At 35.8% G+C, this 72089-nt stretch overlaps 1 pseudogene; it reads right to left on the minus strand.

Moving 5' to 3' along the window:
• Positions 1 to 36785: 36785 nt before the first annotated feature.
• LOC149822361 (ethylene-response factor C3 pseudogene) lies at positions 36786 to 37718 on the minus strand (annotated as a pseudogene).
• Between the last annotated feature and the right edge of the window lie 34371 nt (positions 37719 to 72089).

Here is a 72089-nt window from a genome sequence, read left to right on the forward strand (position 1 = left end):
GAAATCATGGTGAACTTAGGAAATTGAGATGCCATTTATCATCAAAGTCAATAGGCACCCAAAGCAAAACAAGAGGTTAGCAATCAGGAGAAAGAAAGGTAAACAGATAACTGAATCAAAAGGGAATCCAAAAATAAAATAAAATAAAATATGAACCGATGATTAAAATGGCATTGAGCATTAGGGGAAAAACAAGAAATCAAATGAGAAGAAGAAATCAAAGTAAAGCAAGATCTGAATTGGACTTACGAGGCCATGACAGTAGGCAATGAATAGATTAATGCAGAGATGCAGAGATCAGTACTGATTATATGCAATGCAATGTAAAAAAAGAAAAAGAAAAAAGGGGAGCAGGGAATCTAACGTAATTCAGAAATTAAAATAAACATGGGGAAATAAAATGCAGAAAAGAAAATGCATATAAACGGATAATCAAAGATGAAAAAAAAATGAATCGATGGTGGAGAAGAAGCATAAATCGTAAAAAAAAGGGAAGAAACAACACTCAAGAATCAAATTGATAGTTGTATGTTAATTTGAAATAAAAGAAATATAGGAATATGATTATTCCCTTGATATTGTAAGCATATAAGTCGATACTGCTACATGCAGATCGACATTGCAAATTATGTGTTCAAAAGATAAAAAACAAAGAGAAGATGCTATGTTAAGACAAAATTAAGAAATGTGTATCTTCTTACCTTAGATCAACAAAGATAGAGAGGAGAGAAGAATCCTTTCAGTTCGGATGGCTGGAGGATTGATCGATCATAGCCTCGTTACCAGGATGGTCAGCTTCCTTCAGCCGAATGGGGGAAGACCAGGGAAATAAGGAGAAGAAGAAGAAGTAATGAAGAGGAAAGGGGGAGAAGGAGAAACAAGAGAAAGGGAAGAAGGAACGGATCGTGAAATGGTGAGATGAAGAAGCGGTGAAGATCGGGGAAATTTTGTTAGAAATCTGACTATACATTAATCCGAAATATCAACAACGATTGTAAATAATGAAAACACGGCGACAAATCTATAGCAAAAGAAAGAGGATGAACATTGTTAAAACAGGAAATCAAGTATAAACAGACCATCAGAGTAAACAGAAACCAAAATCGAAATGAGAAAAGGAAATGAGAAATCGATAATATCAACAGTAAAAAAAAATGCTAAATCAATTAATATTTAAATTGCTTAAACATAAAGAAATTTTAAAAGAAAGGAAAAAACAAGTGTCGGAGTTGGATTCCTCCGTTGATATAGAAACAGATAGGTCGATCCTGCTAGATGCAGGTCGATCCCACCATGGATGCCTTATGATGAAGAAAGAAAATAAAAAAAAGAAAAGGTACAAAGTAACGAGAAGGATACAATCAAAATAGAGGAATATGGTAAAGCCAGAAAGGAAAAACTTTCACAGAAGATTAAAAAGAAGAAAGAGATACTTACTTACCTGCGATCCTGCGGATTGCTGGGGGGGGGTGATTGATCGGGTTTGCAGGGATTTCAAAGGAGGGAGCCTTCCCTTTTGTTGTACTGTGGAGGTCCTCTACTGCTGAAGGAGAAGAGGGGAAGCACCAGGGGAAGAATAGAAAAGAAATTGAAGAAGCAAGAGGGGAAGAGATCAGAGCTATGGAGAACATGCGGGGGTGAATGGCGGATGCCTTGGTCTCGACCCCTATTGCTTCTTTTATAATGAGAAGCCGTTAGGGGTCTTACCAAGTGGGTCCAAATATTTTTGAGAGTTTTTCAAAATGGTGGCTCCTTTGTGAAATTTTTCTAAAAGGGGTTCTAATTTACGAAAAAAATGTTTAAAAGAGGGTCCTAAGCTGTATTTTTCTGAATTTTCTTTTCTTTTTCTATTTTTTTATTCTCTTTTTTTGTATTTTTTTATATTTTTTTGTGTTTTTGAAATAAGAACTCTAAAACTAAGGGATTTTTAAACTATTTTTGCAAAATTTTAAAAATATTTACAAAAGAAGGGTTTATGAGAATTCGGGGTTATTCTTTCAAAATTTATTCAGAAAACGGGTTTGGATTTGGAGTTTTGAGGAAATATTCGAGTTTTTGATCTCGAATTAAGAAATATAGAATAGTGGATCCAAATGGATACCGGATAGACTGTCTGAGCCATTTAGAAACTATTTTTGGTATTTTTATAATTTTAATTTGAAAATTGGATAACGAGGCTCAGATTTGTATTTTTGATACTGGATCCGGATCCGAAATTGAGTCAGATATAGAAAATGGATTTGATTCCAATAAAATATGAGGATTAAACTAGAATTTTGATTAAAATTGACTCAATTATTCAGAAATGGGGGCCAGGGGCAAAAAAGGGAATTTTTTTACAGATTTTAAAAAATTTGGGGTGTTCACAGATGCCCCTTTTTTGCTACTAAGCTGGTTGAAAACCGAGCTTAGTGGCAAAGAAAACACTCCAAATTTTGAAAAAAATGCCCCTGTCAGAGAATCCGAACTAGGTGTGGAAGAATTTGATTTTAAGAACATTATTCTCAGGTTTAGCACCTTATCCTGAATGGCTTTGAGGAGATGAAATCCTCAAAAATGATATAACTGGATAACAAAAAATGAGAAAATCGTGATGGGACTTCAGATGAATATCCCGGAATGGTGAAAATGGGAATTTCATCAGGCCTCATGACTGAGACAAAATGAACTTTTTGGATTGATTCAGGTTTAGCCCTTAACCTGGATGGGACGAAGATATACCAGGATGAATTTCAGGTTCTACCCTTACCTAAATGGGAAAGGAATACACGAAGACCTTGATGGGATATTTTTGAGAAAAATGCCTCGTGAGATGAAGCTCGGGTATGATCCTTTCCGGATGGATGTGAAGGGCATGGACTCCATGATGAGGAAAACCATGATGGGACTGGGAGAACTACCTCATTGAAACGAGATTCAGGTTTAACCCTAACCTGAACGGAAGATACCTCATGGAAAAATGAGGTCCGGACTTAACCCTTAACCTGAAAGGGACAATACCTCATGAAAAAATGAGGTTCAGGTTTAACCCCAACCTGAGCGGCCGATACCTCGAGGAGCGAGGTTCAGGATTAACCCTTAACCTGAAGGGGACGATACCTCAAGGTGCAAGGTTCAGGCTTAACCCTTAACCCAAAGGGGACGACCATACAGAATCCTTGAACGAATAAACCATGATGGGACCTTCAGAGTTTGGATGAACAAATCCGAGAGGGGTTTGCGAAAGGAAGAAAGGGGGGGTCCCTAAAGCTTGGAAAAGGGATGATCTTGGGTGTCTCATTGCTGAAACTAAATTAGCTTTTAAAACAGATGACCTTTTGCAGAAAAATTCAAATTTAACCCTTATCCTGAGCAGGAACGACCATATGAAATCCTTGAATGAAGAAATCGTGATGGGACAGGAAGAGATACCTCTCCTGAATGAGGCAACTCTTTTGAGAATATAAATAACGCTAGGTTGCATCAAAATAGATATTGAATATTTATTTTATTCTTGGATAACCAGAAAATTTTGCCAATAAGATCAAATTGTAGTTGATTCAAACGTTTGAAGATGTGCACGTATGTGCGAAAGATATTCCCTCTTTTACCTAGAGTATTTTCTCTAACGAGGTTAACTCCATGGATTCTAGAGTCAGATTCAAATTTTTACGCTGTTGAGTTTCTTTAAGAAAGTTATCCATTTCTTTGATATGAACAGAGAAGAAATATTCTTAATTTCATAAAAGCAAGCAGTGAAAATATATTGATAAAAGGATTTTGCATAAGAAAAGGTGATTTTTGGCAATTTTGGTAGTTTGATATCTAAGGGTTTTCCCATGATGATCTTTTTGCACTCTTTTTGAGACATTGAGCTTTCTTGGGGTTTTGACGAGAAGTTTATTACATCATCCTTCATTTTGGAGATGTCCTGACTTTTCTTTTTTTCTAGGAAGGGTACATCACAAACTCTTCCAACTTGGAGATGCTCTGATCCTTCTTTGTCTCGGGAATTATACTGATGTTATTGGCTCATTGGTTAAAAATCTTTAGATGATAGCAGAAATCAAATATCTTTTAGGGTTTGTTAGGAGGTTCATCACATTCGCCTTCATCTTGACGGTGATCTGAACTTTCCCCAAAAGGATCCGTCACAAACTCCTTCATCTTGGAGATGATCCAAATCTTCTTTGGCCCCGGGGGTCTAAACTCATCCACCAGCCTTCAACTCGACGATGATTGAGAGATCCATTTTGCAGATATTTGATTGCATCTTAAATGACTGAGGAGATATGGATTGAGTAGATTCTTTTATTGCTCAGGATATTTCCACTGCCTGATTGCCAGAAAGTCATCTTTAAACATGAGCCATATCTATGATCAATATTGATTAGCTTCTGGCTTTTCAACATAATTAAATATTTCTTTCGCTAATCATACCAAGGATATTTCTTTCATCCTTTTGGTTGATCAACAGGGAAAAAAATTATGAATTTTGCTCTTTTACACAAAAAGCTTCACTCTTTTGAAAAGAATACTAAAGGTTATCTGAGGTGATTCTTTTGTGTAGTAAAATATTGGAATCAACAAATACTTTTAGCAAATTAGTAAAGTTTTTTAGAATTCTTTGTGAAATAATCACTCAATATAGATTTTAATGGGACCTTTAGCTGAAATTTGGAATAAATAATATAAAAATGAGGTTTAAGAAATCCTTACCAGTAAAAACTAGATTTTGTTTTGTAGGACCAGCTCGAAAGCAGGATTTATTTTGATCGACCAGCTCGAAAGCATGATTTTTATTTGATCGACCAGCTCAAAAGCAAGATTTTGATGGAAAGACCAACTCGAAAGCAGGATTTGATTAATGGACCAGCTCGAAAGCAGGATTTTGTTGTTCGACCAGCTCAAAAGTAGGATTTGATTGTTCGACCAACTCGAAAGTAGGATTTTTTGTTTGACCAACTCGAAAGCAGGATTTTGTTGTTCGACCAGCTCAAAAGTAGGATTTGATTGTTTGACCAGCTCAAAAGCAGGATTTGGTTGTTCGACCAACTCAAAAGCAGAATTTTGTTGTTCAACCAGCTCGAAAGCAAGATTTTTTGTTCAACCAGCTCGAAAGCAAAATTTTGATGAAAGAACCAGCTCAAAAGCAAGATTTGTTTGTTCGACCAGCTCGAAAGCAGGATTTGATTGTTCGACCAGCTCAAAAGCAGGATTTGTTGTTCGACCAGCTCAAAAGCAGAATTTGATTGTTCGACCAACTCGAAAGCAGGATTTGGTTTTTCGACCAGCTCGAAAGCAGGATTTTGTTGTTCGACCAGCTCAAAAGCAGGATTTTTTGTTCGACCATCTCGAAAGCAGGATTTTGTTGTTCGACCAGCTTGAAAGTAGGATTTTTTTTGTTCAACCGGATCAAAAGCAGGATTTGATTGTTTAACCAGCTTGAAAGCGGGATTTTGTTGTTCAACCAGCTCGAAAGCAGGATTTTTTTGTTCGACCAGCTCAAAAGCAATATTTGATTGTTCGATCAGGTCAAAAAGTAGGATTTGATTGTTGAAATGGTTAAAATGATTGACATTGATAGAGTTGTGACCCGAAGGCTTAAAAATGATATATTTTGATAAAATTGTAACCCGAAGGCTTGAAAATGATAGACATTGATTGAATTATAACCCGAAGGCTTAAAAATGATATACTTCGATGAAATTGTAACCCGAAGACTTGAAAATGATAGACATTGATGGAATTGTAACTCGAAGGCTTGAAAATGATATACTTTGATGAAATTGTAACCCGAAGGCTTGAAAATAATAGACATTGATGGAATTGTAACCCGAAGGCTTGAAAATGATATACTTTGATGAGATTGTAAGCCGAAGGCTTGAAAATGATAGACATTGATGGAATTGTAACCCGAAGGCTTGAAAAATGATAGGCATTGATAGAATTGTAACCTGAAGGCTTGAAATTGAGAATTGGATGACCCAAAGGTCAAAATTGGAATTAAAACTTTGAATTTTGATGAATGGTTAGTGCAAAGACTGAACCTGGGGGAGCAGCTAATCAATCAGCCAGACACTAGCACGAGCGCTAGGCATACCAGTACGAGCACTGGATTTTTGCAAACGTACTATTACGAGCGCTGGATTTTTGAAAGATGTACGAGCACGAGCATTGGATTTTGAAAACGTACCAGTACGAGGACTGGATTTTTAAAAATATTCCAGTACGAGCACTGGATTTTGAAGATGCACCAGTACGAGCACTGGGTTTTGAAATGCACCAGCACGAGCACTGGATTTTTGAAAATGTTCCAATACGAGCATTGGGTTTTAGAAATGTACCACTACGAGCATTGAATTTTGAAAAGGCATCAGTACGAGCATTGGATTTTCCAACTGGAAGTTAAAAAGGAGACCGACATTCTCAAGATGTTTGGAAATCGAAGCGAGAATGATTGTCGGGGTTTCAGGATCATCCCTTATTCTGAAGGGGAAGAAGAAAATACCTCGAAGGCTGAGGTTCAGGTTTATCCCTTAACCTGAGAGGGAAAAAGAATACCTCAAAGGATGAGGTTTAGGTTTATCTCTTAACCTGAAAGGGGAAAAGAATACTCTGAAGGACGAGGTTCAGGTTTATCCCTTAACCTGAAAGGGAAAAAGGGATATTTTGAAGAAAATAAACCTGAGATTTGAATTTAGAAGAGAAATTCTTGATGAAAGATTCTTGATTTATGATTTAGATGGACCAGCATGATTAGTTGTATGTGGTCCGATTTTCAGGATTAATCCCTTATCCTGAACGGGGAGGAAATAAATTTGAGAAGATAGAAAGAGATAGAATTTGATAGAAGATTGATAAAATGGAGAAAAATTAAGAAAATTTGTCTTGAAAAAGAATTCTCATAGGTAGCATTATTGCTCCTATGAGGGATCTCAAGATTATCCCTTATCCTGAATGGGAAATAGGATACCTCAAAGGCCGACGTTCAGGTTTATCCCTTAACCTGAAAGGGAAAAAGGATTCGAAAGAATTGATGAAAAATTGATAAAAATTGATAAAAATTGATAAAATTAATAAAGGATAAAAATTGATAAAGATTGACAAAAAAATTAATGAAAATTGATAAAATTGAAAAAAAAAGAGTGTTTGATCCTATCTGCAAATAGGTTTTCTGAAAATGAATTTTTTATGAAATAATAATAACAAAAATGCCCCAGTATAACGAGGAAGAAAGAGACATTGAATCATCAAAGGTATAAAGAAGATTGACATTTCATTGATAAGCAAAATTGATAACACAGACTGAAATATTTACAAGTTTTTGACCAAAGCTCACAAAAGACTGGGACTGACTTGTCCCTATAAGACGACTGAAAAGAAAGAAAGCAAAAAAACTTTGGCATGGTTCGGGAAAGCTAGGTTAGGACTACTGGTTGAACTTCTTCTTCGTCTTCCACTAGAAGCTTCTTATTAATGCAGTATTGGATGATGTTTTTGAAGACAAAGCAGTGCTTGATGTCATGACCCATCGCCCGATGGAATTTATAGAACTGATCTTTAAACCTTCCCATAGTCACAGGAGAATCTGCTACCTTGGGGAGTTTAACCATCTCCTTGGTTATCATGTACTCAAAAACCTGCTCAAGTGGTTGCTCTAAGGAGGTTAATTTATGGTCGTATCTCCAACCGTCATGCTTTGGTCTCCTTTGGGGCTTTGATTCTAATTAAATGCTCGAGGGAGGGCTGTCATTCTGCCTGTTGATCATGTTCTTTTGTCTGGAGCAATTATCTCTGCCTGATCTGCCAGTGTGGTTCTTTCTGCCACCCCTTTTGTTTTTGCTATTGTTGTTGTTGGGGGAACTGGCAGAAAAGGTGAAGTTCGTTTTATTTTTCACCTCTTGACTGCCTCTTGCCAAGGTGATGCCGTCATAGGTTCCATTTTCTAATCCCATTTCAAGTCATTCAACCCGCTCTATTAATTTGATGAAGGATTTAGATGGAGAAGTGGAGATCAGACCCTTCAGAGGTTGAGAGAAATTGTTCAAGATTATTGATAATGTGTGCCCCTCTGATATCGGGTCTTTCATCGTATTGCAGGTGGATCTCCACCTATGAATGAAATGTTTTACCTTCTCATTGTCATTCTGCCTCAGATTGAAAAGATGGTTGAGGGTAGGCGGAGCCTCGGTATTGAAGAGAAACCTTTCGATGAACAGATTGACAACTTTGTCGAAGTCTCGCAGTTCAATTGGGTTGATATGGTCTGCATACCATTTTGCTGCTATTCCTTCCAAATTGCGGGGAAAGTAGATGAACAAGGCCCTGTTGTCCTTCCTGAAACGGTTGCATTCTGCATAGAATGTGGCTAGATGAGCCTTGGGGTTGCCGATCCCATCAAACTTAATGAACTTACGAGGAAGGTCTTCTAAGTTGTTATCCCCTTCTAAGTCGTCATAAAAGTCCTCACTGGTATAGGTTCTCTTGCCTTTGCTTTGAACTTATATATCTTTGACTGTGCGGGTTACTTCTCTTAGTTGTTCGTGCATCAGATCTTCTGCTGGGATCTGAGACTTGGTTTTGCCTGCTGACTCATGCCCCTCCTTGATTTCCTTGGTTTGATACAAGGGGTTTTGAAAATATGCAGGATGCTCTTTCTTTGAGTCTTCCTCTGTTGACTCTAAAGCATTGTCATACTGAACTTGCTTCTTTCTGATTTTGATGGACTTTCCCTTGACCTTGTTTTTGGAAGATTTTTTTTTTGGGGTTTTCCTCAGCATGTTCATACATCATTTTGGCCATCACCCTCTAAAACAGCTTGTATGTGGCCGAATCAACATCACTTTCTGCTGCTTGGTCCCGGTTCCTGGACACCCTGAAAGAATTCATTAAATCTGCTTCACTGTCACTTTGATGTGGAACTGTTTCCTTTTCAGTTCTTGTCTGAACCATGATGGAATGCTAATGCTTTCTGTAGAATAAAAGGAGGGTTTAGACTGAAGAATTTTTTTGGGAGAATTTTTTGATAAGAGAAGGAATCATGTTAATAGATTTGAAAATGATATCCCATTACTAGGGATTGAGGAGTCATAGAATTTGTGACAATTGCGTTGTTACTCCATGGGGAGGAATAAACAACTAGAATATGAAGGAAAATGCTATTTTGAAAAGGATATCTCTTGACGAATAGAGATTTTATTGTAAAAAGGCAAAGAATAGAATCAGAAAATACATTTGTAAGATAGGAATAAAAGTTTAAAAAAAAAGTGGCGAAAACTTAAAATTTAGAAAAATTACAGACAGGATAAAAAAAGAATTGAAAAAATTAGAAGAAGAAAGGAAAAAAAAATACACCTGGGTTTTGAAAATAGAGGAAATTTTGAATAATATACCCAGGGTCCTTGAAAAACATAAGAAAATATAATAAATAAATATCACAGAATTACAGTTGTACAAACAAGGATGCACAAACCGCACTCCCTAAAGCTGACTCTAAATACAATATTTGAAATAGCTGGTAAGACCTTAATCCTAACTCTAAGATTTAGATCATCTGATTCCAATCAAGGTACGTCAATATACTCAAGCCGAATCTCAAAGTACGTGGCATAGAAATATTCCTTTGGTTCTAAGGTAATGGCTTTCCAACATCCTTGAGCACCTACCGATATACTTCGGACTATGGCCCTTAAGTATGTGGTAGGGAGGCATTAACCCAAATAAGTGGTCCAGTTGTGAGGCTCTCTCCCAAACTATGGTTCAGTGAGACAACTCAGCAATGTGAAGACCGGAACAATATAGGTAGGGATGTTTTTGAAAACATGTTCAACATGCAATAAAACCAGATGTTTCTAATGCAAGTCCTAAAGAGATAGAATTTAAATGAAGAGAAGCATACACTTGCATGCATTGTTTGTATTCAATCCCTAGAATTGAGGAGAGTTGTATTTCAGACCTAAGTCTAAGTGAGCATGGAATAATCTCCTCAGTATGGTCCTACCAAACCATACCTAAATCCTATATGCATTATGTCAGCTAGGATAGAGTCTAGGCTCCTAAGGTTTGCATGAAAATAAAGCTGACATTTTGAAGAATAAAGACTTAGATAATATCAAAGCAAAGTAAAGGCATAAATCCAACAAGACGAAGATGAGTCCCATCACGGTCGCCACTTCTGTGATCATTGCAAAATTTTTCCTCTCTGTTTCCTCTCTTCCTTCTCTTTTCCTTTCTAGCCTCTATTCTCTTTTTGAAGGGGAATAAAAGATAGAAAAGAAGAGAGAGGAGAAAAGAAAAGAAAGAAGAACTCTTTTGCAAAGGTCTCACTTGACCTTAATTTTGAAAATATTTTGAAATTACTCACCTCCATTTTTTAAAATTTATGGAAAAATAGAGAGACGAGATTCGCTCGGTGGTATGAGGTTCGACCGTTCTTGGCACCTTTACCAGGGGTAATCAAACAAATAATCAAATTTATGCCTTTTGATTTGCCTAAATATTACCTAAGAATTTATTCTAAGTCTAAAAATGCACAGAGAATCATGCTTGTGCAATGCAAATGCAGAGATGTGTGCTTTTAAGAAGAATAATTTAGAAATTTTGGGATGCTCCAAGTGATTCTGAAATAAATTTGAGAATATGGTGAAGAAATGGATTTTGAAAGTTGAAGATTGACTTAGAAAAGTTAGATTTTGAATCTAACTTAGAACTTGAAATAGATCCGGAAGAAAATACTTGAATTTCTAAGTCTTGGAATAATCAGAGTTTGGAAAATAAATCTTGGATGAAGAGAAAAGGAGAATTGGAATTTGAATTTAGAATTTTGAAGTAAGAATGAAATTTCAAAGTCAGGATGAACTTTGAATTTGGATCGATTTTCAAGAATCGATTTTGAAAAGGGATCTTTGGTTTTGAGTTTTGAATTCAGAACCTGAAATAGGAATTTTTGATTTGGAAATTGAATTTAGATTTAAGAAAAAAGTGAATTTAAAAAATAGAGCTGGAATTGGAATCCAGATTTTGAAAATCAATGTGAGATTTGGAAATGGAATTGAGTTTGGAATTGAAAATCAAATTTAGAAAATGGGATTGGATTTGAAAATATGAATCCAAGATGAAATTGGATTTGAAATCTGGAATCCTAGATGAAATTGGATCTGAAATCTGGAATCCAAGATGGAATTTGGATTTTAAATCTAGAATCCAATATGCATTTGGATTTTAAATCTGGAATCCAATATGGAATTGGATTTGAAGTATGAAATTCAATATGGAATTAGAACATGGATATGAATTCTGGGAATCCAAATAGAATTTGGATTTTGTTTCAAGAAGTCCAGATAGAACTTGAAGATGGACTTGGATTTGAGAAATCTTGATTGAATTTGAAAATGGACTTGAATTTAGGGAAAATCAAATTTTGAGATTCAGAATCAATCTAAAAACCTTGATTTTGGATAAATGAATTAAATTGAGAATCAAGACTCAATCTTTAGATAGAACTTTGGAGATTTTGAATAAGAACTTGATTTTAAACTAGAATTTTGAAATCAGGGGATGAATATGGAAAATCCAAAGTTTAAATTGAACTTTGAAATATGATCTGGGATATTGAATTGAATTTAAAATCGAATTATGGAAATGAAAATGAATTTGAATTTTTAAATTTTGAATTGAATTTTGAATTTAGAGTATTTTAAATTTTGAAAAATAGAATTGAGAATAGTAAGATGAATTTGAATAAGAATTGAAGATTGATTTGAGAAATGAAGAAGATATTTGGAGAATTATCTCAAAATCACTTGGGTTTTTGAAGAAAATTTGAAATGATTTGAAAATAATGATGTAATTCTATCCTAAATGATGAATGAATTAAAGAATTTTGAAAATTGGATATTGAAAAACATATTTCATTCTTTAAATGAATTGAAATAAGATTGAAGATATAATACATTTTTTACTATGGTCATAAAATGTATTATAAGATAATCTATATTTAATTTCAGATGAAGAATAAAACACATTTTGGTGCCTTTATAGAGTTTGAAATGAAATTAACTCTCAATATATCCTGACTATAGCCATTGATATATATATTTTAAGTTAATTTCAAGTCAAACCCTGATAAATGAAGAAGAATTCAAAAAATATGATGATTTTTTAAAGAGATCCAATGTGGATCCAATGTTATTCCATAAAAGATAAAAATCATAAGCATTGTCCACATTTTGACTATGTCCATCAATGTGGGTCATTTGAATAGAATTAATTACCTCTTATTAGAACGGTGCACGTGCCATTCGTGTTTCACCATTGTGGATTTTCAGAAATAAAAGAAGAATGATATGACAACAGATAATTTATGACATTTATATGCTCATACATTCTATTCTAGTACTGAAATGTAAAGTTTTTCATTAATATCTAACTATTACAAACTTGAATTGAATTCAAATTCCTAGACTAAGAAGGAAAAATAACCTTTTCTGCCTAATTCCTGCAAAATCCAAGTTAGCTCAAGATGAACGATACACATATAAAGAGACATCATATTGTATGCAAACGAGGGAATGGATGTTAAGATGCACACTAAGCTAATGAGAAAATGAGTTTTATGATGCATATGATGATATTTGTACTAAACAAGAAAGGTTTATGGGTTTGATTAAAATGCCTATAGGAAATGAATATAGATGCCTAATGGGGGATGTTTCATGTATCCTTAAAGAACTGCAGCAGCCTTGAAGATTGTTATGAAGGAAAATTACAAGCTATTATGAATGTATGTGATGCTATGTTATACTATGTGAATATTGGAGGGTAAATAGGTATGAGGGTGTAATAGAGTAATGGTGACTGGATATATGCCTAGATGTAGTGGGTAGGATGATAATGCAGATGAGAGATATCATGAATGCTATGTATCGATGATGTTGGAAGGGTGTGTGACAGATGCAACTGTGAAGAAATTGAAAAGCATGGTAAATAAGTAGGATACAGTAGGTTTGGGATTGCAAGAGTATTGGTACATGGCTGGAAATGTAATGGAAGAAGGTGGAGATGGAGGTATTGTGATTGAGGTTGCAGCTGCAGCTGCATCAGTTCCTGCGGCTGGGCTTGCACCTATGGCCAAGCTTGGGGCTACCTATATGAGAGGTGAATTGTTGGAAAGTGGCAAAGTAGGTGTGGATTGTGCTGTGAAGGCACAGGGTATGCTCAAGTTGTTGCAAACAGTGTTGTAGCAGCCAAATGGTAAGTAACAGGAGAAGATAAGGTACAGTGAGTGATTTGCTGTTGTAAGTGTAGGGTATTGAGAGAATGGAAGGTGCATGATGACAGCAGAGTGGTAGAATTTTGACAGTAGGTAAATGGATGTTGAAGGGTATGACAACGTGGTGGATGGCTTGTTGTTCTAGGTTTTATTTCTTTAAAATAGGTGGCAAATAACAGTAAAAATGAACAAACACAACCCTTCATCAATTATCACGTTGCATCCAGAAGAACATATTCACAATAGAGGTCCTCAGTTACTATTGCAGTAGCTATTGTATTTTCTGGTATCTTCAAATATAACTTATTCAAGATATACTATCTCCATGGATATATAAAGAGATATTGGTACCATAGTCTGGAAGACAATGACAAAACTTAGAAAAGAAAAGAACATCCCCAATGCTAGGTCACAACAGTTGTAACTCTTTGCATTAATAATCCCATTTGTGAAGTATCTTGTCTTGCAATGAGGCATTGTATCCAGTTGATTCTCTTATCTTTTTTTTAAACAAAGACCCATTCCAATAGCCACTAAAGCACTCATGATAAAGAGAAACAGCCACAGCCACAGCCACAATGTTTACCTGTTCACATAACTTTCCAATCTGCTTCCTCTCTTCTCACTAATGATGCCAAGAATCTATGTAATAATCATAAAGCAACTCTTTGGAAATATTAATAACAAAGAATATGTAGAAAGACACCAGCAACACTATGCGACCTAATGGAATGCAACAGAGAGGCATATACTAGATCAAGAGGTAAGAGGAAAAAAAAAGATACAAAAACAAATCAAACTTGTAACAATAAGATCAATTCATGAAAATTGCATATTCCCAAATAGTACCAAGCTGATGTACATGGAAAGCTGGATGGTAAGGTGCAGATGGCAAGAGATGAGATATGTTGTGTAGATGCAAGGTGTGGTGCAACAGATAGAATAGTGAGAATGTAAGTGACAATGGGTGTAGTGAGATGCCTATGTAGTGGATAATGCATATGAGGGGGATGTAAATGATGTTGTGCAAAGAAAATACAATGTGGTGCAGTAGAGATCGTTGTGTATAAATATAAGTGGTGGGGATTGATATGGTGTGACAAGTAAAATGTGCACAAGAAAGTGAGTAATGCCAGTGGAGGTGCATACTGTGCAATGCTTGGTGCAGGTGAAAACGTGATATGAAGACCCAGTATATGATGCACAAGGGTGGAGCTAGAGATGTGAACTGGTAAGTGATAGCATCAAACTGCTAATTGCATTAATGGCACCTTGTATTATATACACAAGTCTAAGAGTGTGGCAGAGCTCAGGTATCTGTTTGCGACAGGGGCTGTAAGTACAAGCTTGTTGAATTCATTTTCATCAGCATCTGAAAGAATATTAATAGTATCGGGTGGTTGCAGGAATGTATGTATTTTCAATGAATTGCTATTGGCAGCATAAGCATCCACAGTAGCCGATATGGGGTTCCACCCATCAGCAAACTCATTTACCTGTTATTCAATTTCAGGAGTGATCACAGGGTGATCTACATCTGGTACAGTTCCTGTTGAAAGGGGGGGGGGTCCAGTGACTCCAACAAGAGAAAACAAGATCTTCTCAAACCCAAGTGGGCACCATCCCTCTCATCCTTAGGAAGGGTTGTCGTGAATGTTTGTGAAGCTAAAATGCTCCAACGATTCAAATGTTGTATTCCTAAGTCTATTATTTAGACTGTCACAGAGGTCTCTGCAGCTATCCAGGTTCAAACATTTTAAAGGCTTCAATGTTTCCAGGCCAGGTACATTGGCAAGACACCAACGAGAAGTGAGATCCAGTTTCTCCCACTTCTTTGGGTTTAGAATATCAAAATCACAGAGAGCATCCTCAAGCCACATGCCTTTGTTGATCATCGAATCTTCCAAGGAGTTCATAAAAAAATGAAGAAATCATGGTGAACTTAGGAAATCGGGATGCCATTTATCATCAAAGTCAATAGGCACCCAAAGCAAAACAGGAGGTCAGCAATCAGGAGGAAGAAAGGTAAATAGTTAACTGAATCAAAAGGGTAAAATAAAATAAAATATGAACCGATGATTAAAATGGCATCGGGCATTAGGGGAAAAACAAGAAATCAAATGAGAAAAAGAAATCAAAGTAAAGCAAGATCTGAATTGGACTTACGAGGACATGATAGTAGGCAACAAATAGATTAATGCAGAGATGCAGAGATCGATACTAATTATATGCAATGCAATGTAAAAAAAGAAAAAGAAGAAAGGGGAGCAGGGAATCTAACGTAATTCAGAAATTAAAATAAACATGGGGAAATAAAATGCAGAAAAGAAAATGCATATAAACGGATAATCAGAGATGAAAAAAAAATGAATCAATGGTGGAGAAGAAGCATAAATCGTAAAAAAAAGGGAAGCAACAACACTCAAGAATCAAATTGATAGCCGTATGTTAATTTGAAATAAAAGAAATGTAGGAATATGATTATTCCCTTGATATTGTAAGCATACAGGTCGATACTGCTACATGCAGATCAACACTGCAAATTGTGTGTTCAAAAGGTTGAAAACAAAGAGAATGATTGATGCTATGTTAAGTCAAAATTAAGAAATGCCTATCATGAGAATTTACAGAAAATCAAAGAAAATAAGAGAAATGGTTCTTACCTTAGATCAACAGAGATCCAGAGGAGAGAAGAATCCTTTCAGTTCGGATGGCTGGAGGATTGATCGATTGTAGCCTCGCTACCAGGGTGGTTAGCTTCCTTCAGCCGAATGGGGGAAGACCAGGGAAACAAGAAGAAGAAGATAAAGTAATGAAGAGGAAAGGTGGAGAAGGGGAAATGAGAGAAAGGGAAGAAGGAACAGATTGTGAAATGGTGGGGTGAAGAAGTGATGACGATCGGGAAAAAATTGTTAGAAATCTGACTATACATTAATCTGAAATAACAACAATGATTGTAAATAATGAAAACATGACACCAAATCTATAGCAAAAGAAAGAGGATGAACATTGTTAAAACAGGAAATCAAGTATAAACAGACCATCAGAGTAAACAGAAACCAAAATCGAAATGAGGGAAAAAAATGATAAATTGATAATATCAACAGTAAAAAAAAATGTTGAATCAATTAATATTCAAATTGCTTAAACATAAAGAAATTTTAAAAGAAAGGAACAAACAAGTGTTGGAGTTGGATTGCTCCATTGATGTAGCAACAGGCAGGTCGATCCCACCATGGATGCCTTATGATGAAGAAAGAAAACAAAAAGAAAAGAAAAAGTACAAAGTAACGAGAAGGATATAATCAAAATAGAGGAATATGGTAAAGCCAGAAAAGAAAAACTTCCATAGAAGATTAAAAAACAGAAAGAGATACTTACTTAGCTTCGATCCTACGGATTGTTGGGGGGGAGGGTTGATTGATCGGGTTTGCAGGGATTCCGAAGGAGGGAGCCTTCCCTTTTGTTGTACCGTGGAGGTCCTCTGTTGCTGAAGGAGAAGAGGGGAAGCACCAAGGGAAGAAGAGAAGGGAAATTGAAGAAGCAAGAGGGGAAGAGATCAGAGCGATAGAGAACATGCGGGGGTGAATGACGGATGCCTTGGTCTCGACCCCTGCGGCTTCTTTTATAACGAGAAGCCGTTAGGGGTCTTACCAAGTGGGTCCAAATATTTTTGAAAGTTTTTCAAAATGGTGGCTCCTTTGTAAAATTTTTCTAAAAGGGGGTTCTAATTTACGAAAAAAAAGTTTTAAAGAGGGTCATAAGCTATATATTTCTGAATTTTCTTTTCTTTTTCTATTTTTTTGTACTTTTTCTTTGTATTTTCTATTTTTTTTTGTGTTTTTGAAATAAGAACTCTAAAACTAAGGGATTTTTAAACTATTTTTGCAAAATTTTAAAAATATTTACAAAAGAAGGGTTTTTTGAGAATTCAGGGTTATTCTTTGGAAATTTCTTCAGAAAATGGGTTTGGATCTGGAGTTTTGAGGAAATATTCGAGTTTTTGATCTCGAATTAAGAAATATAGAATAGTAAATCCAAATGGATGCTGGATGGACTGTCTGAGTCATTCAGAAACTATTTTTGGTATTTTTATAATTTCAATTTGAAAAATGGATAACGAGGCTTAGATTTGGATTTTTGATACTGGATCTGGATCCAAAATTGAGTCAGATATAGAAAATGGATTTGATTCTAATGAAATCCGAGGAATAAACTGGAATTTTGATTAAAACTGACTCAATTATTCAGAAAATAGGGGCCAGGGGCAAAAATGAAATTTTTTATAAATTTTTAAAAAATTGGGGTGTTCACACTTTACCAACAACAACAACAACTACGACTTCATCCCAAAACAATTGGGGTCGGCGATATGAACCAAAAAAGAAAATCATTCTAGGTCTTCCACATGAATCCTTCTCCTCCAATCATTTCTATCCAATGCCATGTCCTCGGTGAGGTTCAAAGCATTCATATCTTTTTCTATCACCTCCATCCATGTCTTCGTAGGCCTACCCCGACCTCTTTTAACTAATATATTTTCCCATTTCTCCATCCTTCTAACTAGAGCATCATTAGGCCTTCGTCGAATATGTCCAAACCACCGTAAACGATTCTCTCTCATCTTATTTTCAACGGGTGCAACGCCTACCTTCTTAGGTATCTCCTCGTTCTGAATCTTATCTTTTATTGTATTTCCACACATCCATCTCAGCATACGCATCTCAGCTACACTCATTTTTTTAATATGATATCTCTTGGCAGCCCAACATTCCGTACCATATAGTAAAGCAGGCCTAATAGTCGTCCCTTCAACCGCATTGGCATTCTACAATCGCACAACACTCCAGTTGCACTTTTCCATTTCATCCACCCAACCTTTATCCTATGATTTACATCTCCATCAATTTCTCTATAATTTTGAATGATAGATCCCAAATATTTGAAACAATCATCCACCAGTATTTCTTGCTCACCAAGCTTCACTACACTCCCATCACTACTTCGTTGCCTACTAAACCGACATTCCATATATTCTGTCTTACTCTTACTCAACTTAAAACCTCTTCTTCCAATGTTTGTCTCCATAATTCTAACTTAGCATTAACCCCAACTCTAGACTCATCAATCAAAACAATATCATCAGCAAACAACATACACCACGACACATTTTCTTGAATTGATCTCGTAAGCTCATCCATCACTATAGCAAAAAGGAAAGGGCTTAAAGAAGATCCTTGATGTAACCCAACCGTTGTAGGAAAATTAGTTGTCACCCCTCCACAAGTGCGGACATTGGTTACTACTCCTTCATACATATCTTTAATTATACTAATGTACTTGATAGAAACACCTTTCTTCATCATTGTCCACCAGAGAACGTCCCTAGATACTCTATCGTATGCCTTCTCCAAATCAATAAAAATCATATGCAAATCTTTGTTCCTATCTCTAGTTCTCTCAATAAGTTGTCTATGAAAATGTATAGCTTCCATAGTTGATCTTCCAGGCATAAAACCAAATTGATTCTCCGATATCACGACAACCTTCTTCAACCTAGACTCAATCACCCTCTCCCAAAGTTTCATAGTATGACTCATGAGCTTCATACCGCGATAGTTTGTGTAATATTGTATATCACCCTTATTCTTATATAGAGGCACCAAAGTACTCTTCCTCCACTCATTAGGCATCTTATTTGTTTGCCAAATCTTGTTAAAAAGATTTGTCAACCATTTTAAACCTTTTTCTCTTAAGCATTTCCAAGCCTCGATAGGTATACCATCTGGGCCAACTGCCCTTCTTGATTTCATTTCCTTCAAAGCCTCTACAATTTTTTTATTTTGAATCTTGTGCATAAAGTCACAATTCATCTCATGAAAAGGAATGGAGAAGTCTCCAAGATCCAGAGCATGACTTTCATTAAATAGCTTATCAAAATAATCTTTTCATCTCTCCTTAATCTCCTCGTCCTTGACTAAAACCCTTCGCGTTTCATCTTTGATACATCTAACCATACCCAGATCCCTCAATTTCCTATCTTTCATCTTTGCAACCCTATAAATATCCTTCTCGTCTTCTTTGGTATCCAACTTGTCATAAACCTCCTTATATACCTTATCCCTCGCGTTTCAAACTACTTTTTTAGCTTCTTTTTGTGCTATCATATACTTCTCCAAATTCTCATTATCACGACTGTTACTTAGATTTCTATAACACTCTCTTTTAACCTTAATAGCTAATTTGACATCCTCGTTCCACCACGATGTATCCTTACCTAGCGGTGCACCGCCTTTAGACTCACCCAATACCTCCTTAGCCACCTTTCTCATGCCACCCGCTATCTTATTCCACATTGATTCTGAATCCTCCTCGAGACACCAATCAGCTTCCTTAACTACCTGCTCTACAAACATTCCTTGTTTAGCTCCTTTCAGTAAGCACCACTTAATTCTAGAATCTATCCTATGTCTATCCATTTTGCGGCATTGTCTAATTCTAAGATCTAAAATTAAGACTCTATGTTGTGTAACTACACTTTCTCCCGGTATAACCTTACAATCGATGCAACAACCCCTATCTCACTTTCTAAGTAGGAAAAAAACTATTTGACTCGTATTAACCCCACTTTTAAATGTTACTAGGTGAGACTCACTCTTCCTAAACCAAGTGTTTGCTAAGATCATATCATAGGACAAACCAAAATCTAAATTCCTTTCTCCACTTTCGTTTCTTTCTCCTATACCATAGCCTCCATGGATACTCTCAAATCCATCCCTACTAATGCCTACATGTCCATTAAGGTCACCGCCGATGAAAAGCCTTTCTTTATAAGATATCCCTTGTACTACTCCATATAAATCTTCCCAAAATTGATGCTTAATTGAATCATCTAAACCTACTTGAGGTGCATAAACACTAATAATATTAATAATATCCGTACCTAATACTAATTTAATAAGTAAAATCCTATAACCCTTCCTACGGACCTCAACTACATTATCTATAAACTCACGACTCATAACAGTCCTTACTCCATTCCTATTCCTATTTATTTCTGTATACCAAATCTTATATCCCCAAGGTTCTATCACTTTTGCTTTCTCACCTACCCATTTGGTCTCTTGTAGACATAAAATATCAATTTTTCTTCTAAACATAACATCTACTAGCTCTACCAACTTACCAGTTAAAGACCCTATGTTCCAAGTGGCTAACCTAATTTTATGGTCTTGGACTAACTTCTTTACCCCCACCTGTCCAACAAAGTGAGGGAACCCTTGCCTATTTGACACCACACCCAGGCTCTGGTGTGACGCGTCGCTTTCGGGCGACAACCTAGCAACCCTTGCCCATTTATCACTGCCTCCGAGCCTATAGAGTACAACACGTCGCTCAGTAGGGAACACCCCAACGAAATTCTCATATTGGTTCATATTCATAGGGTATGACTAAGTTTTTATGTTGGCTGTCACAGGCCTACCGCAACCCTCCTCCTTTATCCGGGCTTGGGACCGACAGTGTATAACTAAACAGTTATACAAAGGCGGAGTTTACACTTTACCAAACTGCATGATTTTAGCAAGCAAGGGGTGCGCATGCACGAGATGCTTGACATGTTCAAACAGGTTCACATAAACATTCTCCTGCTTGATGCCATCCAACAGGTGCCTGACTATGTAAAGTTCTTCAAAGAACTTTGCATGTAGAAGCAAAAATCAAGGTTGTTGACCAAGATGATCTTTTTGACTAAGCAGGTGAGCTTTGTCTTTCGTCATCAAGCCTCACCTAAGCTCAAATATCCTAGGACACCGATCATCTCGTGTGTCATAGAGAACATGACTATCGATCGTGCATTGCTTGATCTTGAGGCAAGTGTGAATATCTTATCGGGTTCCCTGTATGACACTTTGGGGATTGGGGATTTAAAGCCCGTGATGATTGTTTTGCAGTTGGTTGTCAGGTCTACTAAGCATCTATGAGAAATCTTAAAACATGTGTTAGTTAAGGTCGAGGACTTCTACTTTCCTGTCGATTTTCTTATTTTGGACATGGAGGGTACTGATGTCACTCACCTTATCCCTATTATTCTGGGCAGACTATTCTTGGCCACTGTCCAAGCTCGTATCGATTGTCATACTGGGGAGATAGATTGATGATAAATTTAAAGACAAAGAGAAGGTGGGCAGATAGTTTGCCACCATTCTTGATATTCAGCAGATACACTGGGTCCAGGAAATACAAACAGAGAAACGAAAGAATCTCAAGTGTATTTGGTTACATGGTATGCCCCAGACCACTGATCCGACTGCAGATCGAATTCTGGCATGTGACCAGCCGAGAAGCGAGTGTTGACACGAATCTGCCGCTGCGAGAACTGTCTGAGACACCTCTCTGGTTGATAGTCGACAGAGAAGAAGGGACCAAGCAATCTGTAGCGCTTGCTACGAGCAAAAGTGCAGTGAGGAACTGACTCGCGCCTATCAAAGTAATCCCAAAGGATCTCTTTCTGATGCAGACTCTCGATCAAAACTCGACACTGGATGGCTGTCTTCGGCTTCTTGCTGTTGAACCTGAAATAACTGGCCTTTGACGGCACGTGTCGCAGGAACCACGAGTGTAGGGCATAAGTTCATCCTTCCACCAGAATGGTCTCTCCAAGAGAAAAATGAGCTAACCCTCGGTAGAGAAATGCTAGGGCTGCCATGGAGAATGAAAGTCGACGGGTCCGCTTGCTTCCCCATCTTCAAAAGTGTTGGGCAACTCTGACGTCAATATAATTCTGACCACCTTGAAAGAATGCTAATCCCACTGTGCATAGGACCATGGCATGTTGGATTCTATCTTTCGCTGTTCGGAACAAGGTGTCAACTTCCTTGTAGGCCCCATATTTGTGATAGAGTCCGAATAGATCGATGAACTGACTTCCGTTGATCTCCATGAGAGGCCAAGATCTGCTCCCTGTTGTTCTGGCCAAAGCTTCTCGAACATCTACCCCCTTGATATTGATCAGGAACTGCTGCTCGACAGGATCATCTGGCTGACCTGCTGGTTCTGGCAATCCCATGATGTCATTGAATTCATCCATTAGTAGGGTCATTTCTCCCCATGGAAACCAAAATATGCAGGTATGTGGATTCCACCGCTCTGCCATAGCCTGAATCAGACTTCCGTTGATGGTTCGCTTGCCTACTGTTGATGTCATCTTCAATCCACAATCATCTAAGTGGTCTGGGAACATACGTGAGAAGGTGGCGAACCAAGAATAATACCACCGAGGGAAGAAGGAATGTGACTGGATAACTCGATGATCCGAAGATCCATCCTTTATCTGACATAAGACATGATCTCTGAGAAAGATAGCATCGAGGGAATTGGACGTCATTGGAATGATATTGGGGCAAAGAAGAATGAGGAGAATTAGATAAAATGCAGGACTTACAGATAGACTCTTAAAGAAGAGAAGAATATAAATCCTGGAAATTTTTGAAAGATTTGAGGCAATTTTAAAAGAATTTTTCAGGGTTTTTAAAGAAAATTTTGAACTAAAAGAGAAAAGAACATAGGTAAAGGAAAAATATATACTTGGGGTTTTTTGAAAATAAGGGAAAGTTTTGAATAATATACCTAGAGTTTGAAAAACAGTTTGATATATATATATATATATAGGAGAAAAAAATATTGCATAATCACAGCTGCACAAACAAGGATGCGCAAACAGCACTCCCTAAAGGCTGACTAAATGCAATATTTGAAATGGCTTGTAGGACCTTAATCCTAACTCTAGGGTTCAAATCATCTGATTCTAATCAAGGTACGCTGATATACTCAAGCTGAAGCTCGAAGTATGTGGCATATAAAATATTTCTCTGGTTCTAAGGTAATGGCTTCCCAACATCCTTGAGCACCTACCGATATACCTCGGACTATGGCCCTTAAGTACGTGGTAAGGGGGCACTAACCCAAATAAGTGGTCCAGTTGTGAGGCTCTCTCCCGAACTATAGTTCAGTGAGACAGCCCAACAACGTGAAGACCGGAACAATATAGGTAGGGACTTTTTTTAAAATATGTTCAATATGCAAGAAATTAGATGGCTCTAATGCAAGTCCTAAAGAGATAGAATTTTAAATGAAGAGAAGCATACACTTGCATACATTGTTTGCATTCAATCCCTAGAATTGAAGAGAGTTGTATTGCAGACCTAAGTCTAAGTGTGCATGGAATAATCTCCTCAATATGGTCCTACCAAACCATACTTAAATCATATATGCTTTATGTCAACTAGGACAGAGTCTAGGCTCCTAAGGTTTGCATGAAAATGAAGCTGACATTTGTAGAACAAAGACTTTAGAATATATCAAAGCAAAGCAAAAGGCACAAATTCGACCGGACGGAGACGGGTCCTATCTCAGTCGCTAAAACTGTGATCATCATAAAATTTTTCATCTCTTGGTATTTCTCTCTCTTCCTTTCTCTTTTCCTTTCCAACCTTTATTTTCCCTTTTTGAAGGGAGAAATGAAAGAAAGAAAAGAAGAGAGAAGAGAAAAGAAAAAAGAGAGAGAGAGAGAACTTTTTTGCGAAGGTCTTACTTGACCTTGATTTTTGAAAAGATTTAAAAGATTACTCACCTCCGTTTTTGAAATATTTGTAAGAAAATTGGGAGACGAGGCTCACTCGTCAGTACGAGATTCGACCGTTCCTGGTGCATTTACCAAGGGTAATCGAACCAAGGATCAAATTTATGCCTTTTGCTTTGCCTTAATATTGTCTAAGAATTTATTCTAAGTCTAAGAATGCACAAAGAATCATGCTTGTGTAAATGCAAAAAGATATATGCTCTTTTGAGAAGAATTTGGAAATTTTATGCAAGCGATTTTAAAATTATGAAGAATATGATGGAGAAATGGTTTTTGAAAGTTAAAAACGGACTTCGAGAAGTTAGATTTTCTAACTTAAGAGTTTAGAATAGATCTTGAGTTTTGAAATAATCAGATATTGAGATGAACCTGAATTTGGAGAAGGGAGTTTTAGGAAATAAAAAATGAAAGTTTAATATGGACTTCAAAATGGGTCTAGAATTGAGAGTCAAGATGGAATTTGAAGATAGAGTGGAACTCTAGATTTAAAATTTGAAATCAGAATGAAAAGTGAAAGAAATCTAGATGGGATTTGGAATTTAGAATTGGGTGTAAAATGTGGAATCCGCGATGAAATTGGATCCGAAATCCAGAATCTGAGATGGAATTGGATCTAGAATTCAAGATGGGATTTGAAAAGTAAAATTGGATCTAAAATCTGGAATCCTAGATGGAGTTTGGATCCGAAGTCTGGAATCCAAGATGGAGTTGAATCTGGAATCCTAAATGGACTTGGATCCGAATTATGGGTTTTGAACATGTATTTGGATTTCAAGATCTAAATTGGATTTGGATTGGGATCTTTAAAATATCCAATGTTGAAAAAGTGGAAAATCAGATTTTGAGAAATCCGGAATTGAATTTGAGAATCTATATTGAATCTGAAGTAGATTTGAGAAATTCCCATGGAATAGGATTGAATTTCAGAAATTCAGATGAAACCTGGAATTGGTTTTGAGAGATCTAAATTGACTTTTAAAATTTGAAAGGAAGGATAGAGAATGAAAATTGAATCAGGACATGAATATGAAAATTGCAAAGTTAAATTGAACTTTGAATGTTGAATTGAATTTGAATTTGAATTCTGAAGATGAATTTGGAATTTCAAAGTTGAATTGAACTTTAAAATTTGATTTGAATGGGAAATTGGATTTTTGAATGTAAAAAAAATGAATTTTGAAATTTCAAAGTCAAATTGGACTTTGAAATTGAAATTTGAATTTTAAAATGAGATAGAATTGAGAAAAAAAATTTAAAATAAGAATTGAAGGTTGATTTAAGAAATAAAGAAGATACTTGGAAAATACATCTCAAAATCACTTGGATTTTAAAAATGGTTGTTTGAAAATATGATATAGTTCTAGCCTAAATGATGAAATGAATTAAAGAATTTTGAAATTTAATTTGAAAAGCATATTTCATTCTTTAAGTGAATTAAAATAAGATTAAAGATATAATACATCTCTGACTATGGTCATTGAATGTATTATATAGTAATCCTGTTTAAATTCAAGTGAAGAATAAAACACATTTTGTGCCTTTAAAGAGTTTAAAATGAAATTAACCCTCAATATATCTTGACTATGGCCATTGATATATATTTTGAACTAATTTTAAGTTAAACTTTAATGAAGGAAGAGAATATTTAAAAATATGATGATTTTTGAAAAGAGATCCAGTGTGGATCCATTGTTATTTCATAAAATATGAAAATCATAAGTTTTGTTCACACCGTGACTATGGCCATTGATGCAAATCATCAACTTAGGATTTAATCACCTTTTATTAGAATGATGCACGTGTCATTCATGTTTCCATTTGTGAAAATTTGAAAGAAAAGAGCAAAATAATATAAAATATATACTCTCATAACATGTATGCTCATACATTCTATTCTATTACTGAAAAGTAAATGATTCTCATTAATATCTAAGTTATTACAAATTTAAAATTGAATTGACATCAAAATTTTCAAACTAAGAAGGAAAAGTAACCTCTTCTACCTGATTCCTGCAAATTTCAAGTTAGTCCAAGCAAAGAGAAATGCAATATTGCAAAATGCATAGGAATATGTTTAAAAGCTAAGTGAGAATATTCATACCTAGAACGCATGGGTAACATCCTAAATTGATGGAAAATTGAGTGTGATAATGCATGTATAATACACTAAACTAATGAAAAGAATATTCATTGTTACTAAAGGTAAATGCATGCTTAAGCTAATGGAAATCTTATATGAGGAAGTGCATATAATATATCAAATGTTAAATCAAGATACATATATTTTTAGCAAATCAGATACAAATTATTGGGTTAGCATATCAATTGTTTTATGCTATATCTATAAACTGACTTATAAAACGATGGATCAGAGTCTTTCAACAAACTCTGTTACCTATTACAACAAGATGTCAACCAATTTTTTTGATGAGGTAACGGTTCCCACAGACCACAAACAGTGGATCAGTTTTCTGCAAATTGATATCCATAACAGTAGCTAAGTAACAAGTTAAGGTGCAAAGGGGAAGCTAACGAGGAAGTGGCAGGTGGGCCTTGGATGAAAATGTTGCAGGAGGTGACTGTAGTGATCATGGATGAAAATGTAGGTATGGTTGTGCATAAGCAAAAGTGAATGCTCGACTGATAAAATGAATGGTTGGGAGCGCTGACGAAACGAAGGAAAATATACACAGCTGTGATAGTGGTGAGTGTCATGTGAAATGTTAATGTGAACCCATGACAACAGTGTAGCATGTGACATGAGAGACGATACACAGGGAATAATGGAAATGATATAGCTGCAAGGATGAGGGGATGGGTAATATTGCAGGACGTGTTGGGAAGTAGCCAAAGTGGTGGAGTGTAGTGAGCTCCAGCAAGTAAAGTGGCAGTGGGATGGTGATGAAGTGTCATGGGCAATATACAGTGTATGACTCTTGTGTGTGCACAATGGAGTGAGTATGGTGGTGAGAAAGAAATAACAGGAAGATGATGGCATGAGGTGGCATTGGCTGCTGAGTGCCAAGATGGTGTTACCATAGGAACTGGTAGTAGATACTGGGGTGCAGGATATGGCATTGGTGTAAATGGAAGTTACAGAGATGCCATGTAATGGTGTATATATGAGAATGAAGTATAGGGGTTATGTGCAGTGAGGCAAATGCCACAGGTGTGAATGTGGATGCTGCAAATGGTGGGCAGCATGTAAAAGTAACTGCAGATGCAGTAAGTGGACACTGCTAAGTGTGAAGGTGTGTCGAAGTGTTGCAGAATAACATAGAAAGGTTATGTTGTGGTAAGATGGGAAGGCAACAATGGTATATGGTGGGTATAAGATGTTGTGTTGTGAGTTAAATGAAGGTTGTGCAGGGGAAGTTGGAAGTGTAATGATAGGTCAGAATGACTTTGGTCAGAGAATGATCATACAATGTAATCTCACGTGTGAGATGAATCTGATGAGGCATAATTACACAGATGAAATCAAAATTGTTGAAACAAAGATTTGATTCAAAAAAAAAAAAGGACATACAACAAACGTTAAAACTTGTTATCAACAAAGTGAATCCACAAACTAACAATATCCTTTCCCTCATTTGGAGACTCGAACTAGACAGTGTTTATAAATTTTCAAGGACTATAATGAATTTCTATATTTGAAAACATTTGAAATTATGCTAGTAAGCCCCCTCCCTGTATTACCTTCAATGCTTTCTATACTATTAAATTCATGTATCATGGCATCCTTTAATTACATGAATGCTATACCAATGCCACAAGTAGATCATGTGGGTGCCATACTGACAGTATGTCACCCTTAAAAGCTATCTTTATGCTGGTTAACTAGAAACCTATATCAAAGAGCAAACCTGTCCTCCCATCTTTATGGAAACATATAATACCCAAAAAAAAACGTTAAGGTGGTATAGACAATTCAAAACACAGATGCATGCATGTGTAACATTTTAACAAAAAAATATGATGATGAATGCAAATGAGGGACTGAATAATTGTAAAATGCCAAAAGAACATTGCTGAAAATTTGATGATGATAGTGTATATCTGATGTAGTGAACACAGAGTGATCAGAGATGATATGGTGAATGTAAAATGTGATGAAGTAAAAGAAATTGAGAGAGATGTTGAAGGAAATGGATTAAACAGAACATGGTTTGGTAGAAATACGCAGGAATGACAACAGAGGCCTTGAGTAGCTGTCATTAGATGGAGTGAAATTAATCCAAAGAAGGGAAACACAAGATAGAATATGATGTCGACCAGAGGCAGATAAAATGAAATGCCAATGACACAGGAAAATAACTAAATGAGACATAGAACATGACTTAATGACTCAGAAGCAAAGACTGTGATACGCAGAGGGTCGACCACTTTGGGCTTTCAACAGATTTGCTTTCAGACAAATCGTATTCACCACAGAAAGACCTCTCATCTGCTATTTAGACGCATAACGGCTTGGCAAACTTTAGTAAATTTTGAAATCAATGCGAACTGCGTGATGGAATTTTGGCAAAGAGATGAATCCACTCGATTTATGAATTCACGGCAAATCCAGCAGGATTTCCTGGTGAATTAGATCCGGTATAGCAAATATGCAATGATGCTTGTGGCTTGGATGGTGCTTATCATGAGGGAATGATGCTATAGTTATGAACATGATATAACAAAACAGAAATATGATTACATGCAGAGAGTGCCAATCACGACGACTCTAAATCAAATGATCATACCTTGAAATCAATGAGGGAAAAGAAAAAAAATAAAATAAAATAAAAATAAAACAGGAAGTGATGATTACATAAGCGTAGCAATATGATAAAAGGAGAGAGACATTGTAAATAAGATGAACCAATGGAAAAGATGAATTAACAATAACGAACGGATGATGCAGGATGAACACAGTGAATGTCGATGATGATGCTATGTACAAAATGAAATGGGGAATCAAATGTGAAACAGAAAACAAGATGAACATGGAAAATCAGAAATGCAGATAGGTAATAGACAATTAAACAAAAGATCAAATATAAGCAGGTATTCAAAACCTGCGCAAATTAGATGGATTCAGAAACGATTTGCAAAGAAAAAAAAAAGAAGAAAAAAAAATGTTGGAATCTGTATATTCCATTGCTGTAGCACAGATGGATCGATCCTGCTATATGCAGATCAATTCCCACCTTTTGTGCCTTAAAATACAAATAAAAGAAAAGAAATGAAAAATAACAAGGAGGATCGAACCAGAGAAACGTGGAAAATGAAGGGAACGAGGCATTTATAGAGAAATAGGAAAAGAAAGTAAGACAGTTACTTACCTGTAATCGTAGGGTTTTGGATGAAAAGAGGGGTTCGGCTACAGAACTCCTTTCAGACCAAATGAAGAAGAAGAAGGCTGGCCCACTTCTCTTTACTGCAGGGTTTTCTTCGCTCGATCGAGGGTGGGAAGAAGGAAAATGGCGCAGAAAGAATTGATGCCCCTTCGCTGCAAGGGATGCCTGTTTATATAGGCAGGGGAAGGATCGAGAAGGAAGCAGTTAGCGTTTAATGGTGGATGATAGAGGTGATCATTGATCGAAGGGTGAGTGCTTTGGGAAGGATTGAGCTTGATCATTCGTTGGGGAAGGCCGTTTGGAGGTCTTCCAAATTTCAAAAACAAGGCTCTTTTTTTAAGGAACTTTCTCAAAAAGGGGATTTTAAAATCTATTTTTTTTGTATTTTTCCTTTTCGATTCAATTTTTTTTTGTTTCTTTTCCTTTATATATATATATATATTATTTTTGGAATAAAATTCTAAAATCTAGGCAAAATGAAGAAAAAAACTATTTTTGTATTTTTGAGAAATATTTCCAAAAAGAGGAGTTTTTTGAGGATTCGGGTTAATCTTTTGAAATTTCTCCAAAAAATGGGTTTGGATCCAATTTTTGAGAGAAATTTTTTCGAGTTTTGAACCTTGAATCGAGAAATATAGAGTAAATGGATCCAAATGGATATCAGATCAAATGTCTGAGCCCTTTTAGAAATTATTTTTGGTATTTTTATAAAATTGGTTTAAAAATTGCATAACGAGGCTCAGATTTGAATTTTAATAGTGGATCCGGATCCAAAATTGAGTTAGATATAGAAAATGGATTTGATTCCAGTAAGTTCGAGGAATAACTGAAATTTAGTTTGAAATTGACTCACTTTTCTCAGAAAATGGGGGCTAGGGGCAAAAAAGGAATATTTATACAATTTTAAAAAAATTAGGGTGTTCACAGCCTCCTCCCTGTATTGTTTTGTATACTTTTGCTTCGCAGGTACGTTGTTGAGTTAATTGCGCGATGCTTAGTGCTAAGCATCACATGCGGCTAAAAATGCAATGCAAAAAAGAAGAAGAAAAAAATGCAAAAACAAAAGCAATGTAAATCGGGTAAATATCTGTGGTGAGTAAGTGATGCAAGCGCGTCATATGTTATTTAATTTCTTGGATGCAACACTTTTTTGTTCACACACTCATTTAGTTGTGGATATCTAGGACTGCTTTGATGGAGTTTGGACATGTTGAGCATGATTTTAATGTATGAAAATAAAAGTGTTCTTATTTTTTGAGTTCGGATTCCATGCTAGGAATGGTAGAAGTTATTGGGAGGGCATATGCGACAAGTGGGCAAGCAATGAATTTTTTGACTGCCTTAGAACATGATACGCATGAACACCACAACAGTCATTTATTTGGGTTTGGGAGTAATATAAACACCATAGCAGTCGTTGCCTCCTGCAGCCATGGCTCTCAAAGTTCTCCCGACAGCATCAACTCCCAACGTTCGATTGACCCTACTATATCTTGGGATGGTGTCTGTCAACATCCTGAGGACAAAATGCAGTACTTTTTAAATGAAGTCATTCTCAACATTGTCCATAATGAGTTGTGCAACTTTTTTTGAGACAGAAGAACTTTGTATGCATTCAACATGAGCTTTGGTGCCCGTCAGGTATAAAGATTCATGTCATTTGTTTCATGTTGTTAGATTTCAAGCTAGTGTATGCATGATTGTCTCACTATGAATTTTTTTCACTCCTTTAGAACACATATATGCATGATTGATTCACTATACAATTTTTATGACACCCTTATAACACATATACGCATGATTGAATTACTATGAAAGTTTTTTTACAACCTTACAACACATATATGCATGATTTCATCACTATAAAATTTTCTTAGTGCCTTATAACACATATATGCATGATTGAATCATTATGAAAGTTTTTTGACAACCTTAGAACACATACAAGCAAGCTTTTATCACTATGACAACCTTAGAACACATATGAGCCTGATATTAGCATATATGAAAGTTTTTTAATGCCTTATAACACATATATGCATGATTGAATCACTATAAAAAAAATTGACTGCCTTAGAACATGATACGCATGATTGAATCACATATAAAGTTTTTTGACTGCCTTAGAACACATATGAGCATGATTGAATCACTATGAAAATTTTTTGACTACCTTATAACACATATGAGCATGATTGAATTAATATGAAAGTTTTTTGACAACCTTAGAACACATATATGCATGATTGAATCAATATGAAAGTTTTTTGACAACCTTAGAACACATATATGCATGATTGAATCACTATGAAAGTTTTTTGACAACCTTAGAACACATACAAGCATGCTTTCATCACTATGAAGTTGTTTTACTGCCTTAGAACACACATATGCATGATTGAATTACTATAAAATTTTTCTTAGAACATATATATGCATGATTGAATCAATATGAAAGTTTTGTTACTGCCTTAGAATACATATGAGCATGATTGAATCACTATGAAAGTTTTTTGACAACCTTAGAACATATATAAGCATGATTTCATCACTATAGAAGTTTTTTGACTGCCTTGTAACACATATATGCATGATTGTGATACATAACACATTTATTTGGCAGCCTTATAAACCATATATGCATGCGTGAATCACTATGACATTCTTTGACAACCTTAGAACACATATCTGCATGATTGAATCACTATAATTTTTTTTTTCAGTTTTAGAATACATATCTGAATTCTGTTAATGTCCTTCAGTCTATTGCTAGTCTATGTGTCATTCAACCATTTACTTTGTTGCATTAGATTAGATGCATTGCTTATAATTTATTTCATTATATTTTGTTTATAAATACTAACATTTTGGTTCTCTTGTAGGATGCTGGAGATGATCAGCGTAGAGGAGCTGATGAAGGCATGGAGGGAGGGGCAGATCGAAAAAATGAAGATGATGATGCCCAGAATCTTGGCAAGAATTAGATTCATGTGTTTAATTTGTTTGACGTACTTATAACTAATTATAACTTGGCAAGGACTATATTTCGTTGTTAAAGTTGTTTAACTTAGAACTTGTGTTAAATTTGTTTTACCTGTATATGTATTTTTTATAAGCAGGTTATATGAATTATATAACGAGAAATTTTTCTCGAGTTTCATATTTCAAATTTTTTTTTTTTAAATTAGCAACAGATAGTATCCATCGCTAATTTAAATCAGTCGTTGGTTTGCAACAAAATTTAAGCCGTCATTATTATCCGTCGCCAAATTGATGATGGACATTAGCGACGGATATGTATCCCTTGTTACAACTTAGCGATGGATTAAATTCTGTCGCAACCAAATCAGTCTCTATTTAGCGACGGACATGATCCGCCGCTAATCCGTCACTAAGTAGCGACGGATTGTCAACAAATAAATTTTGCCGCTGTTTAGCGACTAGGGTTATGTGACAGATGCTATCTGTCACTAAACACGTTAGCAACGGATTTTATGATGAATTACTAACGGATAGAGTCTGTCGCTAATACGCATTTTTCTTGTAGTGTGACCTCCCACCAAACAGGATCGGTCGACGACAACCTCCCCTACCATACTTTCTTCTCCCTCTTTCCCCACTTCACTTTTTCCCTCTCCCCCTCTACCATCACCAGTATAAGCTTCATCTCCTCACCAGCAATGCCTAACCTGCAACAACAAATACTACCGGCCGGAGCATCGCCTACCACCATCTCACCTTCTCTTTTCCTTTCTTTCCATCTCAACATGGAGGACGGGCAAGAAACAGCCACCTATCGAAATCCGGCAGGTGAGGTGCCGACTTCCACCTCAGGCCACAGGTTGCCTTTGTCGCCGGTGGGCGACCTTGCTGGCAGCCATCCATGCATGGAAGTGGCAGCTGGTTTCCCTAACCCTAAGGCCCCTCCTTGCCCTCTTCTTCCATCATGGGTGGGAAACCCACCTTTCGAACTGGTTCAATGTGAAACTGCTTCATCCCAATAAACCCATAAACAAATCCCATTGAAACAGATTTAAGACCCGATTTGTACATCCGAAACCGGTTCTCTACCTTAAATACCCATTGAAGTCTATTTTCGATCTAGTTTCAACCCAAAATCCTCCCTGCAAATTCCTTTTTAACCCCTCCTAAAATGACCTAAACCAAATTAACCTTAAACCCAACCCAAGTTCAAACCTTATCCTTTCTTTTTGGCCCTAGACCTACCATAACTCATTTGGATTTAATTAAGATGCAATTGATTCTAATGAGTTGGAAGTGCATCTTCAACTGGATCTTCCTAGTTCGGCTTATGGTCTATAAAAAGATCATGCTGCACTAACTACCCTAAGATCTAATCATCATTCTATAATTGCTTGAACATTCTTTGATTTGGATATTATCAGTGATAGTGAATCTATGTCTTTCAGAAGGTGCACTAATTCATTGTTTTTTACAGGTAAAGCTGAATTTGAAGAAGGGCAAGCAAAACCCAAAGTTGAGGGCAAGTTTTCTCCAACCCAAAAAGAATGATGGAGGAGTGGAGCAATGCAAACCGGGTCTAGCAGGGTCTCTTTGAATCCATCTTAAATTTTGGGTTTTTTTATCATTTGGATCTTTTGTATTTTGATATTTGAATTTTTGTATTCAGATATGGGATCATTATACTTGATCCATAACTTTAGGATAGGTTTGATCTACTTAGAAAGTTATTAGATTTGATAGTTTGTTTTGTTTAGGATTAAGAAGCCTTAATCTATAAGTAACAGAGAGGTCTAGGATTAAAGGGACAATTGAGTTGAAATTCAAAATTGTTATTTTCCATTTCATTTTGATTATTTCTTGTTTTCTATTATTTTTTTAAAAATAATTTTAAGCATTTTTTTTACATTTATTAAAAAACAACTGATTCACATCAATACTGTCGATTTTCTGGTGATACGATACGTATCAGCCAGACAACATCGGTATTAAGTCAATTTCTTTTTCTTCCTGTCCAGGTTTTCTGCAAGTGCGTTACAGCTCAAGAAAGGATACAGCAACTTGACCAATTCGACAAGTCCCCTTTCAATGCCAGCTAACCTTTGGTACGATCGACAGAGACATTAACCTCTCAAGTACTTAAATCCGAAAATAATAATAATAATCTTTAGCAAAAAAACTCTCATATAATTATTTGAACAGAGAAAGAGCAGAAATTATGATAATTTATATTGATAAAATTAAAAAATGCATCATCCATGATCAAATAGTTGGCATCATTCATCAATGTACAACGGATGGAAACGATTTCTTGATTTTAGTGATTCATACAACTCTCCCCAATGTAACAAAAAGTCATACGGAAGAGGAAAAGTATAAATTTTGGTTGAAAAAATTTGAAGTTTTTTTTTCCTTCCAAGCATCAAACACATGCTTTTGGCTTTCCCAATTATGGTATATACAGAGAGCTTTCCATATATAGAAAGGGTGCCACCAGACCTGACCCAGGACCCTTGCTTTAGTATTTTTTTTTTTAAAGGAAGCTGGGGTTAAGGATGGCAGTAGACTTGGGTGGGTGCCGGGGCACAAGGTCTCCACTGCCCAGTCTCAAAATTTGGCCCTCCATCTTCTGTTCATCCTTATCTCAAAATAGTTGTCCCTATCTGCGTCCCTATCTCTGTTCCCGTCTCCTCCGTCTCAAAATAACTTTATTCTTTTATATATATATATATAAGAGTATTAATAATTTCATTAACAGAGATCGGGGATGGGTGGGCCAACAGCAAGAGTAAGTCTATCCTGGTACGGGTTTTGATTTTTACCATCATCATGGTTCATTCCCCGCTTTAAGTCCTCCATCTCCAGTCCAAACGAGGCGGGGTTCAGACGGATCTTCATTTTTTCCTGGTCCATTACCATAACTAGCTGGGGTTACCGAGACCCCTACCAGTTATGCAATGGTACCATTGGGATTTGAACTTGCAACGTCCCAACACATGGTAACGTGCACTAGCTGCTCATACCAGACAAGCTGGTGCCTATTCTAGTATATGTTTCAAAAAAAATAATATATTATATTTAGGAATGTTAACAGCTCAGACTTTTTGAGCATGGGGGCTGCCGTTGCTTTATCACAGTTAGATTTGTCTTTGAATAGGAGTTTTACCTTGCAGGAAGGTGGGCCCATTAAGCAACCTCGGTGAGGGTTTCCTTCATCATACAAACAACAACAACAACAACTACGCCTTCATCCCAAAACAATTGGGGTGAGCGATATGAACCAAAAAAAAAAAAATCATTCTGGGTCTTTCACATGAATCTTGGGTTTCCTTCATCATAAAAGAAAAAAAAAAAAAACTCAGATTTTCATGGGATATATGAGAGAATCGGAATCAAATTACTCAGATTCGTTAGAATAGAGGGTATCCGATTAACAATGAGTTTCTGGTTCACTTTGGAGTTTAACATCCAAATCCACATCCAAGTCCAAATCCAACAAATATTAGTATGATTACATGTAAATGTGTATCCAATTAGTGCTACTTTTTGCATCTGAATAACACTCCCACTCCCAATCCGAATTTAGGTCAGATACAGGTTTCATATTGGCCATGTAAGAAAGTGGATCGAATTGCATGAGGTTTTTCTCCATCAAGCCAGATGGATGTGAAGCACATGTGAACATAAGAAATTATCATTTGTTTATGGGTTTGTGGGTATGGGCCCATGTTACCTCTTCACTTATTCCAAGAGGCAACAACTGATTTTCTAATAGGTTACACTAGCTAATCTTGAGATAATGATGAAAAAAAAACCGATTGACTGTGATAAGTTTGTTCAGGGATATAAAGGGGTCGGGTTCGGTTCAGATTTAAGCATCACTGAATTGGACTCAATCGGGTTTCTGCATAGTTGGATTAGAGTCGCATATGGATTCAGATGGGATAATTTGAAACCAAATCCTAACCTGACTAGCCTAAACAGCTAATTCTATACGATATTTACAAATTCTTTCCCTCAATGCAAATTTGGGTGTTTTACCCTTTCTCCATTAGTCCTACTATCTAGCAAAATTGGAAAGCAGATCAGGTCATGCTGAACATGAGCGTTTTTGCCATGCCCACATCGTGGCTGCCTGTCTGTTTGCATTTTGGATGAATGCCACGTGGTTTTGTTGACTTTTAAGCTTTTTAAAATGCAAATCTGATGGTCACGATGTCAGCATGAGCAAAAACGCTCTGCCGCAAAATTGATAGTAGGGTTGAATGAGATAGCTGGATGGTTAGGTAGCGCTGTCAGAACTGAAAGGTCTCTGCCTCCAATCCCACTAGTGTATATATTTGTATTTTTCTATCTAAAAAAAATGAGCCCACCTCCTGCTGCAAATCTAAAGATGTTGCTTCAGTGGTCAAAAGCTCGTGACACGTGTACACACATACCAATATCAACAATCAATTATAGATCAGTGGACAAATTATCTTATATTATAATTATAGCATTAGGGTATGAATCTCTCATGGACCATTGATTGGACCTTCTTTTTAAAGTAAAGTAAAAGTGACTCTTGGGGTTACCAAAAGAACATACCGTCAAAAGCTCTGTTTATTTATCAAACATGATAAAGAAATCAAAAAAAGAAAGCAGAAAAGTTCATGGGAAAAATCCTCTCTATAACAATACACAAGTTCCATGGTCTAAAAACTGCATGGGCGGGCGTTCTCTTCTTCAAGAGAGATGGGAAAAGGCAGAGAGAGGAAGGAATCATTACAAATTTTAAAAAACCCCTTCACTTGTACATGAGCTGAGTAGCTCTTCCAAGTACTCAACTCCCAAGTCCTCCAACTCCACAACATTCTGAATCCTGACTCCAGGCCTCTTCAACTCACTGGTACCCTTCTGCTTTCTGCCCTTGTTTCTCTTCCTTATGGAGTGCTTCTCCTTGAGTGCGATCGCTGGCGAACACCCGTCTTTACCATAAGTCGTGTCACGGAGCGAATCCCTAACACGTTCCACAGGGAAATTGAGTATGGCCATGGATCCCCGCATTGCGAAAGCAGCTTGATCGTAAGCAAGCGCGGCAGCCTCTGCACTGTCAAAAGTTCCCAGCCACACACGGATTCCTTTCCTTGTGGAGTCTCTTATCTCAGCAGCATACTTTCCCCACGGGCGTCGGCGAACTCCTCTGTAGTACTTCTCTTTAGTCATTTCGCCTTCTGGACTTGCACCACCTGAGTGATTGTCTTCGCCCTCTTCACTCTTGTTGCAGATCTGTGAGTCCCCTGTTCTCTTCGTGGCTTCAATGAGCACATCAAACAAAAGCATCTCATCTGAATCATTCTCGTTGAAAGGCAACACTTCTTGTGATGCAAAGCCCTCCCAAGAGCAGTATGATTCAGGGGAACCATATAAAGGAAGAGTTGAGTTCTGCATCGAGAAGATAAGGAATTAAGGATTGATCGTTGCTGGTGTTGTATTTTCTTGCACCACTAGGACTGCAAGTGCTGTGGGCTTTGATGATAAATTGGGGTGGCATTAAATACCCATATTTTTATGGTTGTTTTTTTTTTTTTTTTTTTTGGATGCTTCGTTCCTGGTGAGCATGAAAGAAAAAAAGGGTGGGGACAGGGTGAGATGATTGAACCATGGTAGGCTGGTCACTGGATAATCCACTACAAGGGCTAACACGTTGGTCAATGACGCACGGCCGCCAGGTCGGATGACTTTATCAGCCTTACGTTTGAAGCCCAACGTCATCCAATATGCATTATAAGGACACGTGGCAGTTAGATTGGCTCTCATTGGTGGCCGCCAAAAAAAAAGTTTTTTTTTTTTTTTGTTTTTGTTGAGATGGGTTCAGGTCCGTCAGAGCACCTCTGTGTGCCGTTGATCTCAAGATGAATGGCATCAAAAACCTGTACGAATGGGATGCCCATCACTTGGATGGGTCCCATACTTTTTCCCCGATGCGGTTCATGATCCGGATTGATGGCATCTGAGTGGCATAAAATGAACGGCTCATAATGAGCTTGTACACTCTCTCTTTGATGAGTGTCGTTCATTTTTGAGATGAACGTTAGAGCTGCGCCTGAACTGATGCCATCCTTTTTTTTTTTTTTCGCGGACAAGGGTAAAACGGGTAAGAGGGAAAAATGACAAAGTTAGCTTACATCGACCTGCTCTCTCCTCTATGGGATGGTGACAAAAGTAGGGTAATTTTTCTGTGAAATTTTCAAGTCAATGTTGTCAGACTCGAACCGAATTATCCTCAAATTGATTCGATTCATGGTTCACTATTTGGCCGTACTCAAAGATTAGCTGATTAAACCATGATTCAGGAATCCCTCTTTTCAACTTTTTTGTACTTTTTTATTTTGATTTTTTATGATCTTTGAAGTTAACCAAAAAAAAAATTCTAAATCGGCTAATTCTCTGAATCTCTTTGAAAATCGATTCAGGTTTGAAACCAGTTCTGACAACATCGATTCAAATGGTGGAAGTTCAAGCAAAATAAACAATTGTCAAAGTTTAAATTTCAATACAAAAATATGTCAGAAAAAGGAGCAAGAATCTAAAAAATGTGAAATAAAAATGAACAATGTTTTTGACATTTTGTTGAAAAAACATAAAATGTTGTGGTAATCGAGCATTTAAACCCATGTTGTAAGAACTGAATGGAATCAGCCTGAATCATATTTTGTATCGGCTCAAAATCGATTCAATAAAAAGGGCAAATTCAGCCCCCTTAAAAATATCGTCTGATTCACCTTGAATCGCCCGATTTGTGGTGAATAAGGGTTCCTTCGGCTCTTTTCTTTAATTTTTTTTATTTTTATGTTTTTTATTAATATATTTTATTTTTATGTTTTTTATGATTGTTTAAATTCAAAAAAAATAAAATTGACCGATTTGGAAATATAAGGATTTTATCACAACTTTAACGAAATATTTTCATACTTTTAATGAAGTGTTTTGGAAATAGGCTTTCAATTGAATCTTTCATAGGGAAAAGCATAATCACGTTCAATAAAGATTACTTAAACCATACCCATCCATACGTGATAAAATATATTTTTTTTTATGTTTTTTACATTGAAAAAACGCAGATCTTAATCAAAATTCGGGTGGTATGGGGCTTGGTATACAATTTTATAAACCATACCCAGTACATATTGTAAGCAGACTTCATGGGTTCGACCCTTATAGTTAATCGGAACCCTTACATTTTTACCAAACACTGACCCTACTTTTTTTCGACAGAGAAAGCTGGGGTTAGGCAGACCCCTACCAGTTATACAACCATACCATTACCATGGGATTAGAACTTGCAATGTCCCAATACAAGTTGACGTGGACTAAGTGGTCCTGCCAGACAAGCCGTTGGTAACACTGGCCCTACTTGATCTGGTACCAGGCCAAGACCAGGTCATACCCGACCCACTTTCTATCCCCACATGGAGCTGATTGGTATGGATCCAAATGGAAAAATTATGTCTTGATTAGAATTACTTTTCTATGAAGTAATAATCCGTAAGCAGGACTTCATTTGTAACTCATATTAAATAGTGTAAAGGATTTTAGGGTCATTGGTAGAAGGCGTGGCATCTTATGGAATTTGTTCATAATTTAGTAATTGAACGACGCACAATAGGGATGCATACCAATATGTCTATTTTTTTATAGTGGTCAATTTAGTTGTACTGTGAAGGCCAAGAAAGGAAGCATAGAAACGTAGGTACATGTAACAATAAAGAATTTTCTTGCTAAATTTTCTAGATGGGGGGTAGTTCAATTCTTTAAGACCAAAAAGATGGAGGGTAGTTCAATTCAATGAGCTTTGAAAATGATAACCAATGGAAAACCTGCAATAGTTACTAAAACTTGCTGAAAAAAACAGCAGGAAAATTGCTGAAAAGCAAGTCTTTTGAGTTGAAAAAGAATTAGCGGCACTTTTCACCATTGGGGCTTTTAGCGGGACTCAAAAAGTGCCACTAAAGCCTATAAAAGATGTGTCCACCAATTTTTTTAAAGAACTTTGGTGGTGGTTTCGAGCACCGCTAAGGTCCCAGCCGAATTTGGGACCTTTAGCGTCAATCAAAAAGTGCCGCTAAAGCCATTTTTTAATGCTGTTTCAGCATTTTTTTGCAGAAAAAACATTGAGTGTCCTTCACGCCCAAGATGGACGCTCAGCAGCGTCCCATAAATAGCTGATAACACCTAAGAGTCGCACAGTTACCACTCACTATATATATATATATATATATATATATATATATATATATATATATATATATATATATATATATATATATATATATATATATATAATGGATCGACTGGTTTTACCATTAGGAACAACCAGGGTTTTAAATTATGATTGGGATGGGTTTCCAACCTAATTTCAGGCCACCAATATGAGTAGTTTGTGTGGCCACACTTTTTATTATACATCCCAAACAGATCTAACGCCATCTTTGAAAGATCAAGAAATGTGACTGCTCATAAAAATGTTATGTTAGAAGGTAGAGGACCACCAGGATATAAGAAAGAGGAACATTTACAACTGATCTACAATCGTTTCCACTGGTAAAAATACCATGGCCATGTTATTGGCCAAGATGGGTCTACTGAAGCAAAGTCAGTTTTAGAAGGACAAGCCCATAGATTGGATCCGTGATCCTAACGATTTATAATATATTTTTTTATTATATCTTGTTTTTGCCTTGAGGTCTGCCTAACCTCAGCTTGCTATATATATATATATATATATATATATATATATATATATATATATATATATATATATATATATGGGTTAATCTAATATTAAAATAGCTGTGTTTAACATTCGATGAAGTCAGTTATATTAAAATGATTAAAAATAGTTTTAAAAATGTATGATTACTTTTGTAAGTCAAAAAGGTAAAAATTCGATGAATTCATAAAATCTTTTTAGAAAAAGTGTTTAACTTTTCGATTTTTTTTAAAAGTTCAAAAACTTATAATGCTCAAAAAATAGTCATTTGTCACTTTTAAAGGTATTTTAGTTATTTTCATAAAATTCAATCTATCAAATGTTAAACCAATTAGTTTAATGTTAGATTAACCATATATATATATATATATATATATATATATATATATATATATATATAGAGAGAGAGAGAGAGAGAGAGAGAGAGAGAGAGACGTTCCGTGCAAGATTCTGCCAATCAACACCTTTAGCAACGACAAAAAAGGTCAACAGTAACTTTTGTAACTGCTAAAAAATCTGAGGGAAAAAACCCTTTACCGATGGATGCTCAGCGAAAGTTCATTTTGGTCATGTTCAAAAGTCATCACGACTCACGAGCAAATCTTTAACTCTTCAAACATAACAATTCTATATATTTGGACCACGTTACCGTATCTCATTGGCTTTTTCGTGATTTCTTTATGAATAATAGGGCGTCATCCAATATCGTCTCCCTCTTGTGTTATCTATTTGTGGTTTTACACATCATTTTAAGATTCAACATATCTTATAAAAATAAATAAATTCAACTTATCCTAGTCGGTCATACACCTTAAGAACCATGTATGTGAACCCATACAAATCTCTCTCTCTCTCTAGATATATATATATATATATTCTATTCTTTGGACAGCTTGTTGCCGTATCTCAATCAATTTTCTTTGGTATTTGCTTTTCTCTCTACACATGTCACCAAAACAATATTATTTTAACTTTTAATCCGCGATTTTTATTCAAAATATGATTGGCAGTCAATGGTAAGCAAAGCGCCCATAGAATTTTGGTTTCTAACGGCTAAATTTCAAGAACAGCCCTTCTTAAATTTCAGCGTTTTTGTTAAGTTTCCAACTATGCTTGAAAGCGCACAGAACCAGCTGTGTCACGAGAGCTCTTGTGACAGTATCCGCTCTCCTGGTGTCACATTAACTTTGCTTTAGTCATTCTTCTTAGTTACCGTTTCTCAAATTTGTTTTGGGGTTAGGCAGACACCTACCAGTTATACAACGATACCACTCGGATTCGAACTTGCAACGTCCCAACACAAGGTGACGTCCATTAGCTGCTCCTACCAGACAAGCGGAGACCCCGTTGGTAAAAAAAAAAAAAACAAATATTCACAGGAGTTTCGCATATACCATGTTTAGGACTGGGTCAAATTCCCTTACTTGCCAGGGAGTACACCCGGCTTCAGGGGATGCTCGCTCATAGGTTTCGAACTCAGATGTCTCTTCAGTTGGTGACTAAGATTTTATATATAGTTAACCCCTATTAAAGTGGATCTCATAGTACTCCATGAAATTTAATTTGATTTATACAAACTTTAGAATTGACATACAACTCTTTTTTGGGTGTTGTGATGGCTATTTTTCTCATAAACCCCAAAGAGGTTTGCCGTAGTGGGATGCTACCTACAACTCTAGGCAGGTGCTCTAGGTTCAAATCTCATGGGCGACGACACCCAGTGGCGGAGCCACATTGAAGCCAGAGTGGGTCGTAACTACCCTGACCCAAAAATCCCCCCAATAAGGGGTTCAAGTTAGGGTGAGCACAGCTCACCTTGGTATTTTAAGTGCCCACCCTAATATATTGTTATCATGTGTAAAATGTAAAAGTTGGATATGATTATCATGGAACCATCCATATCTGTTTACACCAATTCATGTATGAATTTCAAGCTGACCATATTGTTATGTGTTGGCAAAAAACACAAAAGGAGGTTGAGAGCTTCACTTACCGAAAGTTGTTATGGTCGGTTTGGTCAACACTTCGATAGACGTGGGTGGTCGATGCTCTCCTCAGCCAATCGATGCCCTCGATGAGCCCAGGGCATCAGGGTGAATGGTGAGCAGGGCCCTTGAACCCAAAAAGAGAGATCACCTTGGTAGTCCTTGTCAAGCTACCATGGATCTCCTTATATATTGGGAGAAGAGTGGAGTTATATGCATGGCATTCATGTATATGAACCTTTCACATTCACATATTGAATGTGAACCTTTCATATTCACGTAATAGCCCTCCCACTCTCATTTAGTATCTTGGTGTGTCCTGTGTCAAACCGAGTTACATTCGATTAGACTCGATCCAAAAAGTTCAGCATTCTCCCACTTGACCTATTGACACGAAAAAACACATAATCGATGTTTCTTATCATTATTTTGATTCAATTTTCATGTGGGTTTACATGTTATCTTTTATCACAAGAATGAATTATATGAGTCATGGAGATGAATACCTCTATATGAGATAGCATATTTGCATGTATTACAGTATTATTCATTTTCAGTGTTTAGCATATTAAGAATACCTTTATAATAGGTTGGTCTCAAATACATTATATTGGTCCTTTTAATATTGTTATTCTGCTATTCTCTTTTCAAAATAAGAGACCCTTTACACATAATCAATAATATACAAAATCATAGTGAATCAATTTAGTTTCAGAAATATAATCACATAAAACCATAATGTATTATCGTACATCAAAAGGAATCAAATGAACCTATCATCATTGCATGTTGGGAATACAATCTTGGTGCTAGTCTTTCAATAAGAGGATACACAGTCTTTTCCTTTGTGTTGATGTTTTCAATACATATTAAATGATTCTTCATTCTTTCTTTAACAATAAAGTACTTTAACTCTATGTGTCTTCATAAAGTGGAGCTCTTGTTGTTATTATAGAAAGACACAATAGCTTCATTATTATAAAAGATCTTTAGTGGCCTCTTAATAGATTCTACAATACCAAAGCTCGTAATGAAGTTTCTTCTCAATATGGCCTGAGATGAAGTCTTTTATATATAGAGTAATAAATTTTGCTTCCATGGTATGAGCTGTAGTTGTAGACTACTTCCCACTTCTCTATGAGACAACACCACCTGCTAATAGCAAGATGTATTCAGTAATAGACTTTTTACTATCGAGACATTCTCATAAGTCCGCATCAGAATATCCAACGATCTCTAGGTGGTCAACCTTTCTATAGGTTAACATATAGTCCTTTGTTCCTTATAAATAGTGCATGACTTTCTTCGTAGCTTTTCAGTATACAGTGCCTAGATTAGACTGATATCTACCAAGCATCCCAATAACAAATGTGATGTTTGATCATGTGCAGATCTATATATATATCAAAACCGCTGAAACATACTAAATGTTTGTTGTCTAAACCTTTTTATTATTAGCATGAGGACAATACTTTAAGATCAATTTATTCTCTTTTACTATGGATGTCGATCTAAGAGAACAATTCTTCATCCCATATCTTTTAAGAACCTTAAGGATATAGAATTTATGAGAGAAGTCAAGAACACTCTTAGTTCTATCATGACGGATCTCAATTCTAAGGATATAAGCGACCTCACCTATATCCTTTATATCAAAATGAGAAAAAAAAATCTTTTATCTCATGTAGCATACTCAAATCATTAGTTACAAGAAGAATGTCATCAACATATAAAACCATAATGATGAACTTATTCTCACTAGCTTTCAAGTATATATATTGATCAACAATGTTTTCAGTGAACCCAAAGTTTAAAATCACCTGATTAAACTTTTTATACCATTGGTGGGAGGCTTGTTTAAGTTCATAGATTGATTTCTTCAATTTGCAAACTAAATTATTTAAATTATCTACACTGAAAGTAGGAGGTTGTAACATATATATCTCCTCTTCCATATCCCCATTTAGAAAAGTCATCTTCACATCTATTTAATGTAGCTCTAAATCAAAATGAGCTATGAGGGGTATGATTATTTTTAATGATTCCTTAGTTGAGACAAGAGAAAAAGTTTCATTATAATCAATGCCCTCTATTTGAGTGAAACCCTTTACAATAAGTCTAGTCTTGTACATCTTCACCCACCCTTTAGAGTTTGTTTTTGTCTTAAAAACCCACTTACAACCAGAAAGTCTGACTTTATCAGGTCAAGGTACAAGATCTCACACTTGGTTCTTTTCTATATAGTCAATTTTTTCTTTCATGGCATTGATCTAATGTGTCGATCTATCACTTTCAATGACTTCTCCAAAGATTGAAGGATCATTATTAATATCTATGAAATCATTAGACTCTTGCAAATATACCATATAGTCTGAATGAATAACATATTTTATAGTCCTCATGGACCTCCATACAGGTGCTACAAGTAGCTCAAATTAAACCTCTGCATCATGTTGTGGCTACAAATCTCCACCAACAACTTCTTCTACTTGGGATTGAGGTTCATTGATCGGATTTTTTCTAACATCATCGAAAGAGACAGTGGTCAGAAAAATTGGATGAACAATAAAATTGGATGAACAATAAACCTCTGCATCATGTTGTTGCTTTATCTGTTTTTACTATTTGTAGTGTATAAGATGAACAATAAAACTTAAAACTTTTTTATCTTTCTAGATAACCAATAAAAAATCCACTAGTCATCCTAAGATAACAGACTTTTATATATGAGTTGTACAATTTAGCTTCAGCTGGTCATCCTCATATATGCAAATATAACAAAAAAGCTTGCATACATGTCCATAACTCAAAAAGAGTCTTTTGGACAGCTGTGGTAGGAACCTTGTTTGATATGTGCATTGTTGTCCTAAGATCTTAACCCCACAAGATCAAGAGAAGGGTTGAGTGATTTGACATCGCTCAAACTATTTTCTTAAGCGTGTAATTTTCTCTTTTAGCCACATCATTTTGGTAGGAACTATAAGACGTGGTATATTGAGGCACTATGCTTTTCTCTTTTAGAAACTGTACTAATGACCCTTCTATTTGTCTCATCTCATTGAAACATCCATAGTATTTTCCACCTCTATCGGACCTGAGTACTTTTATAACTTTGTCAATTTGTTTCTCTATTTTTCTGTTGAAGTCCTTAAAAACCAGAAATACTTCAGATTTTTCAAACAATAAGTAGAGATACATGCACTACGAGTAATAATTTATAAATGTGACAAAATACTTTTCATCATTGTAACACGAGGTAAATGGCCCACAAACATCCATATACACAATTTTCAATTTAGCACTACTGCATTTGACATATTTCTTATAAGTGTTGGTCTGCTTAGGCTTTATGCAGTCAACACATAGGTCTATATATGTGAAGTCAAGGGATCTAAGAATTTATTCTCTCACAAGTCTTTGGACTCACTCTTTTGAGATATATCCTAACCTTCGATGCTAGGGCAGATACTATTAATCATCAATAAATCTACATTTATTGTCAATTAACACACTATCAGCGGAGTTGAATTCTTGAATAAAGAATTTGGTTCTCAAACGATACAAACCATCACACAAATATGTAGAACCAACATGAATAGAATTTTTAAAAACAATAAGTTTGGAGTTTTCAAAATTAAAAGCAAAACCAAACTTATCAAGTCTTTAAATACAAATAAGGTTCTAACTATAAGATGATACATGAAATGTATTGACCAAATCCATAACAAACCCAGACTCCAAAACTGTTATGCATGTCTCAACGTTCTTCATATGAGAATGCATCTTATTTCTTAAAAAGATCCTTCTTTCATGATCTATTGGTTTCCTTTTATTCAGAAGTGCCTATAAAGAATTGGCAATGTGAACAGTGCCATCAAAATCATTCCGCCAGCTATTCAATGAAACATGAATTAAATAGAACTTATGATAAACGAATGACTCATTACTTTTATTTTTAAGTCATTTCTTGTACTTTATGCACTTCACCCTCTTATGTCCCTTCTTCTTATAGAAGAAGCACTTTCTAGAAGAACCAATACCCTGGGATTTGACTTTCGCGTGAGAGTTCAAACTCTCCATAGAGGCTTTTTTATTGCCTTTCTTTTTGAAGAAATATTTCTTTGTCTGAAGCCTATTCCTTGTCTGATGAGAAGCTATATGTCCACTCTGCACCTTCTTGCCCTTTAATCTTTCTTCCTCTTCAACACACTTAGACAAACGATCATTAAAAGATAACTCATTGTTATGTGTGTTATAAGAAATCTTAAAGGGTCAGTATTCAGTTAGCAATAATGTTAAAATCAAATAAACCAGAAATAAGTCAGAAATAGTGAACTTCATGTCATTCAACTGAGATGCAATATTGCCCATTTTCAAAGTATGTTGTCAAATGTTACTGTCTCCAAAATATTTCATAGATTGATACGGATCAACCTGTTATTTTTGCTCCAAAGATCATACTAGGGGAACTAATGCTAATGGTCTCGGGTATGGCTCAGAATACTGCCTCACTTAGTCTAGCTGAGCTCTACTATTCACTAATGAAACTTAGAGTACAAATATCAAATACAGATAAAAAGAGTATTTAAGTGTGACTACCTGCACTGGGACAAAAAGACCCTAAGAAACTTTACTATTCTCTGGGATTGGCTTTGGGCCTTTCCTGCACACCCACTTTGATTTTATATTTCTATGAGATATATACACGAATCATTTCTGGATTATAAATGGAACTTACATTTTTCTAGCTCCATCTCACGTCAATAACTCGACCTCTACTAATTTGGACATCAGGGTACTAGCCCTATCCTTATTAGAACTGACAAACTGAGTCTCAATGGCTTTCAAAAATTTCTTCACTGTCCTGCAGTGAGGAATAGTGCCTCAAATATTTTTAGTCACTCTAAATTGCAAAAGCAACATACTAAGGCTTATTCAAGCACTCTCACTTCTCAGAGGTAGCCTTATGATCGGTTGCACTCTGTTTTATAAAAGCGAGAGGTCCATCAGTTATAAGAGCCAAATTTAGGTCCATGTAACCCAGAGTAAATAATAATTTTTTTCTAATATAAAAAATTATATTCATCTAAAATAATGATATTACCAAAACCATCAATAATGAATGAACCTTGTACTACAAGAATGAAAGACAAAGACTATAAATGGCCATACGAGACTCAAATCGAAAAGGTAAACACAAGACCCTTTATTATTTAGCTTTTCTAAGACAAGCATAATAGAGCCACTATTGTTTTACTTTGGTGAAAATAATAATACCCAAAGGTACTCTGCCTTCTCAATTCTCAATAAATTGGCTTCAATTGGTGAAACTAGTAGATCATATAACCAAAAGCACTTTGGCAGTGCACCTTTAAGTATAAACATGCTTTATAGGCTGATGTACACATCTACTATTGCACACTGTATGACTTTAGAATATAATGACCTGCCTTTGGGTAGATTCATTGCTTTATAAAGTCACACAAAATTGCAATATTGAATTTTAACTCAACACAGTCCAAAGAATCCTCAATCAACACAACTCAGATCACTTTGGTGATTACTTGAGTTAGTTAATCAAGATATTTTACCATATTTATATTCAGATCTTGGATCAAGTCACTCTAGATCAAGAGCAAACCCGATCCACCTGGAACCATTAAAAATGGTTCCAGGTTCTAGACCGGGTCTCTCCCGGTTCGGGTTCTACTGTAGCTACAATGTTATAATGGAAACCTAACACCCTCTTGATTTAAAACTTGATTTTTTTTCTTTTAAGGTTTACAGTTATGCCTGTAACCAATCCCACCACCATCGACGGTCGGCCACGATGGCTAGCCATGACGACCGTTGGCGACGGTCGGCCTCCGACGATCCATCACTATCGGATTCATCTGTCTGCCGATGGCAGTGGGGGAAAAAAACCAAAACCTGAAAGGAGGGTTTTATTCCCCTTTCCTATGGTTTTAATTCTATTGCCTGACAGCCCCTTCGGTGGCCGGCCTCTAAGACCAACAGCCGACCAACCTCCAATGGCCAGACACCATCGGCCTTGGTCGTGCACCGTGGGCTGTAACCCCCCCCCCCTCCCAAAAAAAAAAAGCAATCGACTGCAATCCTTCTCAACTCCTGAGTAATCTTGTCGCCACCGGTGATCAGCCTCTATGGCCATCAATGACGGCAAGCCTCTAGCAGCCAACCTTCATGAGTCGTAGGCATCCGCCGGTAGCCATGGCGGTGATTTCAAAAAAAAGGAGAGAGGGACGATAAAGAAAAAATGGGAAGAGGGAGGATTCTTGAAAACCCGTGACCCTACACATCGACAAAGTCCGTCAATGGACCCACACATGCAGAAAACACAAAAGAAGGGAAAGAGCTCCACTTACTGAAAGTTGCCATGGTCGGTTCGATCAATGCTTCGATAGACATGGGTGGACGACACTCTCCTCAGCCAAACGATGCCCTCGATGAGCTCAGGCTGTCAAGTCGAATGGTGAAGAGGACCCTTGAACCCAAAGAGAGAGATATGACCTTGGTAGTCCTCATCATGCTACCATAAATCTCCTTATACAGTGGGAGAAGAGTGGGGGTTACATGCATGGCATTGTAAACTTTTTACGTTCATGTAACAACCCTCCCACTCTCATTGAGCCTCTTGGTGTGGCTTGTGTCTAACCGGGTCACATTCTGTTGGACCCGATACAAAAAGTCCAACATTATGCACTTCATGACCCAAAAATCTCCCCAATAAAAGGGTTTGTGCACAAGTCGAAGCGTGGTGACTCCCTGAGAGCAAGGGGTAAGTTCACGAAGTTATACACTGTTGGGATATCAACGGTAAGTACGGTAGGCAGAACCAACGCGGCTAGGTTTATGAACTTATGAGTGATTTCTCTATGTAAATATCAAAAAAAATATGGTGTTTGTTAGGAACACCACTCCACTAGGGACAATGGGTCGGTAGAACAAACATGATTAAGAGGTAGAAGAATAATTGTTCCTATATTATTTAGAAAAAGAAAACTATCTTTATACTTCAATCCCTTTCTACTTTTCACATGCATTCCTTTTCTCTTCTCCGTGTTGCCATAAATTCAAATTGTTCACAAAAAATTAAAACGTACGATGATCAATCCAGTTTGTCACCGTCATAATTAGCAATACGAGAAACGACAAAATCTTTAAATATCTTTAAATACTGAATACATTATTTGAAAGCTCTCACATTCAAAAAGACGGTTGAGAAAAATGGCATAAAAGATTATACAAAAATAGGCAAGCAATACATATGGGTTTAATTATGTTTTAATTTTTATAAAATGAGGTAAATCAAACTCTCTCTCTCTCTCTCTCTCTCTCTCTCTATATATATATATATATATATATATATATATAATTTTTCTATGAGAAACAAGATCGGATATAGGAACAATGAGATTCAGAGTCAAGAATCTTCGTAATATGAACCCAAGATCCAATCCAAATATTGGATCCGTAATTCATGAAATTAAGTATTGCGTTTAAATATAAGCTTTCATGTTTTAAATGTTTCTCTCAAGTTTTAACTGTTTTTATTTTCAAAGTTTTATTGAAAGGCAAATACTTTAAACGGAGTTTTGCTAATTATGACTAAATTTATGGTTTGCTTGACATGACCTGTAAACAAAACCTTGCCTCCAAATTATCTCAATTACCACTTTTTTTTATCAGATGTCTAATTGCACCTAGAAATAAACTTTGAGCAACATCTGGTTCAGTACAAAAGAAAACCACTCCCTAGGTACCATTTCCTTTTATTTGAAAGGCAGGGTTAGGCGGACCCCCACCAGTTATCATTCAACGTACCACTGGGGTTTAGAAACTGCAACGTTCCACCACAGGAAGACATGCATTGACAGCTCCTACCAAACACGGGGAGCCCTTGTTGTTTAGGTATCATTTTCTTATTTAAATGCAAGCCTGAAACATCACAATTCGACATCATATTGAAAAGTTGCGTTGGACCTAGCATATTTTAGCTTTTTAAAATTCCTGTTCATGGTTTTTCAAACTCTCTACCAACCAAATATGTTTACTGGTATGAAACAAGATTTGCATAGTTTCTTTTTTATTTTTTTCAAAATTTTTACCAGTATACAGAAACAATTACATTGTATAAGAAGAATAAATCAATGGCTTAGAATTTTTATAAATATTCAAGCATAAAAATAGTATTTTTTGATCCGATTACAATGATCTAACAGTCGATTCCTAGTAAATGGACCACGTCAAATGCATCTGTGGTGTTAGATTTTTAAAAACCTATAAAAATCTTGATCCATACCAGCAAACATATTTGGTTGGTAGACATATTTCTGTTTTCTTTTATATATATATATATATATATATATATATATAGAGAGAGAGAGAGAGAACTGCTAACCACTTTTCTAGCTAGCTGCCTAGCTATTCGAGCTTTTGAAGAGTTTTTTTCATGTTTTGCTTAAATCTGATGGTAAAGATGTGTTTGACATGATCAATTTACTGGGCAACGACACTTGGATCATCGATAAAATATATGCTTTTTGTTTAAGCCTTGAATATTGATGAAAATCTTAAACTATCAGATTTTAAACCTTATAAAAACATCCCGCTTCTCATAATCATATGATCCAAGAGTGGATTTCTATAAAATCAAGCACGTAGAATACATTTATATGGTCAAATTTAAAGAAAACATGAAAAAAACTCTAAAAGTCTGTTTAGCTAGAAAAATAGTGAGCAGAAAATAACCTCTCACTATGAGTTCTAACTAGAGGGTTCTTTACCCATGAAAGCATCAAATACTTTGCTTATATTTTTTTTTAAGAAATATATAAAACTGAAATAATTTCAAATTAGTTAACTACTAATTGTGGTTAAACAAAGAATAGAGAATAGTTATAAAAGTTTCTTTGGAGTTGTAGTAGATATTGCAAAAATTTACGGATGGTTTACCGAAAGAGTCACTGAAGGGACGGTAATGGCACAGCAAGAGTAATCATCAGAGAGACAGTAATGACACAGTAGCAGAATTGGCCTCGACCACCAAAGTTGAGATCTTTTGCCATTCTTCTCTCACCACCACCATCCATTCACTATTATTACACCACCTTTCTGATCACGTCAGCACTGTGACCGTTTTAAGGGCCCAGGTGGTGTGCACTGCTGGGTGGGGGGCCCAAACTCGTGCTGACTCACGTGGGTCCCCGTCCGGGTCAAGATAAAATTCGGGGGGGGGGGGGGCTCCCCAAAAATGTCCTTATCCGCAGCCGACCCGAGTATGACCTGACTGCCCAAAACCTTAATTTATGGCAATTGAATATAATACAGATACCGTTCAGCCGTTGTTGGATCTGCTGACAGCAATTCCATTCCTTGCTGGCGTTTGTTTATTGCGTCACCTTTCTCACCTAAGCATATTATCACTTGTGTGGGCCCTGTTGAAGAGAGTCAGGTGGGCCCACACAGCCTGGTAGATGTGAAGGGGTCGGATTCAGTTCGGATGTATGATACGGAGAACACAAGATTCAGATCGGGTAATTTCTAGAATGAGATTTTTTCTCATTCGACAATCGTGACCGTTGAGAGAGGTTTTAGGATTGTTTCCTGGTTACTTTTTTTTGCTCAAACAGAGATAACTGCTAGGGTTGTCAACTGGTCGATCGGGTTTGGTTCAGACCCAGGTGAAACCAGAATCAAACTAGATTTGAGATAATGGTGAGAGAAGAATGGCAAAAGATCTCAACTTTGGTGGTCAAGGCGAATTCTGCTACTGTGTCATTACTGTCTCTCTGATGATTACTCTTGCTGTGCCATTACCGTCCCTTCAGTGACTCTTTCGGTAATCTCTCTCACCATCCGTAAATTTTTGCAATATCTACTACAACTCCAAAGAAGCTAAGCAACGCAGGGAAGCGGGGTCAGCCCAACATCATTTCTCCACAGACCTACTTGCATAGGGTAACTTATCTCTCTCTCTCTCTCTCTCTCTCTCTCTCTCTCAGCCCTAAATCTTTGCAATCCACTATAACAACAACCGCAGAGGTTCCAGGGAGGCTGTGCACTTCTGGAAAGCCTGAAAACTAGCGAGGGAGAAGCTATAGTGGACGTTCCAATGGGTCTGCCCGTCATCGGCTTCTCACCAGCATCATATATACCCGAAGGTTTGTAATTGCAAAAGCTCCCTCTTTTTTTTTCTTTCAATATTGTGGATGCAATGGGTCTCCCATTTTGATTCTCCGTGGTTTTTTTTGTTGCAACTGCTAGAATTTCTAGGTATTTTTATTTTTGTGAAATTTCATTAAGCATCTATATTAGAATGTAAAACCTAAAAAGAGAAGAAAAAGCAAAAAGAACATGTCAGTATAAGAATCAGAACTTATGCATAAATGAGATCAAAGAAAAAAAATAACAAATAAATTGTGAAAAAGGAAATTGACAAACAACCCCCTTCTATTAGCTTGCGATGAAAGATCTGTCTGCATTTCAAGAGAGAAACCATATATAGTTTTTCTTCAAAACATTTATGTTGGAAAACATTAGAGTTCCTGGATAATTCTTTGGAAGGTTTCATATATTTGATTTGCAACTATTGTATCTTTAATTTGTAACAGGTATGGAAAGATGTTGATTGGGTGCTAACATGCGATCCTAATACCTATCCACACGCACAACTAGTACCATTTTTGACATTTGAGAAGGTTGCTGATGTTGCATATTTTGGTGCACAAGTTTCTTTGTTTGATGTTGTGTTTCACATTTTAATTGACAATCTGATACCTAAGAAACAATTTTTGTATGTTTCATTCTCAAAATATATCTTCTATTGGTTTCAAAGTTCAAACTCATATGTGTGCTTACGTCCAATAGAGATTAAATGATCTATTGGTTTGCAGCAAAAATTGCTAAATATAAATAAAATCATGAATTCATTGGCATAGAGTGTACACACACATACCTTTGACAGTTCTAGCTTGCCTAAAGCATAGCTTTCTAAATTAAGACTTTGTCTCGGCTTCAACTTGGTTAAGCCTTGTTATAAAAGTGATTGTTGTAAATTTCATCTAGATAATATATTGACTGTTACAAATTGTTCGCTGGATTAGATTGTGTAAAGCATATTTAATGAGTAGTGTTTTTTTAGGAACAAGGGTAGGTTTAATATAATCCATCTCATTATTAAACAAATTTTGCTTTTTGGCTGAGATTGACTGCATTTCAATAAGGTTGTTGTCAGTATGATTGCATATGCTATTTTATATTCATGATTTATTTGTTGCTTAACAAAGTTTGTTGTTAAATATTTGCAGAGAAAAGTGAACATATGGATGCAAGTTGGAAGTCTGTAAATACACGTTGAAATTGGTTAAGATATTCCAATCAGGGCAAATGTGGATAACAATTATGAAAACTTAGAGATGAATTTTGTGAAGGATGATGTTCCATCCTGCATTATTTTATCAAGAGTTGATCAACTAACGTTTATGTTGCTTGTTCCTCATTCTGATATTTTGATATTTTTTTCTTTTTCCTGTGTGATATTTAAAGTATAAAAAAAGCCATGGTGAGCAATTTTTGGTTCTTTTGGCTCAACAGGTGGTTGATATTTTTGCTAGTCAATTTACTTGTGTGTAGTTTGTTTAGTGATCACTGCACAATTTGCAGACTCGAAAACCATGTATCATGGTCCACAAATAACGTCACATTAATGCAATTTACAAACATGATCCACAGAAGAAAACCAGGTATCATGTGACGATTTGCACTCAGCCTGTAATACCTATGTGACTATTTGAACTTACACTTGAGTAACGATTTGTAGAAATCGTTGTAAAGAAGAACGATTGAAACTCTCAATTGGGAAAATGAGATATTTTATATCATTTACATCTTGCATATACAACCCCTTTTATACAATCGGATGACAACCTAATAAAATTACAATGGAAAATACATATAAGCTTATCTTGAGGAAATGAGGAAACAAAATCAGACGTGATCCATCATCTGTGATCCTCTGAAGATCATCCATCAAATGAGAAAACAAATAAACGTGGAAACAAATCTTAACAACATGAAAACCAATCTTAACACTCCCCCTCAATCTGGAGCATGAAGATCACAAAAGGCCTATATTGGAAGTCAATCTCACAAATATATCTTGTCCAAGAGGCTTGGTAAACATATCAGCAAGCTGACTTGAAATATGGACATAAGCAGTACGAATGAGTCCTTTACACAGTTTCTCGTGAACAATATGACAATCAATGTCGATATGTTTTATACGTTCATGATACATTAGGTTTGCCGCAATATGAAGCGCAACTTGATTGTCGCAATAGAGATTTGTGGGTGAATCATGAGAAACCCTGAGAGATAGGAGCAGAAGGCGAAGCCAAGTAATCTCACAAACTGTATTTGCCATGGCTCGATATTCGGCCTCCGCAGATGATCTGGACATAGTAGGTTGCTTCTTGGTCTTCCACGACACTGGTGTAGATCCCAATAGAATGCAATAGCCAGACATCGAACGTCTAGTTTTCGAACACGCAACCCAATAAAATCACAATAAGCATGAATCTGAAGAGAAGAGGAGGAAGATAGAAACAATCCTTGACCTGGATGACACTTTAAGTATCTAACGACTTAAAGAGCGACATCCATGTGAGGTTGGCAAGGAGTATGCATGAACCGACTTAGGATGTGGACTGAGTAGAGAATATCAGGTTGAGTTATGGTCAAATAGATGAGACGCCCAACAAGCCGTCGATATGAGGTTGGGTCATGCAACACTTTGCCTTCAGTACTTGTAAGGTATTGGCATTGTTCCATAGGGACATTGACAGGTTTAGCTCCTAATAAACCGGTTTCATCAAGTAATTACATAGCATATTTCCTTTGAGATAGAATGATACCTTCTTTTGAGCGAGCAACCTCGATGCCCAAAAAATATTTTAAAGTGCCTAGGTCCTTCATATGAAATTGACTGTGAAGGTATTGTTTAACTGTTTGTATGATACATGCCTTGTTCCCTGTAAGTATGAGGTCATCAACATACACAAGTAATGCGAGGAAAGCATCACCTTGTTGGAAAGTAAAGAGGGAGATTGACGAAAACCAAATATGAGGAATGCAAAGGAGAATTTGGCAAACCAATTTCAAGGAGCTTGTTTAAGCCCCTATAAGAACTTATGAAGTTTTCATACTCGCTGAGGCTCCCCCTGTAGAGCAAATTCAGGCGGTAGAGCCATATAAACATTTTCTTTCAGATTGGCGTGAAGGAAGGCATTGTGCACATCCATTTGTTGGAGAATCCAGTTTGGTGTTGCTGATACTGAGAGAAGACATCAAAAAATTGTCAATTTTGCCATAGGGGCAAAGGTTTCATGATAATCGAGGCTCTCTTGTTGGGAATACCCTTTAGCAACTAACCGAGCCTTATAGCGTTTAATGGTCCAGTCAGATTTATACTTAATCTTGAAGATCCACTTGCTTCCAATGGGTTTGACCCCTGGTGGTAATTCAGTCATAGTCCAAGTATGGTTGGCTTCAAGTGCCTGAATTTCAGCAGCCATAGCCTCTCTCCAACAGGAATGCTTTATAGCTTGAGTGAATGATGTGGGTTCAACTTCATGGGATATGGTAGTGAGGAAGGCTTTATGGGACAGAGAAAATTTGAAAAATGAAACAAAATTTGACAAAGGAAAGTGCGTACCTCCAATCGATTTTGACGATGGTTGAGATGAGGATTGAATCGATGCACAATAAACATCCTTCAATCGGACAGAGGGCTGACGGTCTCTAATGGATCGTCGTAAGTGGGTTGATAATGAGGTGTCAGAAGTATGCAAAGAACTAGGGATTGTGTCAGAAGATGAAGAAGATTGCTCTGAATGAAGGTTTAGAGATGTCATTGGGGCAGAATGAGAGGAGTCATACTGGTCCAAAAGAGGTAAAGGCAGCACCAGTTCAGGTGGTATCTCTTTACTCTTATGAAATAGAAAAATTTGTTCATGAAAAACAATGTCACGACTAAAAAATATTTTATTTTTTTCCAAATCAAAAACTTTGTATGTTTTTTGTCCATGAGCATAACCAAGGAAAACAAACTTTGAGGCACGATGATTGATCATGCATATATTTTAGGGATTTTTCATATAAAAATATGCATGATTTCATGAGAAAATGTTTCAAAAACCCAATTTTATGATAGTTTTCGAGTAAATGTGCTAAAATGATTTAAAAATAGAAAATGCATGAAAAATAGTTTTATTTTACATTTTTTATACATATTTTAGTTTTTGTTATATTCATAGTAGTTTTAAAAAAATAAAATAAAAATATATAGTTAGATTAGTTTTTGAAGTTTCTTTATAAATAAATAGTTTTGTTTTTGAAAATTTTCATAATAAACCGATTTATACGGTTTTCTTTACTTTTGAAAATAAAATGAAAAAAAAATATAATAAAAACAAATCATTACATGGTTTGTAATTTTTGGAAAAGTGAAAAAGAAAAAATTAAAAAAAAAACAAATAAACAAACCGGCTTGAACCGGTTTGCATTTGTTTCAAACCGGTTCCAGCCGGTTTGAAAGCTTTTAAAAACCCCAAAATCGAAAATTCCAGGGCGTCTTTTCCATTTGCGCCAGAACCGTTCCTCTTTCCCCTCTTTCCCTCTCTTCCCTCTCTTTCCTCTCTTCTCACCCTCCTCCACCATAGCCGACCCCTTCCTTGCCCTTTCTTTCCCTTCTCCCTATTTCTCTATCTCTTCCAACCGGTGGTGGTGGTGGAAACTCCTCAATCCGGCGACGGCGTGGTGGTGGAGGCCGCCATTTCTCCTCTAATCCCTCTGGTACGGTAAGTTCTGTAACTTCATCTACTTCTTCATCTTCTTTTTCCTGTTCAATCATGCTGTGTTAGTTCTGAAATAAAAAAAAAAAAAAAACTGAAAAACGAAAAGAAAAAAAATCGATAGATGTTGTTTCTGATTTTGTTTTGAATCATCGTCCGATCTGTTATTATGCATTTGATTCTTTAGTTAAATAATGTTGATTAATTCATAGTTCTTTTTAATGTCTTGTTACAGCATCACATTTTCAATTTTCATTAGTTGTTTAGTGCATTTTTCCTTCAATTCATGTTTTTTTACTCTGTTTTCTTTCATCGTAGAATGATTTCCTGTTTCCAGTTTAGCATTTGTGTGATTTCTTGTTGATTAATGCTTTAATTTCCTGTAATTTCCTGTTTCTTTAATTTCTTGTAATTTCTTGTTCGTTATTTTTTCTGCATTTTCTGTTGTTCCTTTAGTTTTCCTGTTTATTTGATTCACGTTATCTTTCATTTTCAGGTTGTGCACATTAAATCAATTTCCTGTTTTTCTTTCTTTTTTGTTTAATTTCTGTTTTTCAGTTATTTGTTTAGTTTTTCTGTTTTTGAATGTTTTGTTTTTGTTTTTAATTTTTTAATTTTCTGCAAATTCTGATTTCCTGTAATTCCGATTTCTTCATTCTCAGTGTTATTAAATTTTTTTTCATTCATTTTACGTTTCTTTATTTCTGTTTACTGTTCTTCTTTTATCTCAATTTTTTTCCTGTTTTTCATGTATTGCACATTTTTTGTTTTCTGAAATTCTTAAGTTTCCTTTTCTTCATTCAGCACTTCCTGTTTTACAAATCTCCAAGTTCATGTTTTAGTCTTTCAGTAATTTTCTATTTTCTGTTTTTTTCTAATTTCCTGTTTTGTTTTTACCTTTAGCTTTGTTTTTTTTAGTTTTGTTTTTTTTTACATTTTTCCAGTTTTCTTTTTATACTTTTAACTACTGTTTCTGTTTTCTTTCAATTCAGTGTAAATTCATGTTTTGTTTAAGTCTCTTTTGATTTCATGTTGAGTGTAAATTCAGTTCATTTTCTTGTTTTTGTTAAGTAAGCATTAGTTATTAGTCCACTAAATAGTTAGTTAATTGTTTTCTAATTAGTTAATTGTTTAGTAGATTTAGTTAGAATTAGTTTTTCAATTGTAATTAGTCAATTAGATGTCTTTTATCATTTCTTTCATGTTCTAGCTTTGGTACTGCTCGTGTTCCGTTGAATTGTGCAGGATAGCACAGGAGTGGAGCGGAAGCGATTACGTGACACAAAGTACGAAGAATAAAGTCTTTTTACTTTTTAGTTTAGATTTAGGAATTTAATTGGGTTTGTAAATATTGCACTTTACGCCCTCTGCGAAGGGTATTCATTTGTTGTAATAGTTAGTTGTTTTTACCTTTTCTGAACATTTTTACATTTCAATAATTCGGCAATAAAGAATAGTTTAGATTTGTGTACTTAAATACGAAATATTCCCGTTCCCTGAGTTCGACCCAGTCTCATCCACTAGTGAGAACCGGTTTTTATTATTTGATGTCTGGTTTTCACATGTTTTTCATATAAAAATCTTTTCAAAATTACAACGAGTTAAAAGAAGACATCAAATTTTTGGCGCCGTTGCCGGGGAACGGCGTAATATTAGTATTCACTTTATTGCCTAGTGTTTGTGTTGCATTTAGGTTTAGAACCACGTATGTGCATATCTTAGAGACGAGCTTACTTTTCTGCACAGCCCACCTACTAGGACCCCTTTAGAGGTGACTGTGTACGATTGGTACCGTACACATAGATTTCATATTTCTTTGCATAATCTCTGTTATGTGTAACTGCGTGGTGTTTGTTTAGTTTTTGTTGTTTTTAGTTCACTCGCTTTGTGGTTTGCGTGGTTTGGCCGCTTAGTGCGTTAGTTAGGTAGAAAACCCAAAGTTAGGACGTGTGCTACACCGGTCTACTCTAAGGTGTACGCAATGGCTGACGATCATCATTTGATCCGTCCTTTGAGGGAGTACTTCATGCCAAATACGTATACTCCCGCCTCCTGCATCACGAGACCTGATGTAGGAGCGAGCCATTTTGAGATTAAGGCCAGTGTGATTCAAATGTTACCTTCGTTTTATGGCCTTAGCAATGAAGACCCATATCGTCATCTCGACGAATTCCTTGAGATTTGCTCGACTGTGCGAATCAATAATTTTGGAGAAGATGCTATGAGGTTAACTTTGTTTCCGTTCTCTCTCAAAGATAAAGCCAAGCACTGGTTAAAATCTCTTGAGACGGTTCGTATTACTACTTGGGAAGGAATGCAAAAAGAATTTTTAAAAAAATATTTCCCAATTAGTAAAACGAATCAGTTTCGTAAAGCTATAACCAGTTTTTCTCAAATTGAGGGAGAACAATTTCACGAGTCTTGGGAGAGATTGAAAGATCTTCTCCGTAAGTGTCCCCATCACCAGGTGCCTCGTTGGCAGTTGGTGCAGTATTTTTATGACGGGCTTACTGAAAAGCACCGTCAAATAGTTGATTCGTCTTGTGGGGGCACTTTTATGCTCAAGAGTGAGGACGAGGCGTGGTCTCTATTCGAGACCTTGAGTGAAAACACGATGCATCATACCTTGTCTTCACGGCTCGATAGGACTACATCTCTGTCTAGTGGTCCTAGGAAAGTTGGGATTTCCGAAGTTGGGTCCGAATTAGAATTGCGTACCAAGGTTGACCAGTTGACTAGGAAGTTAGATCAATTCCTAGCCAATTCTTCGAGAAGTCCAGTAGAAAGAGTGTGCGAGCTATGTGCTAGCCCTGCACACTGTGTTTCAGATTGTTCGGCAGCGCCATTATATCCTGAATTCGTTCAGGAGCAGGTGAATGCTGCCCAAGGTTTAGCTAAACCCATGCCCGATTCATTTACATCATCATATAACCCAGGTTGGCGAAACCAGTCTATTTTTTCATCCCATCAGCCCTCCCAGACACAGTATAGACCCAGTAACCCTTCACAAGGTTACTCGCATTCCATTTTTCCACAGGTTCATCCCCCAGCCCAACATGCTTATACTAAACCCCATCCTTATGAGCCTTCATTTAGTCAATCCTTCCAAGATAGGATATTACAAGTTTTGAGCTCCCATACGCAGTCAATAGCCAAGCTAGAGACTCAAATGGGACAGTTGGTTGAGACCTTCAGTAGGCAAAGCGAGGGGAACCCATCTAGTCAGTCTGTTGTCACATCCAAGGGAGAGGATTCCATGTCATTTGACTTGCAACCTACTTCACATCATGAGCCAGTCAAATCTGTTACATCCTTTCAGTATGGGAAGGCGTGTCACTCCACTCAGGAATCGACTCATGAGCCCCATATCACTTCTACTGACGAGTCGATTTCCATATTACCTCAGCAGAAGGGGCAAGGCCCTCAGTTGTTACAGTCTTTATATAAAGCCCCATTTTCTCAGCCTTTAGGATCACCAATTTTTAGTAAGCAAGAGGTACAAATGCAGAAGGTGCTTGATCAAGTCAAGTCTGATCATATTCACCACTTGTCTGAAGTTGCATTCATTGGTACTCAGTCGGTCCTAGACTCTCGAGTCTTGTCCAGTCTCTCAGATGAGACTAATCTCCGTTCTTCATGTCAAGAGAGTCATGGTGCTACATTTGGAGATAGAAGGGATGAAAACACAGTGCGTAGTGTCACAGATGACACTCTTTTCTTCATAGAGCCCGGTTGAGTCTGACTTCATGTCCATTGATCTCATGGACGATGAAGGATTTTTCTAGGGATCCGTCTGGCTGGGGACGTGAAACTTAGCGCTTTATGGGAGGCAACCCATATTTTGTACAGTATTACATTTGTTGTTAGGATTTCTAGATTTCATTTGGTTTTATTTTTCATTTTCTATCTTTTCTATGAGTTTCATGTTTTGTCATGTATACATTGCATTCATTACATTCATAGAATGTGCATTTTTAATTCATGTCAGGTTATTCTACTCTTTTCCCTCATTTATTTCTCTCATGGGCATTCAATTAGTTTCATTCAAGCATGGGGGAGTGCCACTGGGACAGTGTCATTCAAGCATGGGGGAGGGTGTAGAATGCACACCTTGATATTTTTGTTTACATTCTTGCACATGTTTACACATCTCTCATGAAAAGTAGATTTTTAAAGAAAGAGTTTGAACTTATATGAATGTTATTTCAAATCTGATGTTTTTAGAGGATTTTTAAGCCCCACGAAATTTTTTTCTGACATAGATTTAAAAATTATGGTTGTTTATGCGGATTTCAAAGAAATGATGATAGATACATGTTAGAATTTATTTTGAATCATAAATATGAATATGCACAGTTCTATTTTTGAAAAACTAAGCAAATGAACAAAAGCGTAAAAATGAGCTCAAAAGAAAAAAAATATATAGCATGTGTTAGGTTGTTTGGATAATTCCACAATCCTTAGTATATGGAACTTAGATGTAAGTTGAAACTTTTAATTCCATTTTCGAAAAGGAGAGTGGAAAACTTTGTGATCCTAAGTAACTGAGAACAGATACAAGTTGAAATATTTGACTCTCATGTTATAAAGGTGAATGAAGGAAGTCACTTTTATGTCTTAGTTGATATCTTTTGGGATGTATTGAAAAAGTATAGAAGATATTGACATTGCACAAGGCATAAAAGCAGACCACACGCAAGCTATATGAGAAAAATAAGTGCGCAAAAAGAAAAAGCGTGAAAAAAAAAGAAGAGAAAAGAGCTTAAAAAGAAAGAAAAGTTCAATGCTTAGAAGTGTAATTGAGAAAACCTGTGTAGAAAACATATGAGTGAGGATAAGTAAATAATAATATATTTTTATTGGATTTTCTAAGAATAAAACATAAATAACTGTGATATTTAGAAAAGTGAAAGAAATTCTTTTTCTGTGGTGGTACATAAAAAAAAAACTCTAATTATATTTTGATTTTGAAATAACAGGAAATATTTGTGAAAATAAAGTCTTTAATTACCTACTGCTTATGAGGATGTGTAATATTATGCATACATGACAGAGATGTTTGTGGGTAGCATCACTGCAAACCCTCACGAGACCTTACTCGTCCACTGGGGTAACCCAGGGGTTGAAAGGGCTTATTGCATGAGCTAAATGCAACCGTGATTCCTACGAAAGTGAGTTAGGTGATAGTTTGATTTCTTGCATTTTTCTAGTTTGCTCGAGGACTAGCAAAACATAAGCATGGGGGTATTTGATCATGCATATATTTTAGGGATTTTTCATATAAAAATATGCATGATTTCATGAGAAAATGTTTCAAAAACCCAATTTTATGATAGTTTTCGAGTAAATGTGCTAAAATGATTTAAAAATAGAAAATGCATGAAAAATAGTTTTATTTTACATTTTTTATACATATTTTAGTTTTTGTTATATTCATAGTAGTTTTAAAATAAAAAATAAAAATATATAGTTAGATTAGTTTTTGAAGTTTCTTTATAAATAAATAGTTTTGTTTTTGAAAATTTTCATAATAAACCGATTTATACGGTTTTCTTTACTTTTGAAAATAAAATGAAAAAAAAAAATATAATAAAAACAAATCATTACATGGTTTGTAATTTTTGGAAAAGTGAAAAAGAAAAAATTAAAAAAAAAAACAAATAAACAAACCGGCTTGAACCGGTTTGCATTTGTTTCAAACCGGTTCCAGCCGGTTTGAAAGCTTTTAAAAACCCCAAAATCGAAAATTCCAGGGCGTCTTTTCCATTTGCGCCAGAACCGTTCCTCTTTCCCCTCTTTCCCTCTCTTCCCTCTCTTTCCTCTCTTCTCACCCTCCTCCACCATAGCCGACCCCTTCCTTGCCCTTTCTTTCCCTTCTCCCTATTTCTCTATCTCTTCCAACCGGTGGTGGTGGTGGAAACTCCTCAATCCGGCGACGGCGTGGTGGTGGAGGCCGCCATTTCTCCTCTAATCCCTCTGGTACGGTAAGTTATGTAACTTCATCTACTTCTTCATCTTCTTTTTCCTGTTCAATCATGCTGTGTTAGTTCTGAAATAAAAAAAAAAAAAAAACGAAAAAACGAAAAGAAAAAAAATCGATAGATGTTGTTTCTGATTTTGTTTTGAATCATCGTCCGATCTGTTATTATGCATTTGATTCTTTAGTTAAATAATGTTGATTAATTCATAGTTCTTTTTAATGTCTTGTTACAGCATCACATTTTCAATTTTCATTAGTTGTTTAATGCATTTTTCCTTCAATTCATGTTTTTTTACTCTGTTTTCTTTCATCGTAGAATGATTTCCTGTTTCCAGTTTAGCATTTGTGTGATTTCTTGTTGATTAATGCTTTAATTTCCTGTAATTTTCTGTTTCTTTAATTTCTTGTAATTTCTTGTTCGTTATTTTTTCTGCATTTTCTGTTGTTCCTTTAGTTTTCCTGTTTATTTGATTCACGTTATCTTTCATTTTCAGGTTGTGCACATTAAATCAATTTCCTGTTTTTCTTTCTTTTTTGTTTAATTTCTGTTTTTCAGTTATTTGTTTAGTTTTTCTGTTTTTGAATGTTTTGTTTTTGTTTTTAATTTTTTAATTTTCTGCAAATTCTGATTTCCTGTAATTCCGATTTCTTCATTCTCAGTGTTATTAAATTTTTTTTCATTCATTTTACGTTTCTTTATTTCTGTTTACTGTTCTTCTTTTATCTCAATTTTTTTCCTGTTTTTCATGTATTGCACATTTTTTGTTTTCTGAAATTCTTAAGTTTCCTTTTCTTCATTCAGCACTTCCTGTTTTACAAATCTCCAAGTTCATGTTTTAGTCTTTCAGTAATTTTCTATTTTCTGTTTTTTTCTAATTTCCTGTTTTGTTTTTACCTTTAGCTTTGTTTTTTTTAGTTTTGTTTTTTTTTACATTTTTCCAGTTTTCTTTTTATACTTTTAACTATTGTTTCTGTTTTCTTTCAATTCAGTGTAAATTCATGTTTTGTTTAAGTCTCTTTTGATTTCATGTTGAGTGTAAATTCAGTTCATTTTCTTGTTTTTGTTAAGTAAGCATTAGTTATTAGTCCACTAAATAGTTAGTTAATTGTTTTCTAATTAGTTAATTGTTTAGTAGATTTAGTTAGAATTAGTTTTTCAATTGTAATTAGTCAATTAGATGTCTTTTATCATTTCTTTCATGTTCTAGCTTTGGTACTGCTCGTGTTTCGTTGAATTGTGTAGGATAGCACAGGAGTGGAGCGGAAGCGATTACGTGACACAAAGTACGAAGAATAAAGTCTTTTTACTTTTTAGTTTAGATTTAGGAATTTAATTGGGTTTGTAAATATTGCACTTTACGCCCTCTGCGAAGGGTATTCATTTGTTGTAATAGTTAGTTGTTTTTACCTTTTCTGAACATTTTTACATTTCAATAATTCGGCAATAAAGAATAGTTTAGATTTGTGTACTTAAATACGAAATATTCCCGTTCCCTGAGTTCGACCCAGTCTCATCCACTAGTGAGAACCGGTTTTTATTATTTGATGTCTGGTTTTCACATGTTTTTCATATAAAAATCTTTTCAAAATTACAACGAGTTAAAAGAAGACATCAAATTTTTGGCGCCGTTGCCGGGGAACGGCGTAATATTAGTATTCACTTTATTGCCTAGTGTTTGTGTTGCATTTAGGTTTAGAACCACGTATGTGCATATCTTAGAGACGAGCTTACTTTTCTGCACAGCCCACCTACTAGGACCCCTTTAGAGGTGACTGTGTACGATTGGTACCGTACACATAGATTTCATATTTCTTTGCATAATCTCTGTTATGTGTAACTGCGTGGTGTTTGTTTAGTTTTTGTTGTTTTTAGTTCACTCGCTTTGTGGTTTGCGTGGTTTGGCCGCTTAGTGCGTTAGTTAGGTAGAAAACCCAAAGTTAGGACGTGTGCTACACCGGTCTACTCTAAGGTGTACGCAATGGCTGACGATCATCATTTGATCCGTCCTTTGAGGGAGTACTTCATGCCAAATACGTATACTCCCGCCTCCTGCATCACGAGACCTGATGTAGGAGCGAGCCATTTTGAGATTAAGGCCAGTGTGATTCAAATGTTACCTTCGTTTTATGGCCTTAGCAATGAAGACCCATATCGTCATCTCGACGAATTCCTTGAGATTTGCTCGACTGTGCGAATCAATAATTTTGGAGAAGATGCTATGAGGTTAACTTTGTTTCCGTTCTCTCTCAAAGATAAAGCCAAGCACTGGTTAAAATCTCTTGAGACGGTTCGTATTACTACTTGGGAAGGAATGCAAAAAGAATTTTTAAAAAAATATTTCCCAATTAGTAAAACGAATCAGTTTCGTAAAGCTATAACCAGTTTTTCTCAAATTGAGGGAGAACAATTTCACGAGTCTTGGGAGAGATTGAAAGATCTTCTCCGTAAGTGTCCCCATCACCAGGTGCCTCGTTGGCAGTTGGTGCAGTATTTTTATGACGGGCTTACTGAAAAGCACCGTCAAATGGTTGATTCGTCTTGTGGGGGCACTTTTATGCTCAAGAGTGAGGACGAGGCGTGGTCTCTATTCGAGACCTTGAGTGAAAACACGATGCATCATACCTTGTCTTCACGGCTCGATAGGACTACATCTCTGTCTAGTGGTCCTAGGAAAGTTGGGATTTCCGAAGTTGGGTCCGAATTAGAATTGCGTACCAAGGTTGACCAGTTGACTAGGAAGTTAGATCAATTCCTAGCCAATTCTTCGAGAAGTCCAGTAGAAAGAGTGTGCGAGCTATGTGCTAGCCCTGCACACTGTGTTTCAGATTGTTCGGCAGCGCCATTATATCCTGAATTCGTTCAGGAGCAGGTGAATGCTGCCCAAGGTTTAGCTAAACCCATGCCCGATTCATTTACATCATCATATAACCCAGGTTGGCGAAACCAGTCTATTTTTTCATCCCATCAGCCCTCCCAGACACAGTATAGACCCAGTAACCCTTCACAAGGTTACTCGCATTCCATTTTTCCACAGGTTCATCCCCCAGCCCAACATGCTTATACTAAACCCCATCCTTATGAGCCTTCATTTAGTCAATCCTTCCAAGATAGGATATTACAAGTTTTGAGCTCCCATACGCAGTCAATAGCCAAGCTAGAGACTCAAATGGGACAGTTGGTTGAGACCTTCAGTAGGCAAAGCGAGGGGAACCCATCTAGTCAGTCTGTTGTCACATCCAAGGGAGAGGATTCCATGTCATTTGACTTGCAACCTACTTCACATCATGAGCCAGTCAAATCTGTTACATCCTTTCAGTATGGGAAGGCGTGTCACTCCACTCAGGAATCGACTCATGAGCCCCATATCACTTCTACTGACGAGTCGATTTCCATATTACCTCAGCAGAAGGGGCAAGGCCCTCAGTTGTTACAGTCTTTATATAAAGCCCCATTTTCTCAGCCTTTAGGATCACCAATTTTTAGTAAGCAAGAGGTACAAATGCAGAAGGTGCTTGATCAAGTCAAGTCTGATCATATTCACCACTTGTCTGAAGTTGCATTCATTGGTACTCAGTCGGTCCTAGACTCTCGAGTCTTGTCCAGTCTCTCAGATGAGACTAATCTCCGTTCTTCATGTCAAGAGAGTCATGGTGCTACATTTGGAGATAGAAGGGATGAAAACACAGTGCGTAGTGTCACAGATGACACTCTTTTCTTCATAGAGCCCGGTTGAGTCTGACTTCATGTCCATTGATCTCATGGACGATGAAGGATTTTTCTAGGGATCCGTCTGGCTGGGGACGTGAAACTTAGCGCTTTATGGGAGGCAACCCATATTTTGTACAGTATTACATTTGTTGTTAGGATTTCTAGATTTCATTTGGTTTTATTTTTCATTTTCTATCTTTTCTATGAGTTTCATGTTTTGTCATGTATACATTGCATTCATTACATTCATAGAATGTGCATTTTTAATTCATGTCAGGTTATTCTACTCTTTTCCCTCATTTATTTCTCTCATGGGCATTCAATTAGTTTCATTCAAGCATGGGGGAGTGCCACTGGGACAGTGTCATTCAAGCATGGGGGAGGGTGTAGAATGCACACCTTGATATTTTTGTTTACATTCTTGCACATGTTTACACATCTCTCATGAAAAGTAGATTTTTAAAGAAAGAGTTTGAACTTATATGAATGTTATTTCAAATCTGATGTTTTTAGAGGATTTTTAAGCCCCACGAAATTTTTTTCTGACATAGATTTAAAAATTATGGTTGTTTATGCGGATTTCAAAGAAATGATGATAGATACATGTTAGAATTTATTTTGAATCATAAATATGAATATGCACAGTTCTATTTTTGAAAAACTAAGCAAATGAACAAAAGCGTAAAAATGAGCTCAAAAGAAAAAAAATATATAGCATGTGTTAGGTTGTTTGGATAATTCCACAATCCTTAGTATATGGAACTTAGATGTAAGTTGAAACTTTTAATTCCATTTTCGAAAAGGAGAGTGGAAAACTTTGTGATCCTAAGTAACTGAGAACAGATATAAGTTGAAATATTTGACTCTCATGTTATAAAGGTGAATGAAGGAAGTCACTTTTATGTCTTAGTTGATATCTTTTGGGATGTATTGAAAAAGTATAGAAGATATTGACATTGCACAAGGCATAAAAGCAGACCACACGCAAGCTATATGAGAAAAATAAGTGCGCAAAAAGAAAAAGCGTGAAAAAAAAAAAAGAAGAGAAAAGAGCTTAAAAAGAAAGAAAAGTTCAATGCTTAGAAGTGTAATTGAGAAAACCTGTGTAGAAAACATATGAGTGAGGATAAGTAAATAATAATATGTTTTTATTGGATTTTCTAAGAATAAAACATAAATAACTGTGATATTTAGAAAAGTGAAAGAAATTCTTTTTCTGTGGTGGTACATAAAAAAAAAACTCTAATTATATTTTGATTTTGAAATAACAGGAAATATTTGTGAAAATAAAGTCTTTAATTACCTACTACTTATGAGGATGTGTAATATTATGCATACATGACAGAGATGTTTGTGGGTAGCATCACTGCAAACCCTCACGAGACCTTACTCGTCCACTGGGGTAACCCAGGGGTTGAAAGGGCTTATTGCATGAGCTAAATGCAACCGTGATTCCTACGAAAGTGAGTTAGGTGATAGTTTGATTTTTTGCATTTTTCTAGTTTGCTCGAGGACTAGCAAAACATAAGCATGGGGGTATTTGATCATGCATATATTTTAGGGATTTTTCATATAAAAATATGCATGATTTCATGAGAAAATGTTTCAAAAACCCAATTTTATGATAGTTTTCGAGTAAATGTGCTAAAATGATTTAAAAATAGAAAATGCATGAAAAATAGTTTTATTTTACATTTTTTATACATATTTTAGTTTTTGTTATATTCATAGTAGTTTTAAAATAAAAAATAAAAATATATAGTTAGATTAGTTTTTGAAGTTTCTTTATAAATAAATAGTTTTGTTTTTGAAAATTTTCATAATAAACCGATTTATACGGTTTTCTTTACTTTTGAAAATAAAATGAAAAAAAAATATAATAAAAACAAATCATTACATGGTTTGTAATTTTTGGAAAAGTGAAAAAGAAAAAATTAAAAAAAAAAACAAATAAACAAACCGGCTTGAACCGGTTTGCATTTGTTTCAAACCGGTTCCAGCCGGTTTGAAAACTTTTAAAAACCCCAAAATCGAAAATTCCAGGGCGTCTTTTCCATTTGCGCCAGAACCGTTCCTCTTTCCCCTCTTTCCCTCTCTTTCCTCTCTTCTCACCCTCCTCCACCATAGCCGACCCCTTCCTTGCCCTTTCTTTCCCTTCTCCCTATTTCTCTATCTCTTCCAACCGGTGGTGGTGGTGGAAACTCCTCAATCCGGCGACGGCGTGGTGGTGGAGGCCGCCATTTCTCCTCTAATCCCTCTGGTACGGTAAGTTATGTAACTTCATCTACTTCTTCATCTTCTTTTTCCTGTTCAATCATGCTGTGTTAGTTCTGAAATAAAATAAAAAAAAACTGAAAAACCAAAAGAAAAAAAATCGATAGATGTTGTTTCTGATTTTGTTTTGAATCATCGTCCGATCTGTTATTATGCATTTGATTCTTTAGTTAAATAATGTTGATTAATTCATAGTTCTTTTTAATGTCTTGTTACAGCATCACATTTTCAATTTTCATTAGTTGTTTAATGCATTTTTCCTTCAATTCATATTTTTTTACTCTGTTTTCTTTCATCGTAGAATGATTTCCTGTTTCCAGTTTAGCATTTGTGTGATTTCTTGTTGATTAATGCTTTAATTTCCTGTAATTTCTTGTTTCTTTAATTTCTTGTAATTTCTTGTTCGTTATTTTTTCTGCATTTTCTGTTGTTCCTTTAGTTTTTCTGTTTATTTGATTCACGTTATCTTTCATTTTCAGGTTGTGCACATTAAATCAATTTCCTGTTTTTCTTTCTTTTTTGTTTAATTTCTGTTTTTCAGTTATTTGTTTAGTTTTTCTGTTTTTGAATGTTTTGTTTTTGTTTTTGTTTTTAATTTTTTAATTTTCTGCAAATTCTGATTTCCTGTAATTCCGATTTCTTCATTCTCAGTGTTATTAATTTTTTTTTCATTCATTTTACGTTTCTTTATTTCTGTTTACTGTTCTTCTTTTATCTCATTTTTTTTCCTGTTTTTCATGTATTGCACATTTTTTGTTTTCTGAAATTCTTAAGTTTCCTTTTCTTCATTCAGCACTTCCTGTTTTACAAATCTCCAAGTTCATGTTTTAGTCTTTCAGTAATTTTCTATTTTCTGTTTTTTTCTAATTTCCTGTTTTGTTTTTACCTTTAGCTTTGTTTTTTTTAGTTTTGTTTTTTTTTACATTTTTCCAGTTTTCTTTTTATACTTTTAACTATTGTTTCTGTTTTCTTTCAATTCAGTGTAAATTCATGTTTTGTTTAAGTCTCTTTTGATTTCATGTTGAGTGTAAATTCAGTTCATTTTCTTGTTTTTGTTAAGTAAGCATTAGTTATTAGTCCACTAAATAGTTAGTTAATTGTTTTCTAATTAGTTAATTGTTTAGTAGATTTAGTTAGAATTAGTTTTTCAATTGTAATTAATCAATTAGATGTCTTTTATCATTTCTTTCATGTTCTAGCTTTGGTACTGCTCGTGTTCCGTTGAATTGTGTAGGATAGCACAGGAGTGGAGCGGAAGCGATTACGTGACACGAAGTACGAAGAATAAAGTCTTTTTACTTTTTAGTTTAGATTTAGGAATTTAATTGGGTTTGTAAATATTGCACTTTACGCCCTCTGCGAAGGGTATTCATTTGTTGTAATAGTTAGTTGTTTTTACCTTTTCTGAACATTTTTACATTTCAATAATTCGGCAATAAAGAATAGTTTAGATTTGTGTACTTGAATACGAAATATTGCTGTTCCCTGAGTTCGACCCGGTCTCATCCACTAGTGAGAACCGGTTTTTATTATTTGATGTCTGGTTTTCACATGTTTTTCATATAAAAATCTTTTCAAAATTACAACGATTTAAAAGAAGACATCAATGATCAAATTTCATCCTGGTTTCACTAGTGTTGATAGCATAGCACAAACATCCAAATAACCTGAGATTTGTGTAGCTAGGTTTTTTCTGAAAGGTTTCTCAAATGGAGGTTTGCCTCCCAATTTGGAAGAAAGTGTGCGATTGATAAGATACATGGCTGTTAAAATGCATTCACCCCAAAATTTTAAAGGAAGATTTCCTTGAAAGCGTAATGCCCTGGCTACTTCGAGAAGATGACGATGCTTTCTTTCAACAACGTCGTTCTGTTGAGGAGTTGTAACACACGAATGTTGATGAACCAGTCCTTGAGAGGAGAAAAACTCTTGCATCTCATGTGAAAAAAATTCAAAACCATTGTCAGTTCTGACAGTTTTGATTTTGCCTTTATGTTGAGTTTCAATTAAGCAAAAATAAGATTTTGATAGACTCTGAGTTTCAGACTTATATCTCATTAGATATACCCAGGTACATCTAGATAAGTCATCAATAATGCTTAGGAAATAATGATCACCATTTAAAGAAGCTTGAGAATAAGGTCCCCAAATGTCACAATGGATTAAATCAAATGGTTTTTTTGTGACAATTTCACTCAACGAAAAAGCAAGTCTTGATTTTTTTGATCTAGGACAAATTTCACAATGACATAAGTTATTCATCTGAATACTAGCATCATAGTTATTGAAATTTTTCATATG

The sequence above is a fragment of the Nuphar pumila genome, chromosome 11, assembly GCF_984573655.1.
Source record: "Nuphar pumila chromosome 11, dmNupPumi1.hap1.1, whole genome shotgun sequence".
NCBI classification, from domain to species: domain Eukaryota; kingdom Viridiplantae; phylum Streptophyta; class Magnoliopsida; order Nymphaeales; family Nymphaeaceae; genus Nuphar; species Nuphar pumila.